The sequence below is a fragment of the Cupressus sempervirens genome, chromosome 2, assembly GCF_028749045.1.
Source record: "Cupressus sempervirens isolate cs-2001-9-10 chromosome 2, ASM2874904v1, whole genome shotgun sequence".
NCBI classification, from domain to species: domain Eukaryota; kingdom Viridiplantae; phylum Streptophyta; class Pinopsida; order Cupressales; family Cupressaceae; genus Cupressus; species Cupressus sempervirens.
The window spans coordinates 630,303,665-630,375,753 of record NC_143119.1 but is presented as its reverse complement, the minus strand read 5'-3'; the positions used below and the strand labels follow the sequence as shown (position 1 = coordinate 630,375,753).

General features: G+C 35.0%; 1 protein-coding gene across 1 annotated transcript; it reads right to left on the bottom strand.

Moving 5' to 3' along the window:
- Positions 1-52,998: 52,998 nt before the first annotated feature.
- On the bottom strand, positions 52,999-58,857 carry LOC149574946 (putative protein phosphatase 2C 15). The gene is made up of 8 exons (XM_089814791.1): positions 57,995-58,857; positions 56,729-56,900; positions 56,489-56,642; positions 56,047-56,110; positions 54,954-55,061; positions 54,720-54,845; positions 54,366-54,592; positions 52,999-53,700 (listed from the first exon to the last, which is right to left on the bottom strand). Exons 1-8 carry the CDS (start codon positions 58,208-58,210, stop codon positions 53,484-53,486), a joined length of 1,284 nt encoding a protein of 427 aa, XP_089670917.1. The 5' UTR covers positions 58,211-58,857; the 3' UTR covers positions 52,999-53,483.
- Positions 58,858-72,089: the final 13,232 nt, after the last annotated feature.

The window sequence follows — 72,089 nt, the reverse complement described above, 5'->3', positions numbered from 1 at the left end:
CCTGAATTAGGTTTAGGGTTAAGAATACATTTTATAATATGCTATTTGGAATCCACCACCAAAACAAAAGGTTCTAGAAAACACGTTAGAAGTTAGTGCAAAATTAGAAGAATGTAGAAATGGTAGTCCAACTTTTGAGAGGCATAACTTTTGATCCAGGACTTTGATTGACAAACCATTTACATTTTCAAAAAGCTCTCCAAGCACTCTATATCCCAAAGGAAGAGATTTTCTTATCCCCCATTTTTGAGGCCTGTACAAGGCCATTTAGTGCCTCAAATATGACTGTAATATTGAAAATAGGAGAAATATGAAACCCATTTAGCAACTCCACCTCATATGCATTCCCTGAATCATATTTCTTCAAAATTTTGTTGGGACCAAATTTCTTCATCTTTAGCTTGTTGTAGGTACCCACTAGAAATCATTCCTTCCTTAAGTATACCATAACCAAATCCCCAAATTGGAATTCCTTATATCTCCTCTTTTTATCTTCTCTAGCCTTATACTGTAGATTCATCTTGGCAATATGTGCATGTACCTCCCCATGTAGGTTCTTGACATGTTCAGCAAAGTCTTCTACCTTAGAACTTGTCCTCTCTCCTTGCTCCATCTTCCTTAGCTCTAGTGTAATCCTTGGACTAGTCTCATACATAATTTGAAATGGTGATATACCAATACTCCTATTCACAGAATTATTGTAAGAAAATTTTGCTTGTGGTAGAATCAAGTCCCATCCCTTGGGATTATCTCCTTCTAAGCACCTCAAAAAATTGCCTAGACTTATATTCACTACCTCTATTTGTCCATCAGCCTATGGATGATGTGTGTAGAACTAAACTTCAATTTTGTCTTCAACTTCTTCCACAATGTCCTCTAGAAATACCCAACAAATTTAGTATCTCTATCAGAAACAATACTTTTTGGGAGACCATGTAGCCTCATAGCTCTCTAAAAAACAAATCTACAATATGCACTGCATCATGAGTCTAGTGGCATGGAATGAAATGTGCCATCTTGGAGAACCTATCAACCACCATAAATATTGATTAATTACCCCTTTTGTTCTTAGCAATCCAAGAAAAAAATCCATACTTATGTCCTCCCAAGGCTTAGATGGAACAAGCAATAGTTTATAGAGTCTAGTATTTTGAATAAATCCTTTGTTTGTTTGACATACTCGACAACTCTACTCAAACTTCTTCACATCCTATGACAATTGAAGCCAAAAATAATGTTCACTAATAATGGAAATGGTCTTATCTTGACCAAAGTATCGTACCATCCCTCCACTCTATTTCTCCTTGATCAAGATCTCCCTCATGGAACTCCTTGGAATACCCAATTGACTTTGAACAACATACCATCTTGAATCATGTAATCTAGCCACTTGGTCCTGTCTAGAGTAACAAGTTCTTTGCAAGCCTTCCAAGCCTCTACAAAGTTAGGGTCCTTAGGGTAAAGATTCTTGAGTTCATCAAACCCAACCACTTTAATCTGCATTTTTCTCAGCAACAACTATCCCCTACTTAATGCATCTAAAACCCTATTAGACCTTTCGCTTCTATGTTTCAATACAAATGTATAGCTTTGCATGAACTCTACTCATTTCAAATGTCCTTGATTCAATTTACCTTGGTTATTTAGGTACTTCAATGCTTGATAATCAGTATACAAGATGAATTATTTGGGCAACAAATAATGCCTCCATTTATTTAAGGCCTGAACTATTGCATAGAACTCCTAATCCTATACAAAATACTTCTTCTTTGCATCATTCAATTTTTTACTAAAATAGGTAATAAGTTTACCTTCTTGGCTCAACATAGCACCAATAGCACTGCCACTAGCATCACAATCCACCTAGAACACTTTTTTGAAATCAGGAAGTGCCAACACAAGATACTTTGTCACTTCTTCTTCAGCAATCCAAAACTCCTTGTAGTTCCTGTAGTCCACTAGAAATCTTTTCTATCCCCCCTCATTGTTTCAGTTAGGGGTGCACATATACTACTGAAATTCCTAATGAACTTCCTATAAAAACTAGCTAGACCATAGAATGACCCCACCTCAATGGTAGACCTTGGAATAGGCCATTCCAAGATGAACTTCACCTTCTCTGGGTCCATTTTGAGACCTTCAACTGATACAACAAACCCCAAATAGACTAACTTCCTTTTGACAAAGCTACACTTCTTCAAATTAATCAACAATTTCTCTTCCCTCAACCTTTCAAGGACACTATGAATGTGCAATAAATGTTTATCCAAAGACTTACTAAAAATTAAAATATCATCTAGATAGACAATAACAAATTTTCCCAAAAATTTCTTTAATACCTCATTCATAAGTTGCATGAAGGTGCTTGGCACATTGGTTAGTCCAAAGGGTGTGACTAACCACTTATATAGACTCTCCTTGGTCCTAAATGCAATCTTTCACTCATCTCCCTCTTGTATCCATATCTGGTGATAGCCACTCTTGAAATCTATCTTTGTGAAGTACTGAGCTCCACTCAAGTAGTCCATAAGATCATCCATCCTTGGTAAAGGAAATTGATACTTTATGGTTATTTTATTTATAGCCCAAGAGTCTATACACTCCACTCTCTGTCCTTCTTTGCTAGTAGCACTGTAGGCACTACACATGGACTCAAGCTCTCTCAAATCAAACCTTTCCTCAACAACTTTTGAACTTGTCTATTTAGCTCCTTAGTCTCAGTAGGAGTCATCCTATAAGCAGCCTTGTTAGACAAACTATCTCCAGGGACTAAATTCATTTGATAGACCTCTCCATACTCACTTAATAGACCTAAAACTTCAAGTGGAACTTCACTACTACTTTCCTTATCCTTTCTAAGAATTAAAGTATAACACATATGTTGATGTTTCATGCCATCTAGAAATTATTTTTTCATAGACAAGACATACCCTAGCACTATTGCATGCCTTTTCGCCTTGCTTTATTAAGGTCTTCAATTTGTGGTTAACCTCATCCTTTGTTAGAGAGTATGCATTTGCATGAGCATCATGTATAGCATGCCTATAAAACTTCCATGGCCTTCCCAAGAATAAATGGAAGGAATCCATTAGGATGATGTCACAGAGAGCTTCATCATGGTAACTCCCAATCTTGAACTTTACCAAACATTGCTCACTAACTAGGACCTTATGATCATCTTATACCCAAGTAATCCGATAGGGATGGGGATGTTTCTCCCTCTTGAGCTTTAGCTTTGAGACCATGTCTTCTGACACCAAGTTGTCAGTACTCCCACCATCAACAATCACATCACAACATTTACCCTCACACTTGCACCTAGTATAAAACAAACTCCTCCTTTGTCTAGGTTTATTCTCACTACTTAGAAAGAACCTTTCATTAACCAAAACCTCTCCTCTTTTTGCATCCTCTAAATGCAATGATTGTGCATCATCATCTACATGAGCAACCCTTGCTTGACCATCAACTCTCCTATCTATCCTTCCTTAGCATTAAGGGCATTTATAGGCATGATGACCTTCTTCATTGCAATGAAAATAGGTACCATTGAAGCCTCCTCTTCCTGAATCTTTTCCACATCCTCCACCTCTTCCTCTCTGATCTCTAAATTTTTTAACATGGGAGTGGTTGAAACCCTCATTCCTCTAGTTCCAACTGGTACCCACATCTTCATTTTTCTTCTGGTTCTCATTTTGGCCTCCAAATGACCTACCACTACCCCTTCCTCCTTAACTACACCCTCTTTTCCTCCCATCAAACTTTTTGTTTAACTTCTCCTCAACTTCCAAGGCAAACAAGTATGCCTCTTCAATACTAGTCATTCTAACCAGACATAACTCCTCCTGAATGCTAGGTCTTAACCCATTAAGGTAATAGGAAACCTTCTCCTTGTTTTCTTTCACATGCCCCAACCTAATAAGGACTCGATAAAACTCTTCTATGTATTCTTGGACAACTTTTTCCACTTGCTTTAACCCTTACATCTTTTTGAACAAATCAAGTTTGTAATCAACAAGAATGAACTGCTTCTTTAGTTTCTCCACCATGTGATCCCATCTTATAATTTTATGCTTTCCTCTTCTATTTCTTTCCAACTAAACCTCTTGCCACCAAATTTTGGCATGGCCTTTTATTTTGGCCTTCACAAACATAACCCTATCAGGGTCCTCAATATCCTCATACTCAAAATATTCCTCTAGCTCATTGATCCTGTAGGTCAACTAATCTAGGTTTAGATTTCCTAAAAACATGTTGACGTCAATTTTAGGTCTTTTTCCCAGTTTAGCAATGGCCCTAAAAAGCTTCTCCTCCACTTGGTTTAGGACTTCTCTATCTCCTTCCCCTTCCTGCATAATATTTCTGTAATGCCCCGCCCGGAGATCCTTGGAAACAAAGATTCAAATCAAGCCAAGATATATTTTTTTTTACAAGTATGAATGCACAAGACAACATCATACAGGGATCACAAAGATCGCAACGGAAGGCTTCAACACAATCTCGGCAACCAACGAATCTTCAAACGCCACTACCCAACTGACACACCCAAACAAAAGCCAACAACCACCACAACAAGATGAGGGCACAAGAAATGACCACTCATCAACAAAACACCAAGCTGGGGTAAAATGCAGAATCCCAAAATTTGGCTAAGCCTGAAATCCTAAAAATTGGCTAAGTCTGGATTTCTGAAGCCCTAAAATTTCCTAGAATCCATAACTTATCTCTGAGAGGTCTGAAACCTATCTCAAACGATTTGTCAACTTATACTTAAACGATATATTTTAAACCCCAAAGGACTACAACAGAAACCCAAAAACTGAATTTCAAAAGAAACCTTCTGAATTCAAAAAGCAACAACATAGGGTCGAAGAACACCCAAAAAGGGTATTCAAATCAACTCTCAAAAAGATCAGAACACTACAAAAAGTTCCCACTGTTGGCACGCGCAGGTTTTAACCAAAGGGCGTGCGACACTTGTCACTAAGGGAGGGCAACACTTCTCCCTTACTACGTGCGACACTTCTCAAGAAGGCGTGCGATACTGGAAAAGTATCATGCGACATTTCTCATAAAGCCATGCGACACTCTTCCAGTGTCGTACAACACTTCTCTAGTAATGTGTGCGACACTTTATAGTATCGTACAACATTCTTTCTATGGGCGTGTGATACTTTATTAGTGTCACACAATGCTGAAAAATTGTCGCCCATAGAAAGTAAAAACACTTCCAGAACTCAAAAACGGGGAAAATTTGACAAAAGAACCTCCACATCGGGGAGTACCAGATCCATGAAGACTCGAGGAATGAACACTCGAGTGCAAGAACAACATGGAATGAAGAACATCAAACCATCTAAACTACAGCAGCATAGAACACACTAAAAATAAACATCGCAGAGAACAAAAGCAACATCGCAATGTACAGAAATACATCTCAGGAATAAAACAACCAAACTAAGTATGCGGATCCTCCCAACCATCAATAGCATCATAAGACCATCGTGGGTCCTAGCCATCCCCCGTGCGTAACATCCCAAGCCACTAACCAAATCGTCGGTACTATCGTAATAGGGACGTCACTACTAAAACATGCATAATAACAGCATAAGAAAATCTAACATGCTAGTGATAACACATAAGATAATCCTACAGTAGATAACATCAGCTATCACATGCTAAATAGCAGTAAGCAACAGATATACTACTAAATCAAATAACATCATCTAATCATATGCTAAACATCATGATAAGGGAATGCGCCAAGTAAAATAACATCATCTAAACATGATATACAAGCATCCCAATGAAAGCATAAATCACAAGAAACCATACTTTGATACCCAAAGTACCAAGTGAAGACATCTAGCAACGATCGCACTAGGACAAAAGATCGTCTCTGTACACCGATCCCTAGCAGTGGTGAAGGTAGCTACGCCTCCCAACCACGTGGCACCCATAGGTCCACACCCACCGTGCTGATGGAGATAATGATCCAACCACAAACACACAAAAATCACAACATCCATGGCTAACACTCATGCCAGACAGTATGATGGATGAACCAAGAATCTAAGACAATGCAAGGAGTACAGGTCCTGGTCAGACACTCAAAAGGCTACTAAGTAGGGGCTGACATCATGGAGATTTGCTTGGCATCGAAAAGCCCAAGCTCGGATCTATGTAGCTCAACTCCCTCAACGGAAGGCCAATACACCGTGTAGCTCAACTCCCTCAACGGAAGGCCAATACACAAAAGTACCATTTTATTATCTTAAGTTTTATTATCAATCACACATTTTATTTAATTATCACTTATACAAGCTCCTCTCAGCCATACCCATTGCGTCATGATTGTCAAGCTGCGAGATAGAAGCCCCCTCCATATGCTACCCTACCCTACCCATGCTCATCCTATGACAAGTGCCCATGGGCATGCATACTCCCATCCCAACCCCAATGATCATAACTTTCGGAAAATCCACAAAAGATCGAGCCTCGCAAGTCACCCAAAAAATGTACGCATACGTACTCATGTGTGGCGCACCACCATCACGAAGATCATAACACAAGGACAGGAATGAGAACACAATGCAAAGAAAACACCCAACTGAAAGCAACACGGGAAGGATGGATTCTACACGAATCCCAAGGCCAATAAAATCATACATCATGAAATCACTCAACCGGCCTCAATCCGAGAGTATGGATTCTACACGAATCCCAATGATGTAACAAGACCAAACATCATGAACTCACTCAATCGGCCTCAATCTGAGAGTATGGATTCTACACGAATCCCAATGATGTAACAAGACCAAACATCATAAACTCACTCAATCGACCTCAATTCGAGAGTATGGATTCTACATGAATCCCAATGTCCATGAAACAAGGCAAAGGTCCAACAAAAACCATAACAAGTGTAAAATCACTCAACTGAACACAACGTCGGGAGTACGGGTGCAACACGCATCCCAATGCAACATAAAAGTGCAAAAGTGGTCTGACTGATATCCAAACGGATCATCAAGTTCCACGACCCACATTGTGCCAAGAAAACCAGAGAAAATTGGGTGGCACGCAAAACGAGGTAAAAACTCTAAAAATTTGGAAAACTTCAAAATTAAAACCCATTTGGCCTTTGGGTTCAAAAACCCCAAAAATCCAAAAATAAATGAAATCGGACACCGTATGCAAAAACGGCCATCATAACGACGTAAAATCCCAAACCCTCATCCCAAAAAACAGGGAAATGTTCATACCCGCCCAACCGAGTAGAACTAGCATACAGAAACGGAGGGGAACACTAGTTCTCAGCCTCCAAACAAACGGCTACCAAAAACAGAAGCAAAAACGGAGCAGAAACAATAAAATGGGAAAGCCCTCCCTCACAGCCAAAAGGGCAAAATGGGAATCTGAACGATAAAATAAATATCTCGCAGAAGTAGCTGAAAATCGCAGAAATCCAAGGTTTCCCTGAGCTGGATCCAACGAGCTCAACCTCACGACGATCCCACGCCCGTAGCTCCCACAGCGAACAAAACAATAAATCCTCATGAAGAGGATTTTTGGGTTTTACTCTCCAACTTTCCAATTTGAAAGTGAGAAGTGAGGAATTAAATTCCTCTTTGGATACTTATTCACTTTTCAGATGAATAATCGATTAGGGCAAATAACCAGCCAACCTAGTTAAATCCTGAATCGACCCAAATGAAAATAGGCTATTCCTATAAATAGGAATTCATCTATGGCAAAGCTGCCAGAAATTAAAATAAAATAATTAAAAAGCCCGAAAACCCAAAAACACATAAATCTCTTAAACAACTTTCGCGACAAAGCGAAACTCTAAATGCACAGACACGCTTACTAGTCTAATCACATAATGCAAATGAGTTCGGATTTAATAATCACCGAAAGGTTTAATTTAAACATTTTAATAAAGGATACGTCGACCATACAAGGACGACATTGGTAAAATATGAAAGGTTGAATCACTAACTCCATGTGCCACTGCCAGGGATATAAATCTTGCACACTAAACAACACGATCAAGTGCAATTGCATATAATAACATAGTCGAAGCAATAAATGCATTAAATCACCTAATTTAACCATTTATTTAATTATATTAAAATAATCTATTTACATCACTCACGTTCGCATAAAGCATAACAACGCAGGAATGAAGTAAATAACCATAGCATTAAATCCATCACATAACATAATCAGAGGTATGTCCAAATACCAGATAACCAGATATCATCATAAAACACATTGTCATCTCAAAATGGCATCATCATGCAATATGATTAACTGAACAGCATAGTAGTCTAAAATCCATGATACTGGAATCAAAGAGTAAATCTGACCCTTAGGTCCTCTCAAATATAAACATAACATGAGTAACAAATATCTCTCCAATCAGAAATATAACAAGGTAAATGTCTGCAGCACATAACCAAAGAATCCAACATGAACAATCCATTTATTACTTACGCATTTAATAATGATTGATTACTCTGCATTAAAAAGGCATTTAAAACACATAAGCAACCACAGTCATAAACATGACTAACCACTGCTACAGGAACCCAGTCCAGTGTAGCATTGTAAAAGAACATAGTGCAATCTCTGCACACATCTCAAGGTAATCACGAAAAAACCTCATGATACCACATCGATTCTGGTAACCACTGGCACAAACCTCAGTGAACCAAAAATCACATCATAATCTCAAAGATCAGTCAAAAGCATAATCAAAGCAATTGATAAAAAAACATAAACCCAAACACCTCAACAGTGTAGACCACTCAAGGTCACAATCATGATCCCATCACAACAAAATATCATCAAGGTTGCATCCATCAGGGTGACTTACAAAATTCAAATGGGAGAGGCACTACAATTTCCTTCTTCTTCATTTTCCTCCTCACTTTTGTTGCCTACAACAATACTCATCCCCCTATAGATCTCCTCTTGCAATGCTTGAACTTGTCTTTGGAGGGCTCTAACCTTAGGAGGAACAACTTTGGCCCTTCCACCATGCTCCCTTCATGGAGGTATCTTCTTGCTATATCAAAACCCACAACCACATAGTCCTAGTGCAAACTACCTCACAGTCGGTGCTCTGTTTACACACTCAGGAAAACCCACTCTAATACCACTTGATGAGGGCACAACCCAAGACAAAATGAACACAATAGGAAAAGAGGAATATTATTATCAAAAGTGATATGATATTACATTTAGTAAAATGAAAATAGAGTCAACAACGTGCCCTAGGGGCTTACAATATTGTCTGATTCTAGAGAAAAATACTCCTCACAGTACCTTCTCCCAAACTCCATAGAAAAACTACACTTATAATGCAAAAAATAAGCTTAAGTTCCCTGAATTAGGTTTAGGGTTAGGAATAAATTTTAGAATATGTCATTTTCAATCAACTTCCAAAATAGAAGGTTCTAGAAAACACATCAAAATTCGGTGCAGAATTAGAAGAATCCAAAAATGGTAGTCCAACTTCTGGGAGGCAGGAGATTCTGATTGACAAACTATTTACTTTTTTGAAAAGATCTTCAAGTTCTCTATAGCATTATGGACCAAATTTGCTCATCCCCCATTTTTTGGGCTTGTACGAGGCCATGTAGTGCCTCAAATCAGGCTTTGAAGTGCTCTTAGGGGGTGTCCGGGCAACTTAAGACTGTAATAACTTTTAAATCGTAAAGCTTTTTGACCTAATTCTTTTTCTAGAGTGCTTTAAATTAAAAGTGTAATCATCCCTCCAACTTACACCCTCTAAATCATCATAATTATGGCTCAATTACAAAATAACTTATTTTCCACATTTACACATATCCCAAGGTGCTCAAAAACACTAACCCAAAAAACCAATAATGGAACTATGAAAGTTGGAAATCTCTATTTGACCCAAATGGGTATCCAAAAGTAAAACCACATTAAACATAAACTAACACTAAGAATATTTTTGGGTGATACAAGATTTCCCTTACACTACTAGATGTTCTTGCATCAAGAGGTCACAATTCTAGGAGATCCTTTGCCTTTTTCTTTTTGTAAGAGATTGGAAGGCGCCCCAAAAAAAAAAAAATCCAGTTAGTGAGTTTGCTAAGGTTATACCTAAATCTCTCACCATGATAAAAACACCTACAAAAATTCCAGAGTCATCCAATATTGATTCTAGTTCCCATAAAGGAAAAGAGAAAGTTAAAGCTATAAAGGTCAATACCGCAATGAAGAAGGCTACCTTTTCCTATCAAGGATGGGAGAGTATAAGTTTGATAATGCCTTGTGCATTGGACAACTACCACTCTCTTCCTAATCCTTCAATAAGCCTTCCCAAATACCTTCCTCTACAAATAACGATACTATGCATTTTAATAAAACAACCTTTGAACATTGGGGTTCACTTAGTGATGAGCACATGGAATCTAATATCTTAGATTGGCTATATTATGATGGAAAAGATGATCCTATGGAATTCCCTAAACATAAGTATGTCAAGGATCCTCCCAACATTGAAAACATGATATATCATGGAAGTGGCCTTGGACCTAAAGTCAATGGAACTAAACAACCCCTTAAGTCTTCTAGCTATCCTAAAGGATGAGGTTTGGTCTTCAGTAAACCCAAGTTGTCCTTGCTAACAACTATTGTACGATAGAACATGATTTTGAGATTGAAGAGGATAAATTCTTTGAAGTACCATTCCAATACATTGAGGATGACCTAGATAACTATGTCCATTTCATCACCATATTCGACCTCTCCTCAACTAACCTACCCCTCATTAACCTTGACATGATAGACTGGGACTTTCAAGACACACAACTATCTCTCGATATCTATAACTCTAATGAAGAGGTGATGGCTCCTTTTGGCCTCAAGAATCTCCAAGATTATGAGCATGAGATCCAATATAATTAGGAAGCCTACTTTGATAGCCAAGTCAAATCTCTTAGTCACAAAAGTTAAAGAAAAAAACAAAAATCCCCTAGTGAAAACTCTTTTAAAGCACACTTGGATGAAGAAAAAGATAAAATAAAGGATGCATCTTCTGGTGAAAACCTCCTAGAGGGTCTAAAAGAAGGAGAGATTGAGTTTCTATTTAGAACTCTACCACCAAAAAAGTCATCTATATTGAATGAAGACACAATTCTAGTTAACTTGGGTATATTAGATAATCCACAATCACTTACATTGTTGCTACCCTAAGTCTAGAAGAATAAGAAGTGATGACTCGATTTCTACAAAATGGTAAAATAAATTTTGCATGCACATGCAAAGACATGCCTAGTTTAGACAAAAACTTAGTTGTGCATCACCTGGCAGTGGATCCAAAGATTAAACCTATTAAGAAAAAGTTACACAAGATGCATCCTAAGGTAGTACTTTTGCTCAAAGAAGAATTTCAGAAAATGTTAGAAGAAAAGTTCATCCAACCTATTGATTATCTTGAGTGGTTTTCTAACATTGTTCCTATAGGTAAAGCTATGGGGGCATTCACATTGTTCAGATTTTTGAGATTTGAATCTTGCATGTCCTAAGGATGATTTTCCACTACCTAACATAGACATTATAGTATATTTGACTATCAGACATGAAATGTTATCTCTAATGGATTGTTTTTTTGGTTATAATTAGATCAAAATTGTAGAAGAAGACCAACACAAAATGACATTCACTACCCCATGGGGAACTTTTTGTTATCAAGTCAAGCCTTTTATCTTAAAGAATATCGGTGCCACCTATCAACATGCAATTTCCACAATCTTCCATGATCTTCTATATGTAATAATAGAAGACTATGTTGATGACATCCTAGGAAAACCTAAGACACGTGATTCCCACATTGTCATTCTTACCACCATATTTGAAAGGTTAGAGAAATAAAAAGTTCACCTTAATCCTAAGAAGTGTATTTTTGGTGTCCACTCTAGAAATTTGTTAAGTTACATTTTGTCAAGAAGAGGCATTAAGGTAGACCCTACAAAAGTAAAAGCTATCATGGAAATGCCTCCACCTACTACATTAAAAAAACTTTGTAAGTTTCAAGGGTGGTTACAGTCTATTAGATGATTTCTGTCCCAGTTAATAGATAAAGTTCATCCACTCCAACACTTGCTTCTAAAAGACACCAATTTTAAATGGGATTTCCTATGTCAGGAACTATTTGAGCAAGTTAAGGTATACCTGGCTAATCTGCAAGTACTAGTCCCTCCAATCGCAGGCCAACCATTGATTCTCTACATTTTTGCCACTTTAGTTTCCCTAGGTGCTCTTTTAGCATAGCTAGATGATAATGGTAATGAGCAAGCTATCTACTATCTCATTCAAACATTAGTTTTCTATGAGTTGAACTACACTTCTATTAAGCGAGCTTGTTTGGTTGTAGTCTTTTGCACACAGAAACTATGCCATTGCATGCCTAGTCATACTACACACCTCATTGCTAAGATAGATCCCCTCAAGTATTTTCTATCAAAATCTTCCCTCATTGGTTGTGCTATAAAATGGGTCTTGATTTTAAGTGAATTCAAAATTGTCTATAAATACCACAACATCATTAAGGGCCAAGTCATTATCGATCAACTTGCAAATTTTCTAGATGATGCAATTATGATTGCTATGCCTAGTACACAATGGAAGCTTTATTTTGATGATTCTTTCACAAAAAAAGGATCAGAGGTAGGTATTTTGTTTGTTACACCGCAAGGAGCCCTTATCCCTAAGTCTTACAAAATTACATTCCCTTGCACAAACAACATAGTTGAGTATGAAGGACTAGTAACAAGGCTACAACAATCTATCTGATGGAATATTATGAGCCTACTTGTCTTTGGAGACTCCCAATTGGTCATGTCTCCCATTGAGTAATAGGCCATGTCATGTCTATGTGCTCCCATGACCATACCATGAGTAGAGTCAACCATGGGCCTATGGTCCTCTGCATCCTATAGGTGCACATGTGTAAGTCATAGTAGAGTTGGGCCAAGATGGTGTGGCCCCAACAAAAAATTACGTCATCATCCTATAGAAATGTGTTATGTACTTGCACCCATCTAATCATAAATCCATGTCCATCATGGTCTGGTACCATCTTCCATATTAGTGAGGCCAATTAAAGAGCTAGTCATGGCAGTCTCTAGTCTAGCACCTCCCTCCATGTCAGCCATGATTGTTGAATTGGTAGTTGTGGTCTTCTTCGTAGAAAAAACTCCTATAGATATGGATCCTTCTCCCTCCAACACATACTCTAGATATCTCCCATGGATTAGAACTTGTAGTATCTACCACAACTCTAGCAAGGTCATCCTCACTTCTCTTATAGGTAGATGGAAGCTCAAAGTTGGTCTATGCCACCACTCCACCAATGCTAATAGCTACATTGAATGTACCCTTGAGTCTAGCCACTCGTGGACATGCTCAAGTCCACAAAACCATACGTGTCCCCATTCTGCCTCTATCAATCTCTCCCCTAGGACCATACTTATTAGGTAGTTCTCCCATGACTTAAATGTCACCATCGGCAATTATAGCCTGGACATGCAATAGTTAGCCTTCTTGTGTTTCTATGCTCATATTCTTTATCTAAGCATGGGGCATCTTACTCTGTCCACCCCCCGAATATCCCTGTCACTCGAATCTACTGATACATCCATATCAACAAAGATGCCAATCCATGTAGACTTAGATTAGCAGAGACTCCAATCTGGCATCTTTGGTGGCTTCACAGACACTAGTTTCCTTGCCAACAACTATGGTTTTGTCATTTACAGAGATGATGACATGAAGATCATTGTCTTCAAACCCAATCCCCACCCTATTCCTTCATCTATGCAGATGATAGGATGTACCCTATCATCTTCAAAGATGATAGAATGTATCATGTCATCTCTATAGTGAAATTTTCCCTAGTTCATCATCTATAAAGATGATGGAGTGGAGAACTCTCATCTCTTCCTTGACCCAAATTTTCCTCAGTTTCCTACCTTAGAAATGCATAATTGAAATTCAAAATCAAAAACTTGACAAGTTGGGGTAGTAGACTTACTAGTGGTCCCATGTTGGTCAGTCTCTAGTGCACCCAAACACGCTCTCCAGGTTGTAATCTCTCAATTGGATCCATCCTTCGTTATGGTTCTCTACTTTCTATGTGTGCAAATTACTCTTCCAAGAGCCCCTTGGAGGCTTATATAGGCCCTCCAAGGACCCCTTTTGAGCCCATACCCATTTCTTGGTCCTATTTACCCTTGTTTACCCCCAAATCATGCAAAATGTTCATCTATGTCTTTTCCTTTTCTTTCTTTTCTTCTTGGGTCTTTTTTTGCAAAAATTGCACAAATTTTTTTTTTTGCTCTTTTTGTGAGGGGGCATTGTCCTCCCCTGCCATCACTACAATGCAACTCCTAGGACTCCTCTCTTCTCAAGGGCAACCTATATTTTATTTTCTTTGATATAATGTTGTCTCGACATCACATCAAAGAGGGGCAAAATGTAGATGCTTAAAATCATCCCAAATGTTATATTAATTTATTAATATTTCCCTTAACATTATAATTGATTATTCATTAATTAATTATATTTTCATATTTTTCTACTTATTTAATTAAATAAGTTCACCTCCCTAAAGTATTTTAAATTAATTTAAATTCATCCCCTCTAATGTGTTAAATTTATTTAATGCATAGTGCTCCATAAATCCCATTTTCAATAAATTCCAATTTATTTAATTCCCTTTATTAAATTTTGTAATCCTATGATTAAATTTAATCCTATTTAATTTAATCCTAATCCTACCTAAAACCAAGCCTACCACCCATCATTCTCATCCTTCTAAGTCTAACCACTAGTTAATCCCACTTAATTATCCTAAATACCCTCCTAAACACCTTTTAGCTCCTAAGTAGTTGCTCACACATGTTTGAGTAACTCAAAATCCAAGAAAGCCCCCCTTTCATTAATTCCTCCAAAAAGCTTCTTACACTCGTACACACTTGTCCCCCTTTCCTTTCTCCAAGGTTACTCACACATGTGTGAGCACATCTTGAGCCATCTTAATCACAAAAAAGGCTTATGTTGACCTTTGCATGGCTTGTCAATTTAGCCCATGTGTCTCCCTTGTCGCACCTTATAGATGCCACATAGATGCCACCTCCTCAAGACCTCTCTCAAGCTTATAAATATGACGCAGGTAGGAGGGGTGAATAACTAGAGCCAAGGGCTCACCCAGCTATCCAAACCACCCAGCAAGAGTTAACACAACGGAAGCAAAAATAAATGGACAGCAACCAAAGGAGGAGAAGAGGAAAATACTTCTATTGATTCATCAAAATATTTTCATACATGCCCAACTGTGAGGCCTTATGGGTTATGGCCAATTACAATACATTCACATTCAAAGATCCAATAGCAAATTTGCACTTTCAGTTCTGCTCCCTCAAAACTTTTTTCTTCCAAAAAAATTCCTTAGCTCTAAGCCTAAACTCTCTATTTATACTTGCCAAAATGGCTTACAGAACATTCTAGAACATTACATAAAAGGAAGGCCGACCCAACAATGGTCTAGACTTATCCCAAGAAAAGATCTTAACATAAATGTCACGAATGAAAAAAATCTCACAAGTTAGCTTGCAAAATCATGTCCAAATACTAACACTCAACATATGAAGAATCACTCGGCATCCACTAGGTAACTCGGCACATGAAGAATCACTCGGCATCCACTAGGTAACTTGACACATGAAGAATCACTCAGAATCCAATGGGTAACTCAGCACATGAAGAATCACTCAGCATCCACTGGGTAACTCGGCACATGAAGGAATGCTACAGTAACTCAGCACATGAAGGAATTGCTACAGTAACTCAGCACATGAAGGAATTGCTACAGTATCTCGGCACATGAAGGAATTGCTACAGTAACTCGGCACATGAAGAACTGTTAGGTACATGAAAGGAACTACAAGATGAACAAAATGAGTAGGATAACAAGGTAACCTAGGATGCTCCTGCATAAGACAACCAGGGTTGAAAGAAATGATTCTCCTGAATCATTGAGATGTCCCAACCTAAGCTGAATCCAACTCAAATTGAGAAATCCGTGAAGCATCTTCAATAGGTCTATTCTTCCATTTCACCAAATATTCATAGTAATCTTTTCCTCTTGTATTCTTGCCAACTCTCTGATCCAATATCTGTTCAACTTCCTCACTCTATTTCTTAGGATAATCATCTGGTATAACAACTTCATCCTCTGATTCATGATACTTATACAAATCAGCAATGTTAAATAGAGGAGATATATCCATGTCATCAGGTAACTCAACTTCATAAGCATTACCACTATCAAACTTCTTTAGTATCTTACAAGGTCCAAATTTCTTCATCTTCAACTTGCTATATGTTCCAACTAGGAATCTTCCTTTCTTTAGATGAACCATCACCTCATCACCAACTTGAAAATCATGGTGTCTTCTAGACTGATCAGCATTCTCCTTATACTTCTGATTTCTTTGTTCCAACCTCAACTTCACTTCTTTATGCAAGGACTCCATAAAATCAGCAAATTCTTCTCCTGCAGTGCTTTTCTTTTCTTCACCATTAACATCTCTCAAATTTGATATACCTCTAGGATGTATTCCAGTAACAATCTCAAATAGTGTCTTCCTTGTACTCCTATTCACAGAATTGTTATATGCAAATTCAGCTTGTGCCAATACCATCTCCCAATTACTTAGTTTATTCCCAACTAAACATCCCAACAAATTACCCAGGCTTCTATTCACAACCTCTGTCTATCCATCTATTTGTGGATGGAATGTAGAACTAAACTTCAATTCAGTACCCATCGTCTTCCACAAAGTCTTCCAAAAATAACCAACAAACTTACTGTCTCTATCTGAAATAATGCTTCTTGGTAATCCATGCAATCTCACAATCTCTTTAAAGAAAAGTTTAGCAACATGCTCAGCATCTGATGTCTTCTTACATGGTATGAAATGAGTCATCTTAGAAAATCTATCCACTACAACAAATATGGAATCATACCCTTTCACTGTTTTAGGCAATCCAAGAACAAAATCCATACTGATGCCAATCCAAGGTTTCTTAAGAATAGTAATAGGTGTATACAAACCAGTATTTTGACTCACTCCCTTTGCAACTTGACACACTCCACAGCTCTTTACAAATTTTTGAACATCCTTATACATTTGTGCCCAATAATATTTCTCTTTCAGCAAACTCAATGTTTTATCAATTCCAAAATGTCTAGCTAATCCACCCCTATGCTTTTCCTTAATCAAATTCAACCTCATGGGAATTCTAGGAATACACAACTGAATACCTTTGAACAACATACCTTGTTGAATGAAATACTCATCATACTTACTTATGTGATCTATCAGATTTGGTGCTTTGCACTCTCTCCATGCCTTAGAAAAATCAGGATCAGCATCATATAACTTTTTCATCTCCTCAAAACCAAGAACTTGAACCTTCATTTCAGTCAACAAAGAATGTCTTCTACATAATGCATCAGCAACTTTGTTAGTAACTCCACTCTTATGCTTGATTACAAATGTAAAACTCTGCAAATACTCAACCCACTTCATATGTCTTTGATTCAATTTATGTTGACTTCCCAAGTATTGTAAAGCTTTATGATCAGTATACAACACAAACTCCTTAGGCATCAAATAATGTCTCCACTTCTTCAATGCTTGAACAATAGTATAAAACTCTTGATCATACACAGAATATTTTCTTTTAGCATCATTCAACTTTTCATTAAAGAAAGCAATAGGCTTACCTTCTTGACTTAATACAGCTCCTATTGCATTACCACTTGCATCACATTCAACTTGAAATACTTCGTTGAAATCAAGTAAAGCCAATACAGGTAATTCGGCAACCTTTTGTTTCAAAGTCTCAAAACTATTATCAGCTCCATGTGTCCACTTGAATTCCTTTTATCTCCCCTCATTATTTTAGTCATAGCATTACAAACAACACTGAAATTCTTTATAAACTTTCTATACAAACTAGCCAAACCATGAAATGATCTTACCTCCCTCACATTCTCAGGTGTAGGCCATTCCAAAATTGCTTTAACCTTCTTAGGATCCATGTTCAAACCATTAGCTGAAATCACAAATCCCAAATACACAATCTCTTCTTTCATTAAAGAACACTTTTTCGGATTAATCAGCAACTTTTCCTCTTTCAACCTCTGCAATACTTGCCTAATATGCTCAAGATTTTCTTCCTTAGTCTTGCTAAATATTAGAATATCATCCAAATAAACAATCACAAACTTACCCAAAAATCTTTTCAGAACTTCATTCATCAACCTCATGAAAGTACTAGGTGAATTAGTCAAACCAAAAGGCATAACCAACCATTCATACAAACCATCTTTTGTTTTGAAAGTAGTCTTCCATTCATCACCTTCTCTGATTCTAATCTGATGATATCCCTCTTCAAATCAGTCTTGGTAAAATACTTTGCTTCACTCAAACAATCCATTATGTCATCCATTCTTGGCATAGGAAACCTATATTTCACTGTTATCTTGTTAATGGCTCTAGAATTAGTACACATTCTCCATTCTCCATTCTTTTTAGGTGCTAATATAGCAGGTACAGCACATGGACTCAAGCTTTCTCTGATCAAACCTTTCTACAACAATTCATGCACTTGTCTATTAAGTTCTTCATTCTCTGCAGGTGTCAATCTATATGGTGCTTTGTTTGGAAAACTAGCTCTAGGGATTAGGTTCATACAATGACTTATACTTCTTACTGGAGGTAAACCATCAGGAATATCTTCAGCAATAATGTCATTATACTCATTAAACAACTCTGCAATTTCTTCTAGCACTTGGTCAATACTACCATCTGTCACTCGATCACCACTGACTGGGACTCGGTTAACATTGTTTTTTGGCACTTGGTCTCCATTGACAAAACTTAGTTTTCTTGGAATTATAGCAAAACAAACTGGATTCTTCTTCACTTCTTTTTCAAATTGTTTCCCATGAACCATGCAAATTTTTATAGCAGTACAATTAACCTCATTTGGAACTTCAATCAAAGGAAACAATGTTTGTTTCTTCCCATTTACCCAAAGAGTATATTGATTCAATCTTCCATCATGTACAGCATATCTATCATATTGCCAAGGTCTACCCAACAAAATATGATAACAATCCATGGGTATAATATCACACAAAACTTCATCAAAGTAATGTCCAATTTTGAACTTCACAAGTAATTTCTCACTTACCATTATCTTATGCTCATCTTTGATCCATGAAACATGATAAGTTTTGAGATGTTTCAACCTCTGCAACTGCAACTTTTTAACTAGCTCTTCTGATGCTAGATTTGTAGAACTTCCACTGTCAATGATCACTATAGTATTTTTCAGCCATCTTACATCTTGTCTTGAAAAGACTTCTCCTTAAAACAGGTTCCTCATCACTTCCCTTATTGCATAAGGTTCTTCTCACCATCAAATTTTCTCCAACCTCAGGTCCACTTGGTGAACCCTCATCATCTTCTTGAATCACAACATTTCTGTTACCTTGTCTACTTTCAGAGGATCTACATTCAAAAGATCTATGTCCCTCTTTACCACATCTAAAACAATTACCATGAAATCCACCTCTAGAATAAGAATTACCTCTTCCTCGGTAAGAATTAGTGCCTCCTCGGTAAGAGTTACCACTTTTCCATTTAGTATTTCCTTGGTCATCATTCTTCCATTCAGATTTGCCTTTATCCTGCATAGAATTGTCAGATCTGCCACTTTCTCCATAAGATCTACCTCTGCCTCTCTGGAATCTACCACCTCTACCTCTCTATCTTTGTTCATGCTTCTTTTTCAAGATCTCCTCAACCTTCAAGGCATACTGGTATGCTTCTTCTACACTTTCCAACTTCACAAAACTTATTTCAACTTGTATTCCAAATCTCAATCCATTAATGATACCAACTGACGCAAGTAGGAGGGGTGAATAACTAGGGCCAAGGGCTCACCCAACTATCCAAACCACCCTGCAAGAGTTAACACAATGGAAGCAAACACAAATGGACAGGAACCAAAGGAGGAGAAGAGGAAAATACTTCTATTGATTCATCAAATTATCTTCATACATGCCCAACTATGAGGCCTTTTGGGTTACGGCCAACTACAATACATTCACATTCAAAGATCCAACAGAAAATTTACACTTTCAGTTCTGCTCCCTCAAAACTTTTTTCTTCCAAAAAATTTCCTTAGCTCTAAGCCTAAACTCTCTATTCATACTTGCCAAAATGGTTTACACAACATTCTAAAACATTACATAAGAGGAAGGCCGACCCAACAATGGTTTGGACTCATCCCAAGAAAAGATCTTAACATAAATGTCATGAATAAAATAAATCCTGCAAGTCGGCTCTCAAAATCACATCCAAATACTGACACTTGGCATACACTGGGTAACTCAGCACATGAAGGAATGCTACAGTAACTCGACACATGAAGGAATTGCTACAGTAACTCAACACATGAAGGAATTGCTACAGTAACTCGGCACATGAAGGAATTGCTACAGTAACTCAGCACATGAAAAACTACTAGGTACATGAAAGGAACTACTAGTTGAACAAAATGAGTAGGATAACAAGGCAACCCAAGATGCTCCTACATCAAAATAGAGCCCTTGTCTCAAGAAATCTTCATCTCCTCCATATGCATTGTTATCATGCTAGTTTAAGTTTAGAGTTGTTAAATATTTGTATGCTTAGAGCTAACCTTTGGTAGTTATTTGCATTCTTTCAATTCCTAGTTTTAGCATAGTTTCATGGTAGCATAATATTGTTAGGTTTCTTTATTACATATCATTTTCACACTCACATCCTTGGAATCCTTTTTGAGGTTGGATTTCTCATAGCCATTTCTTGAGGGTATTCCACATACATTTTAGCATAGTTTCATATTTGCATTCTTGCATTCATTTGATCAGTTTGAAGGGATTCATCCATAGTTGTGTTTGAGGAGAGAACGTCCACATTCTTCATCATTAAGCACATCAGCAAGGCCTCTTGTGGGAACCCTTGTTGAGCTACTCTGGGGTTGTGTGAGGACTCTTATCTTTCAGTTGCATTAAGTTTTAAAACTCAAACAGAATTAGTTGTATTTTGATTTACATAAATCTTTGATATACATGTACAACTAATGTTTTCTTGTTTACGCATGCTCCAGATAGGTTAGGTTTTCATGTATACCTATCATATCTATACAATAACTAGTACTTCTCATTAGAGGTCAATCATCAAGTACATTATCAAAAATAATATCTTGAAACTCAGCCAATAAAGATTAAATCTTAGGTCCATGTTCAGTCAATCTTGTTTCTTAGTCTTCCTAGGAATCAAAGAAAAAAAGACATTCTGCTCATTCACATCTTTAACAAACTATTTTCCTTCCAAAAACATACTCTTATTATGGTACAATTATTCTCATCAGGTTTCTCTATCAAAGGGAATAAAACTTATTTCTTCCCATCAACCCAAATAGTATATTGATTCAATCTACCATAATGAAAAGCTAATTGTCTATCATACTGCCAAGGTCTACCCACTAGAATATGAAAATAATCCATAGGCATAATATCACACAATAATTCTCAACCTTGAATTTAACAAGGAATTTCTCACTTACTACTAACTTATGCACCTAATTGATCCAAGAAATGTGAGAAGGCTTAGGATGTCTCAACCTCTGTACCTACAACTTTTTCACCAACTCCTATGATGCCAATTTATCCAAACTTCCATTGTCAGTGATTACTTTGCAACATTTTCTTGTGATATTACACTTATCTTTGAATAAAATCCTTCTTGAAATAGGCTCTTCGTCAGTTTCCTCACTCTATAAGATTCTTCTCAATATTATATTTTCACCATGCTTAGGTTCATTAGGTGATTCAACAACTTATTCACAAGAAAATTAATTAATGCTCCTACCTCCAATATTATTACCAAAATTATTGCATTCAAAGGGTCTATTTCCTTCTTCACCACACTTAAAATAAATACCCTTAAACCAAGACCTCTCTTCTCTCTTACCACCATTGTTATTCTAGAGTAACCAATATAGCTGCCTCTAGTGTAGTTGCCTCTTTTACAAGTATGTTCTTCTTTCCATTGAGCTTTTCCTTTTTCTTGCATTGCATTATCAAATCTACTAATTTCTCTTTAGGTTCTACCTCTACTTCTTTGAAATATTCCACCTCTTTCTCTTTATCTATGGTCCTGTTTATTTGTCAATCTTTCACCATCTTTTAAGCCATAATGATATGCTTCTTCTACACTATCCATCTTAACATAGCTATTTTCATCTTGATTTGATGTCCTCGAGCCATTAAGGTATCTATCCATGTTCTCAACTTCATTGTCCACATGTCCAAATCTGATATACAATCTATAGAATTTCTTAGTGTATTCTTTCATAGTCGTGTCTTTTAGTCCCAAATTTTGCATTCTTCTCAATAGATTTACTTAGTAATCTACAACAAGGGACTTCTTCTTCATCTTGCCAATCATCTTAGCCCAAGTCTTGATCTTTACTTTTCTTCTTTTCTATCTCTCAATCTGTAAATGATCACACCAAAGTGAAGCATGACCCTTCAACTTAGTGACTAATATCCTAACCTTCTTATTATCAAGAGTGCTTTCATACTCAGAGTATTAATCCATCTCAGAGATCCAATCCAACACAACAAGTCTTCCATCATAGGAAAAAACTTGAATAGTATGTCTAGAATTTTCCCAAGATAAAACTTTTAGAAGCCTTTCCTCACCATGTTCTACCTTAGGTTCTAAATTAGGATTTGTAATGTCCCTGCTACTATAGTTGGAAAAAATTGTAAAAATTAAAGTTAGGATCTTAATAATATCAAATCTTAGTATACTTTCCTATCCTCTAGCCTAAACCCAAACCTTAAAAAATTTCTAGATCAGGTTTCCTAACCCTTAGTTATTCAACCATCTTTTCTAGAGTGCACTCCTTAAGGATCACATATGCATGTGTTGACACCATCATAATATCTTACCATTACATTTCCTCAAGCATGTTGGTTAGATGGAAATATAATTTCTTGCATACCAACATTATAGAGGTCATATCTTTTTTGGTAGTGTTTGGCCAAATGTGCATTTCACCCATCTTTGATACCAATTCTATATGTCCATCTCTATTGTGTTAGTTAAATGGGTAGTTATACCCATCTTTGATACTGACACTGAGACCTTGTGATCTACTTTATTATGTCAGCCAAATGGGAGGTTACACCCATCTCTGATACTGCCACTACATAAATTATGATCAAATCTTTTCCCTGTAAGAGATTTTATTGATCAAGTAACCTTTAATGAACATTAAGATTATTTATTAATATAAAAGGGACTATCTTGATCTTAAACCATTAAACATTAATTCATGTGTGTTATTCATTTCAAAGTCTGCCTTTACATATACATATGTGTATGTATAAATTATCCATAAGTATGATTCATTTTTATAAATAAATTCATAAACATAATTAAACAAATATAATCCACAAACATACCTTTCTTACCTTCCTCTTTTCTTGGTCCATGTGCCTACATCCTTAGTCGGCCCTTCAATGAATTATTAGTCCCAATATTTTTGAAGAGTTGCAACTATTCGTAATTATGATCCTTTCAAGGGTTCACATCCTTTCAATATCATTGACACCTTTTTAGAAAGTCACTTCCCTATTTTCTTCATATTACTTTCCTCCAATTTTTCTTTTTGAACTCCTATCTTCTCTTCTTCTTTTTCCCCCTCTCTAAAATAAACTCTCCTCCCTTTTATATATTAATTTCAAGGAGTCATGTCTATTTATTAAATATCTCTTGACTTTTCATTAGATTTAGCTAATTTTTATATTATTCTATGTTATATTACTTATTTGTGTTTATTCCTATTTATTATTAAATTCTATTTAGAAAGTTAACATACTTTCTACAATATTGTCTATTGTATTTAATTATATTTCTTTATTTATTCATTGCAATTTCATTATTTTATAATTATTTAAAATATCATACTAAATATTATTTCATTGATAATAAAGATTAAATTTAATTATTATTTCATTTTTAAATAAAATATTTTAGTATTAGTTTTAATATAACTTTATTATATTTATTTAATAACATTGTATTATCTAATTATTATTAAAACTCTATCTTAAAATGAGGATATGACAGGATTAGTTACTTCTTCTTCATCATCACTAACATCCTCAAGATGTACACCTCTTCTCTAGATTGTCTCAACAACATCAAGTCTCATTGCAATCTGCCTCGACATATCCATCATAATATTATGTGTATTTCTCCTACCTGAAACTATTTTGAAAATAGTTCCTTCAAGATTGTAACATTCTACAACTTATAGGTTACATTTGAATCTACCACCCTAAAACAAATCTAATTAAGGTTCTCCATGATCCCAAAACTAACAAGGAAAAACTTTCTCTGATACCAGCTGACACATGGCTGACAGGGAAAGGAAACCAATCAAAGATTATAAACAATCACATAACAACATTCCAAGAGTACACACAAAAGAAAAACAAAGAATAGTAGCAAATAAGAAATAGAATTCATAGATTTACTAATTTATCAGACAAACTGCATGATAAAATATATGCAACAACATCCAATATGCCAAATTGTGAGGACTTCCAAGTTGTGGCCAATACAAAGAATTACAACTATATGGATCAAATCTTGCATTCTTCTCCTTCTATCTATCTACCTACTACCTCTTCTTCTAATAAATCTAAGTCTATAAATAGCTACTGAGACCATAGGTTGGCCAATGAGATATTTAATTACAATATAGGTCCTTCCTTGGAGGAGTATAGTATAACCTAAGTAATGAACATCAATTGTTCACACACACTTAAAGGTAGTTTTGTGATTTGGATACTAATCAAACTCAGAGGTCAATTTTTCTCCACTATATTTCGCATGGGTTCCACCCAGATTTTACTATGGGGTTTGGGGGAAGCACCTCCAAGATGTGGTCAATGAGTAGCATCCCCAAAATCTCAACCAACTTTATTATTGTAAAAGACATCAACTATTATTTTTCTATTGGATGATTTATTCTAGCTCTAATTTTGTAAGTGGCAAAAAAACTTGTATAAAATGGCTTAGGGTTAGAGCTTTTAGTATGGATAATGAGATTGGAACTTCTTGTACTGGTATTGAGGTGTAAGGGATTGTGGATTACAATCACTGGATTATAATAATATTGGACTTGTTGCTAGTGGGTGTAGCCCAGGGATTGGGTGAACCACTTTAAATCTTTGTGTCTTGTGCTCTCTTATGTGCAAGTTATTATTTTATGATATTGTTTATATTTGGATGTAATTATTATTTATGTGTGTGGTTAATCCTAACAAGTGGTATCAAAGTGAAGTCATTTTTTTAGCTTTCCTCTGGAGGAAATTCTTGTAGTTGAGTGGGAGAAATGGAAATGAGGGTAAGTTGAAGGTTAAGAAGTTTAATGGGTAGAACTTTTAGTTATGGAAATGAAAATGGAGTACTATCTTTATCAGAAGGATTTATACTATCCATTGCAAGGAAAATCCAAGAAACTCACCACTATGATAGATGAAGACCAGAATATTTTGGAGTGAAAGGAATTTGGAAGTATTTGATTATACCTAGCACAATCAGTCGAATATAATGTTAGAAAAATGAAGCTGACTAAAGAGTATTCGAATTACAAGTGGGAAGAGAGTAAATTTTTAAGAGGGAGGTGAATCGGGAGTTTAAACTAAGACCCATAAAACTGTCACCATTCATTCATCAGATGCATTTAATATATTGAAATAACATGTAAAACATATGCATCTAAATCATGTAAACATGTAATCAATCACACATATAACACCAGATATGATTACCCAAAAATCCTCCAAGTGAGTAGGTAAAATTGGGGTGGAGATGACACCCACAAATCTTCACTATTGTAGCAATAAAGTGTATCCAATGAAGGTTACAATGATTTACCATGAACCATGGTCTACCCTGTGAAAGGTCTACCCTATTAAAGGCTTATAAAGACTGCTAGGTCTCACCTTGTTAGAGTATTTCAACACCCTATTAGAAGCATGCCTAGTTAGAAGAATTCAACTTACAATTAAGTAAGCACCTTGTTAAAGGATTTCATACAACCTATTAGGACTACTCTATTAAGAGATTTAACTGAAATCACCTGTTAAAATGTCTCAGCATAGATCTTGTGAATGGCACTTTCTTGCTTGATGACAGATCATCTCTACATAATATCTAACTGATCCTTCATGATCAGATGTATCAATGTTGTATCCTTCTCTCTATCCTCTATTCTTCTAACTAATTATGTAATTCACTCTTACTTTTAAGTCACCTTAAATTCTCTGCAAAGTATCTTGTTCGCTCTTCCTCCAATTTGACCATTCACCCATCCATCCATTCATAAAGAGTTCAGGGCTTCATCCTCCTTAAGAAGACTTAGGTGGCTTAGGGTTAGGTATGAATCTACAACTAAGATTCATCCATTTTGCTATTTAAACCTTCCCATTTTCTGATTGGCTGCATTTAATTTCATAGGGAATCCAAATATAGATTCATCCTTATCTCCAAAATATCATAATCTATCCTTAAGTTAGCTCAGAAATGGTTTACATAGTTGTTTGTGCCATTACAAAAAAATATGACAAAATTGTGTCACTCGAAATATGAAGTCACTAATGCTTGGCATGCACTATATTTTTGGTTCTAACTTGACACCTACATTACTTGGCATCCATTGTTTAGTAGGCTCCTAAATCACTCAGCATGGTCTATCTACTCGGCACTTGAGTGACTCAGCACTCATTGTAACTTGGCATAGTCTAATATTTACATGTTTTGCTCGGCATGTAATACTAGTTTGGCATTAATTGAGTAAATGGCTTAAGTGCATTGACACTCACTTGTCAAAACCAATTTGAGATCAACAATCTCCCCCTTTGACATGAGTGTCAAAAATACTTGAATATACATAATCAACCTTAATCTTCTCGATCATAACATATCCATGACTCGACTTATATACAAAACTTAAAAATATCAAAATTCTACAATAACCTATATACCTCAAAATTGATAACTCCCCCTAAGTTAATGTGTCTGATTTGTATCCCAAATTTGTACTCCTTTCTAACTTCAATGCACTATATCTAATACTCTTTCATCAAATATGCTATGTCATGATGTATGTCCCCATTCTTTATTCTTCCTCTGTTTCTATAACTCCCCTTGTCTTTATCCTCCCCCATTTATTATTCTATCTTACCCTTTCTTTATTCTCCCCCTTTTTGATACTTATGTCAAATGGGCTATACACTTATAATGTGTTTGTTCAAAAAAGATTTATGGAAATCCATTATGATCTTGAGAGTTGTATCCCATTTGTCACATGCAACATGCAATGACTTGATTTGGATTGCAAGCTCGGTAGCAAGGTGCACTAGGCCATCTAAAGTAGAAAGATTGGGGTCTTTCTTTAGTAGAGTCTCGACATAACCTAGTTCCTTGTGCAGTATCTCCATGTGTGGGGTAAGGGATGCATGTATACATGTTGATTTGGTTCTTATGCTAGCCTATCCTTTGTTAGTACAACTAATTGACTTTGTGTTTGAAGCAATGTTTTGAAATGCTTCTCACTTTGAGCTGGGTTCTGAGGTAGCTTAGTACCTGATATGTTGAGGTTTCTCTCTAGACTCAAAATATGACTCGTGGTCTCTTGAGTGAAGAGTGTAGGATCACATAGCTTTGTGTACAATGAGAATATATTCTCAAGTACCTTCTTCACCTCTTTAACCTTAGTTGCCAATGTAACATGAGTTAGTGCTACTTCACTAGATATTTTCTCATTCGCCAGTAAAAGAAAATTTTCTTAGACCATTCTAAAAGTTTTGTAGTAGTATCAAGGTCTTCATTACTAACCTTTTCTACTATATCTGTCAATTTTTCTATCAGTGGCTTGGTCTCTTCAGGAGTTGGTAGGTTGAATGCATCTAAAAAGATGTCCTTTATATCTTGGAGTGCTTGTTTCTACCTATGTTCTCTCCTAAGCATTTCTTGATGCTTTTCTTTTCTAAGGCCTATTGCAAAATGCCTATTTGCTCCAATTGCATGGTGTCATAGTCAATTTTTGGAATCACAATTTTTTTGTCAAGGCTTATGTCTCCATAGTGAATTACCTTATCAACCTTTAATGAACTAGGGCTTGGCACAAGATTTGTAATGGAATGGCTTCTATGCTTAGCTTCTGAAGAACCTATGTAGAAGGAGTGCCAGATACTAGTAGAGTTACCAGTGCTTGGATGGCTTCTTGTTCTTCAACTTTGGTGTTAACTCATGCTCTTTAGGTTTTCCCTAATCTATCACTATGACTTGAATAGCAGCTTGTTCTTGCACTTTAGGTATAGATCAATCTATTTGTCCTATTTTTTGTTGTCCTACAATATCTTTCTCTTCTACTGGCTTCTTCTCAATAGTATAATCTTTAACACTTGTGTCAACCTTAGTAGATTTATCTACTATTGTTTGAATTGAAGGTTGTACACTAGTAGCTAAAGGGATGGAAAAAGGTGGTTCTTATGTATTCACCATTTCCCTTGTGACCTTAGTTACTACCTTTTGCAATTCTTCTACACTGACCAAAACTAGATTTTCACAGAGTTTAGCTTGGAGTGTAGATTGGTCTAGAATCTTTTTCAAGTCTTCTATAGTAATTGGATTGATGTTCTGAGCTAAAGCATCAATAATATCTTTTACAATTATAGTTTCATTTGTTACACTTGTGTCATGAGGGGGACTGACACTCAGCATTTGTGTCTCCTGCACATTCTGTTCATCTTGTTGTTACTCAATTGTTGCCTTCTCATCATCTTTCTTATCTATTTCTCCCCAACTATATCATCTTTATTATCATCATTTCCTTTTTCATCATCATTGTTATCATCTTTATCATCATCCTTATCATCTTGTGTACTCTCAGAAGGGTCAGCTTCTCCTTGTTTCACAATGATCAACCCATACATAAGTTTCCATATTTGGGTCAATTTCTTGACCACATCTTCAATGTTATTTTGAAGAATGTTGAAGGCTCTATATTTAGGTGTAAACCTAACTACATATCTCTTGAAAGCCTTAGCAATCTATACCTTTGTTAATTCTAGCATCACTTGAGCTAATGTTGTTTCTTTGATTTCTTTTTCCAAATTTAGACAATAATGCCATTTTTCCTCAACAATATCATATAAACTTTTTAGTATTGTGTTGGAAAATTCTAGTGGAGTGTTCTTGAACTTTGACATCATTGCATATAATGCCTCTTCCACTTGATTTTTCTCTTCTTTTCCTAATTTATCAAAATCAATATGTTTCAAACCAAATAAATTTGCATTTCTTTTGATATTTTCACATAAATTTTCAAGATCACATAAAGGATTGTGACTTACCACTTTAAATTGGTTATTCTCATCTAATTTTGTCCTTTTCTTCATCAAAATCTAGCTGTGCCACATATTTTCTTCTTGGCCACCTTGCTCTATTTGCTTGATATTTTCCTTGGCCTTCTAAGTTATTGCATGTGTACTAGCTCTAGTGGTAGGAACAGTGGGCTTGGTTGGGCTAGGTTTGACAATTTCTTTTTCTTTTTCCATTGGCTATGCTTTAGCCTTCCTCTTCTTTGGCTCAACATGTTTAGGTGCTTCCTTGACTTCTTCTCCCTTGGCAACTTTAGTTTCCTCCTCTTCCTTGTCTTCTCCCATGCCTTGGGTCAATGCAATAGGTGCTTGTTCTTATGCTTGTGTTTCTTCTTCCTCTTCATCTTCTTCATCTTCTTCTTGCTCATCTACACCTTCTCCAAATTTGGCTTTTATTTTCTTCACTAACTCATCTTTCTTCTTAATGACTGATGTAGTTTTCAATTCCATGATAATATTTATTTTATCATCTCATAATTGCCAAATATCTTTTCATTTCTATCTATTTTTTTTACTAGTAGTGTTGTGATTGTTGTTGAAGCTTCATCAACATTAATTTCATACCCAAGTGGTCTTAACCATCTTACCCTTGGTGTGGCAGCTTGCACAAAAGTGTAATCAACATCAATAAGAAAACATATGTCATAATAGTGTTGTTCAACCAAAGAAACTAGTATCCTCATTCTTTCCTTCATTGATTTCTTAAAATCTTCAAAGTAACTTGTCATCAAGGTTTCAAAATTTTCTCCCATCTACTCAGTGAACTCATTGATCTGCACTGCAATTGACCTATTGGTAATCCACCCTATAGTACCAAAAGAGGGAAATGTATTCTATACATAAAAGAATATGTAAACTAGTATTGAATCAAATTTACATTATGCACTCTTGGTTTTCTTGATAGCTCCAAGATTTTCCATCAGTTGTTGTAATTGTAACTTTTCCAGATCATATGTATGATCTTTCTTTACAATCTTGTAGCTAACATCCACAACTATATAGGGTACACTATTCAAATTATTGGATTGATAGAATTTATGAGAGATTACCCTTACAAAAAAGTTCAGCAGTGGATCAATGATGGTATCTATAGTCATCCCTCTCTTATTCCATTTTGCACCAGCGTTCTTCTTAATTACTTCCTTGGAGTCACTTTTGAGTGTCTTTGGTCAGTCTAGGGTTGGGTAGCTAGTTACCTTATGAATTATTCTCTTGATGATCTTAATTGGTCCTCTCTCTAGCCATAAAGAACCATCGTGAATTTGGCTCTATACAATTCTTATCCACTTAGTTTTAAATACATTAGAAAATTCTAGGGCTCATGTTAAACCCTTCTTCTCAATGATTTTGTATTCCTCCTTCAAAACACCATTCTCACATAATCTGTTATATCTTGCACCATAATTACATTTGATGGGATCATTGATAGTGCACCAGAAGGATCTTGTTTATAGGCAATGTCAGGAATGGCTTTAAATATGAGTTGTTTAACATTGTTGCTGACAAGCTAGACATTTAAAACTTCCTTCCCTGCAACATTTTTTGAACTAGACGCCATTCTATCAAACTAGGGTTTATGCAAAAATAAACTGTGTAGCTTAGCTTATGATAAATACCTTGTGAAATCTAATGAATTGATGTGAGATCATTGCTAAATTCTATACAAATTCTTTGGACAAGTTTCCAAATTGCCTTCTGCTCTACTTTCTCTTGCTTGAATTAAAAATGATGAATAATGAGCGAAAAATCAATCATATACCCTTCGAAAACATTGCATTTAATGCTTAGTGCTTACACAATTGTAAGCTCAGCATCAACCAATTTCATAATCACTCAGAATCTATTGATATTTTCATCACTTGACAACTACTACGAGTTCGGCATCAACTAGATAGCTTGGCAACTTGGCATCAATTGGCATTCCACTCGGCACACATATGAAACATTTCATGCTCAACAACAACATGAAAAACTTAAAGTTTTAACTTGAATTTTCAACATCTTGCATCTTCATTCATGCTAATGTAGTATTTTTAGTACTGTCTCCTTTGGAACTAATGTATGATATAGCACTTGAATACTAGTCCCACATACCTCTTGATTGTCTAGTTTGATGAGTTGTGATCACCTGACCCATTGGGTGAAGTGATCCCTTCTCCATTTAATGTGTTGCAAACATCCTTCTTTTTCCATGTCTTTTTCATCTCATTTCTTATGGGTTCAACATCTGCCTTGCCTTTGCCTTTATCAAGTTCACAACTTGGTGCCTTTGACCTAGTTGGACAATGCTTACTGATGTGACTAGTCTTCAAACAACTAAAACATGTAGTTTGACTCAACCACCTTTTGTAGTTACCACTGAAGTGTGTCCTAATACAATTCTCAAGAACATGCCCATATTCTTGACAATAATGACAGCTATATCTTGTATTATAATGCCAATTACAAAAGTTTCCATTGTTTCTTACCTTTGTTGGCTTGTTTCATGACCACATGGATTTGGATCTGCATTCAAAGGCTCTATGTCCATACATCTGATAGTTGTAGCAATATCCTTCAAATATTTTTTTATGCATGGTCTTGGTTCTACATTCTTGTGTCTGATGACCTTGCTTGTTGCACTTATGACAATGAGCCATGTTCTCAGGCTTGACATTTTGATTTGTATTCTTGCTCCTACATACATTAGTAGTATGTCCTTTCTTACCACAATTATTACAAGTAGGTTTGTATTTCTTACCTTTGATGTTCCTTTCTTCAACAACTTTGGATGATTCTCCTTCTTTAGTCCTTGTGTAGCCCAATCTTGATGTATCTTTGTTTGATCTAGGGGATCTCAATAATTGTTCAAAGTATTTGATAGCTTCATTTGGCTTGTTGAGACTTTCAAAAAATTCCTTTTCTCTTTTCAAGTCATTCTACAATTGTTCATTTTGCAACTTCAATATAATTATCCCAATGTCCTTGACATTCAATTCATAGTTGGCATTCATCATTTGACATAGAGTATCCAATAGCATGTTGGAGATCTTGGTTAGCTCTGTTGACTTTTCTTCTAATTTGTTTACCAAAACTCTTTTGTCTTCTTCAATCATGGCTTTGTCTTCTATGGCTTTCTTCTTTTGTTCAATCACCTCACATAGTAGTATAGCTTGTGATTCTTGCTCTAGCTTGAGATTTTTTATTTCCTCGGCTTGGATTCTATTATTTTCCATTAGCTCTACAACTGCTACATCAAATTCATTGGAGTTACCATCTACAAATAGTTTGGTAGTGTCTATCTCTTTGTATAGTGTGGCATTCTCTACAATAGCAATCTCTTTTCTTCTCTTCAAGGATTTCTTTACTTCATCTCTTGCCTCATTTAGTTGATGTAGTATGAGATGTATTTCAATCTCCAAATTCTCAATAGTCTTTCCCATCTTGTAGACTACTATTTCAAGATCTTTCCTCAAAGTTGCAAAGCTTCTCTTTCAAAGAACAAGGTTCTGATACCAATTGTTAGAATTACAAGTGGGAAGAGAGTAAACTTCTAAGGAGGGGGTATGAATCAGGAGTTTAAACTAGGACCCATAAAAATTTCACCATTCATTCATCACATGCATTTAATATACCAAAATAACATGTAAAGCATATGCATCTAAATCATGTAAACATGTAATCAATCACACACATAAGACCAAATATGATTACCTAGAAATCCTCCAAGTGAGAAGGTAAAACTAGGGTGGGGATGGCACCTACAAATATTCACTACTATAGCAATAAAGTGTATCCAATGAAGGTTACAATAATTTGACCATGAATCATGGTCTACCCTATGAAAGGTTTGTCCTATTAAAGGCTTACAAAAATTGTTAGGTCTCACCTTTTTAGAGGATTTCAACACCCTATTGGAAGTGTACATGGTTAGAGGACTTCAACTTACAATTAAGTAAGCACCTTGTTAAAGGATTTCATATAGCCTATTAGGACTACTCTATTAAGAGATTTAACTGAAATCACATGTTAAAATGTCTCAGCATAGGTCTTGTGATTGGCACTTGCTTGCCTAATGATAGATGACCTCTACACAATGTCTAATTGATCCTTCATGATTAGATATATCAATGTTGTATCCTTCTCTCTATCATCTGTTCTTCTACCTAATTCTATAATTCACTCTTACTTCTGAGTCACCTTGAATGCTTTGCAAACTGTCTTGTTCACTCTTCCTCCAATTCGATTGTTCACCCATCCATCCATTCATAAAGAGTTTAGGGCTTTATCCTCCTTAAGTAGACTTAAGTGGCTTAGGGTTAGGTATGAATCTATGGTTGAGATTCATTTTTCCACTTAAACCTTCCCATTTTCTAATTGGCTACATGCAATTCCATAGGGAATCCAAATATAGATTCTTCCTTATCCCCAAAAGATCATAATCTATCCTTAAGTCAGCTCAAAAATAGTTTACATAGTTGTTTGTGCCATTACAAACAAATATGACAAAACTATGTCACACGACATACGAAGTCACTAATGCTTGGCATGCACTATATTTATGCTTCTGACTTGGCACCTACATTACTCAGCATCCACTATTTACTAGGCTTTTGAATCACTTGGCATGGTCTATTTTCTCAGCACTTTAGTGACTCGACACTCATTGCAACTTGACATGGTCTAATACTTTCATGTTGTGCTTGGCATGTATTACTAGTTTGGCATGAACTGAGTGAATGGCTTAAATGTGTGGACACTCACTCATCAAAACCAATCTAAGATCAACAAAGATTTGATGCAAACGCTAGTAAAGTTATAGGAAAGTTTGTCTACTTCAAACAAGGTATTTCTCATGAAGCATTTATTCAATAGAAGAAGATGGATCTATTAGTGATCATTAAATGGTTTTAATATGGTTACCAATCAATTATCTTTTATAAATGTTAATTTTGATGAAGAAATTAGGGCTCTCTTTATTTTTTGTTCTTTTCTTGAAAGTTGGAATGGCTTGGTCATGATTGAATCTTTTATGTTTCTGGATCTAATACCCTAAAACTTGATGATGTGATTGGTGAATGAGGAAATTTGTAGGAAAATCTTAGGTGAATCTACATAGGAAGTATTATGAACACACAAAGTAGAGGTAGAACAAATGAGAGAGGAAACAATTCTAAAAATCATGGGGAATCAAGAGGAAAATGAAAGAGGAAGATGTCTCAATCAAGAGGCCCAAGAGATTGATGGTACTGTGGGAAATCAAGGTACAAGAAGAAAGATTTTTCAACTTGAAATAATAATAAAGGAGATAAAAAGAATAATAAAGGAGATAAACAAGATGGAAACAAGTAGGAAAGTGTGGTAAGTAATAAATATGAAGACGATTCTTTGATTCTTTCCTTAGAAAGTGTTGATGATTCATAGATTTTAGATCTAGGGCATCATTCCATGCTACTCCTCTTAGAGGTTATTTTCTTGATTATGTCTAAGGGGATTTTGGGATGGTTTATTTGAGGGATAATGAACCCTATCATATTATTGGAAATGGTAAAATTAAGATTACATTGAAGAATAGGAATCATTGGCTACTACAAGAGGTAAGATATGTTCCAAGGTTGAGTAGGAATTTAATTTCAATAGGGCAACTGGGTGATGAGGGTTGTACAATTAATTTTAATAATAAAAAATGGAAGGTTTTAAAAGGTTCCCTTGTAGTATAAAAATGTGTGAAATTAGGCATCTCATATCTTTGTGCAGGTCATACTATTCTTTCTACATTAATTGTTTTAGAGAAAATTGAATGTTCAGAAATAATTGATGCATTTGAGTAGGAAGAACAAATATTTGTTGTAGATTCGGATACAATATTATGGCACAAAAAACTTAGGCACATGAGTGAGAAATTTATGGAATTAATAAATTCAAAGAAAGTAACGTGGGGTCTGAAATGTGTTAATATGGATTTCTATGAAAGTTGTGTGTATAGAAAACAAAAGAGAGTGAGTTTTGTGAAGAGTTAGAAGGAAACAAAAAAGAGAAATTAGAGCTTGTGCATATAGATGTATGGGGACTAGCTCAAGTATCTTCCCTTGGTGGCTCTCATTATCATGTTACATTTACTTATGATGCAACTACAAAAATTATGAGTTTATTTGTAACTTTTAAGAAATGGAAATTCCTGGTTGAAAAGGAGATTAGTAAAAGATTAAAATACCTTAGATTTGATAATGGTGATGAGCATTCTAGCAATGAATTTGAAGATTATTGTTCCACTAATGGTATTCGTAGATATAAAACTATTCCAAGGATTCCACAAGAAATTGGAGTGATTGAATGCATGAACAAGACAATAAAGGAGCATGCAAGGAGTGTGAGGTTCCACGTTGGGCTACCCTTAAACATGTGGGCATAGGTTGTCAATACTATTGTATATTTGATTAATAGATGTCCATCTACTTGTTTGGGTTGTGGTATTCTAGAGGAATCATGGACTAGTAAGAAGGTGAGCTATTCTTTTCTCAAACCTTTGGTTGTGAAGCATTTGCACATATAGATTCTGAAAATAGAACCAAGCCGGAAGCTAAATTTAACAAGTGTATTTTTTTGGATATGGAATTGTTGATTTTGGTTATAGGCTTTGGGATTTTGAAAATCTTAAAATTGTAAGAAGTGAGGATGACATATTCAATTAGAAAGTGTTGAAAAAATATTTGTTGTAGAAGCATGAGAAGAAAGAAAATGATTATGTAGTGTTGGATGATACTTAAAAGGATGATGTTCTATTAGTCCCTCATGCTTCACAACAACTATAAAAACAAATAATGCATACCCTAGTGAATGTTAGATGGTCAAAAAGGCTAAGTAGACCTCCAAAAAGATTTTCTCCCTCTTTTTATTCTATTTTGTTAACATTTATTGGTGAGCCTAAGTCTTATGATAAAGATGTGCAGGTGGATACAAAGATTCGGTGAGAGTCTATAATGATAGAAAAAATGGACTCCTTGCTGAAAAATCAAACTCGGGATTTAAGTAAGTTACTTGCAGTTAAAAGATCCTTACAAAATAAATTGGTTTATAAGTTGAAAGAATATGATGGATGTAAGAAAATATTTCAAGTCAAGTTAGTGGTAAAGGGATTCACATAGAATAAGGGCATGGATATTGATGAGATATTTTCTCCTATTATTAACATGACTTCTATTTGCACTATTTTAAGTGTTATGGTTATTGAAGATTTTCATTTGGAGTAGCTTGATTTTAAAACAACCTTTCTTCATGATGATTTGGATGAAGAGATATATATGGAACAACCAAAGGGATTTGAGGTAAAAGGTAAGGAGAACTTAGTGTGCAGATTGAAGAAAAGTTAATATGGCTTGAAGCAAGCACCTTGGCAATGGTATCTTAAATTTGATAGTTTTATGAATGAGCATGCTTATACTCAGTTTCATTCTAACTATTGCATTTATTTTAAGAGGTTAGATGATGACAGCTACATTATTTTATGTTTATATATTGATGGTATGCTTGTAATTAGGTCTAACATGGATCATATTAATGGATTACAATATTATCTCAGGTTAATTATATTGAGAAGGTGTTGTAATATTTCTCTATGGAGAATGTTAAAGTTGTCAGCACACCTTTACCTAGTCATTTAAAATTGACTAAGGAGACATGTCTAAAGACACTAGAAGAGGAGGCTAAGATGTCCAAGGTACATTATGCTTCAGTTGTAGAGAGCTTAATGTATGACATGGTTTGTACTAGGATAGATATTGCACATGTATTGGGATTTGTTAGCGGGTATATGAGTCATCCTGGAATTTATCATAGGAATATAATTAAATAGATTCTCAAATATTTAAGAGGAACATCCAGTAACTGTTTATATTTTGGGGGCTCTACTACTAATTTACATGGCTATTTTGACTTAGATTTGGCATGCTATATCAACACAAGACAAAGTACTACAAGTTATGTATTTACTATTGGTGGGACAATAGTTAGTTGGATTTCTTAGTTGCATAAGGTTAATACTTTATCTACTACAAAGACATATTATATTGCTACTACCAAGACAGCCAAGGAGATGATATGACTTCAATTCTTCATAAAAGACTTGGAACATCTAAAAATGGACAATTATTTGTTTTCACATAGCTAGATTTCCATTCATCTTGCCAATAATTTTGCTCTACATTCAAAGACAAAGAACTACAGTTGGGGTACCACTTCATTTGATCAATTTTGGATGATGGACAGTCAAAGATAGAGAAGATACATACATGTGATAATCCAATAGATATATTTATCAAGGCAGTGACAAGGGAGAATTTGAACTCCTCTTCAACTTTGTTTGGTCTTCTAGACTGAACATATAAAAGAATGACAAAGTCTAAGGTGGTTTGATATTACAATAGGAGCTATAGGTTTAATAGTGTTATGATCAGTCTCAAAGTAGGAGGTTTTTTTGTGGAGTTTGACTAGTCTCCAAGTGGGAGGTTATTTTTGTGGAGTCTCATCAGTCTCCAAGGGGGAGATTGTTGTGGTTTGGAGCCTAATAAGACTCAAAGGTTAATTTTTCCCTACAATATTCAATGTGGTTTCCCTCCAGATTTTACTATGGGGGATTTGGGGTAGCACCCCCAAGATGGGGTCAAGGGGCAACATCCCTTGCAAGGTCCTTGGACAGTGCCCTTGAAAGCTCAACTGACTTTATTATTGTAAAAGGAATTAGCTATTTTTTTCTATTAGAAGACTTATTTTAGCCCAAATTTTGTAAGTGGGAAAAAACTTGTATAAAATGACTTAGGGTTAGAGATTTCATTATGTATGATGAGATTGTAATTTTTTGTAGTATTGAATTGTAAGGGATTTCAAGTTATAATCACTTAATAATAATAATAATAATAGACTTGCTATTAGTGGATGTAGCTCATGGATTAGGTGAACCATGTTAAATCTTTATGTATTGTGATCTATTTTGTGTAACTTTTTACTTTCTAATGTTAGTTATATTTGTATGTAATTGTTATTTATTTATGTAGTTAATCCTCTAACATGTAGGTCCAAACACAATAAAGTAATCAACTTCCAACCATGCAAGATGCCATGTCATCATAGGAAACATCGTTGGATGAAAACTATAGTAAACAAAAACCAAAGAAATCAGCTCAAAATTCAAAGAAAATGACTAGTCAACTTTTGTGCTCTTAGGGTAAGGATCTAAAAGAGGTCCACAAAAATATTTTAACTATTCACAACACAAAACTTCAAACAGAAATGGCTACTTCATAAACATCAAACTGGTACAAAAAACAACAAATGTTTTTGGTTGATGCAAGATTTCTCATTGATCCAAGATGCTCTTGCATCATCTAATCTCCTTTATCACATCTTCTTTGAATTTCTCTAGACGTTGATCTCATAAATAAATTCATCTTTATATTTGAAACTTCTTGAAACCTTTTTATTTTCACCAAATATTGGCCCTAGATTAAATCTTTTTCAAACTATTTTTTCTTACTATTGGTTTGTCAATACTATAGTTCATCAACATTTACAACCTAATCAACATCAATATAAACTCTTAGCTCAAAATCACCTTCTTTCTTATACCATATTCCATAATCTTCTATTCCTTTCAAATATATGAATATCCTCTTTACTGTAGTCATATGTGTCTCCTTGGGATTGGTTGAGAATCTTGCAACCATACCAACTACATGTACAATATCAAGTCTATTGTATACTACATACTACAAAATTCCAATCATTAATCTATACTATGTCTCATTCACTTTAGCAGTTTTATCATCCTTAGATAATTTGTATCTAGTGACCATAAGGGTTCCAACTGGTCTTGACTCATCCATGCCAAATGTCTTCAATATATCCTTTATTTACTTAGACTAAGTGACATATATTCCTCCATTTGTTTGATGAACTTGTAAACCAACGAAGAACTTAATCTCACCAAACGTAGACATCTCAAATTCTTTACTCTTCTAATCATCAAATGACTTGCACAAAATATTATATCATCGTCAAATATTACTGCAATCACTATATTATCTTCAACTTCACTTTTCAAGTATTGGTTATTGTTATCACTTGTTCTAACAAATCCAATTCTGATCAAATATGAATTTAATCTTCCATACCATGCTCTTAGTACTTGCTTCAATATGTAAAGTTTAATAGATCTTTATTGGTGGATTCTAAGTGACTATAATTTTAGTTTTTATATTATTTAATTCTAGAGATCTTTGAGTTTCTTATGTGATTGCTTGACTTCTTCTTATGTGTACTTAATATATATTCAATATATTTATTGAAGTAGTATTCTGATATAATTTGAGATTGATATGCCAATGTGATTGATATGATATGTAGATAGAAAATAGAATGATTATATATATGTTGAAATATAACCATGTAGGGGCATGACCCTACGTGGTCATGCCTCAACATATATATATTTGCACATGTTCATAATTAATCATAACTCACCCGATACTAATCGATGATGATAAGACAAGTCTGATAACCAATAACCAAGCAGTGTATAAGACTTCTGATATTATCAATCGGTATGAACAAGATGACACTTGATTAACAATCAGTATGAAGCATGATGACACATCATAACAATTAGTGTGTATAATAATAACACCCAATGCTTATTGGTGGTGAAGCAAATTATCTTAGACATAATTCATATCTTTAATATGGAAGATCCATACCTTGTATCATGTGCAAGAGTGACGAATCAAGTCTCGTGAGAGACTTGATTCGTCACTCTTGCAAATGATACAAGGTATCGATCTTCCATATTCAACTACTAAGATTAAACAACATATGTTTCAATATACTAAGTGTTATCATTCTTAACACAATCCATATAGGGATTTGTTCGATTTCCATACTAGGTGCTTCTGATTTGGCTCCACAAATTCTTTAGGTTGTTCAATGTAGATCTCTTCCTCCATAATTCAATTTAGAAATGCATAATTAACATCCATTTTATAGACTTTGAACCTTTTGTAAGTTTCATATGCCAATAGTGTTCAGACTCCTTCCAATCTAGCAATAGGTGCAAAGGTCTCACCATAGTCAACTCCTTCTTCTTGTGCACAACCTTTACAAACAAGTTTGGCCTTATTCCTCACAACTTCTCATTTTTCATTCAATTTATTTTTGAATATCCATTTTGTTCCTATCACATTTTTTTATAGGTCTTGGTAAGAGTGTCCATGTATTATTCTTTTCAATCTAATTTATCTCCTCATTCGTATCATTAATCCAATCATCATCTCAAGCGCATCTCTTATATCTCTAGGCTCAAATTCAACAACCAAACATGTATTATCCTTCAATTTACTTATTTTCATGACTCCAACACTCTTGTCTCCAATGATTTTATCTTGTGAATGGTGCCTTCTCACATACTTTTCTAACTCCAAAATTATCATCACTCTATTGGGGCTCAACATTTTACTTGGGATGTTCTATATATGGCTTAAGTAACATAAGCAGTTGCTTGGTAGCATTTTGATGTTTCTCGATGTACCACTACAATTACTTAGTCAAGTGCATGGGTATAGTATCAGGTGTATCATCTTGAACGTATACAAATCTAATTTAATCTTAAGGTTCTTTCTTTCTTTTCTTATCATTCTTATCTACAAACTCATCAATTCTTAGATTTTCACTTTTAATAATTGTGTCAGTTACTTTATTCAAACATTTATATGCCTTGATGGGATGGTAATATGGAGGAAAGATGGGCTTTGCAATTTTTCGCTTGTTCAAATGATGTGAATCTTGGAGTCTATTTGGTTTATGTTTTGTGAGTCATGTTGCGTGCCCCGTGTCACTTGTACTGTTTGCTTGGTTGCAGTAAGTACTTCGTTTTCTTTTGTCCTTTATTTGGCCTGTGTTTTATTGTTTCATTATTTTGAGCCCCTGTGGTGTTGTGTGATATTTTCCCTTAGCCTGGTTTGCTCGTACCATGGGAGAGCCAAATCATGGCAGAGGAAAGGATAGCAATGTGCAGGATGACGTGGGTAGGAGCATGACTAAGAAGGGCACTAATAAATCTGCAATTGGGAATGTTGGCAATGGTGAAGGAAAGTTGTCTTGCAAAAAAGTGGTGGCTGAAAGTTCTTTGACCTTCTCAACAACTGCGATGTTCAAGCGTGTCATCCATTGAAAAAATGTGGAACCAGAGTTGCGAGGAGGAGAAGGAAGATGGGCCGCAACCAATGGAGGTGGATTCTCTGATGGAAGCAGTGTCGTGGTTGGTGGAAGCAGAGGAGAGAATGGTAAGTATCCTTCTCTCGGTCCTAAGATTCTTTCTCTTTCCCCCAACAAGGACATGGTGTTTTTTATTTTCAATGAAAGATCTAGGCTTAAAAGCATTGCTATTTTCTTTGTTTGTTTGGATAAAGAGGCTTTGCCTACTAGGAATTTTTTTGATGATTGGCTAGCAACAGTGTGGGGCAAAAAGCTTGGCATTTATGTGACATATTGTAGAATGATTCAAAAGGGTTTGTTTGTTTTTTTTTTGAAAAATCACAACATGCAAGAAAGAGTTTTGGAAAAAAGGTTCTGGAATGTTGGTAGGTCGATGTTCAGGGTCTACTCGTGGTCTCCAAAGGGTGATTTTGATAAGGTGGTTGCTAGGGCTCCACCGAATTGGGTGGAAATTAAGAACTTGAATGTGGAAGTTTGGCCATTCATTCCACAAATTCTTAAACCGCTAGGTTTTGTTTTACAAGTTGAGCAATCTAGGGTTACCTTGCCTCACCTTAATGCTAGGGTTCTTTTGGCTCTAGCTCCAGATGTGGATTTTCCTAACAGTATTTCTTTAGATTTTGAGGGAGAAAGGTTTTTTTGGGAGATTTCCCTGTTGGGGAATTTAAATGCATGTTTTCATTGCAAGCATAATGGGCATACTAAAAAGAATTTCCTGACTCTTTAGCCTTCCCATAAAGAAAATTTTAATGTGGTGAATAACAAGGAAGCCTCTGGTTTACCAATTTCTGGTAATAATACTACAAGAAAAATCCTTAATAAAGATGAGGGTTCTACTAATCATGCTAAGGAGGTAGGTAGCCTATAGACAAAAGACCCTGTTACCATTTTGAGTCTCCAACCTTATGTTGTTAATACTATTGACATTCATATGAGCAATATTTTTTGGTTGTTGGAAAACCCCCTTTTTGAAGAAGAGTTTGATGTGGTGCTGGCTAATGTTGGTGCCTCAGATATTATTCCTGCACCCGTAGCTTCCCCCCTGTCAAGAGGTCAAACTGATATCACCCAGGAAGTTATCAATGTTTGGCCAGCTCTGAATGCTCAGCAGTTAGCCCTCATATCCATTAAAGAGAGGGCAGTTAAAATTCAACAAGATAATAAGGAGGTGCTTTCTGTGCCTTCGGCTCCTACTTCCTCACCTAGATCGTTAGCCCTGGTTGTATCTACTTCGGAGGGTCAATTTACAGAGGTTGGTAAGAAGAAGAAAAAGACTAGAAAGAAGCTCTGGTCCTTTAGGGGATAGAGGAAGAAGGAATCTTCCTAATTGTTTAATAAGTTATGCAAGAGTTCCAAAACTCCCCCTAAATTATTATGATGCTGCATATCCATAGATAGAATGCTCGGGGGCTAGAAATGCCAAATAGGAAATGTCTTGTTAGAAGATGGTGCAATAAGTTGAAGGATAAGGATTTTATTTGTTTACAGGAAATTAAGGTGGTTGAACGGTTTCAAGCTTATTCTATGTTGAAGTTCCTTTCGGACAAGTCTATAGGTTTCCACTCTAATCATGATAGAGGAAAGGGTGGTGTGGCTATTCTTATTCACCCTAAATGGGAAAGCTTTATTGTAAGCCATAGGTGTTCTATGTGTCAAAGGGTAATTTGGGTTACTGTCAAGCAAGGTGAAAGTGTTTGTGGTATTTGTAATGTGTATGCTTCAAATAACTATAGAGAAAGAGCAGAGCTATGGGAGTGGTGTTGTGTGCACTTGCCAAAAATACCATGGGTAGTCGTGGGGGATTTTAACATGGTGGAGCATAGAATTGATAAAGTTGGAGGTTTGCCTCACTGTTGGAAAGGTAATGAAATGTATTTTTGGTATAAATTCAAAAGAAAATTCAACTTGGTGGATCCCATGGAAAATATGTATGGCAAGTTTCAAGACATTTGGTTCACTTGGTGCAATAATCAGACAGACAAGCAAAGGGTTTATTGTAGACTGGATAGGGTGTATGGGGATGGTTCCTCTATTTCTTTCTTGCAACAAAATAGTCATGCTTCAGTCCAAGTTGTTCCAGCTTCTCTCTCTAACCATTCACCTATCCATACTTGTTTTAGGATAGAAGCTTTTAGGAATTCTTCAGTTCCTAAGAGGACTCATAGTTCTTTCAAGCTTAATTCTTCACTCCTTGAGGATCCTGATAATGTTGAGGCCGTAGTCATGGTAACAGAGATTCTTAGAATTAGTAACCCTTTGCTTGATCCTATTGATCTTTGGAACTTGAAGGTGGAGACTTGGAAAAAAAATTCTTCAAGTAATTAGTTAGAAATTAGCCATGGACAAGAACCAAGAGGAATCCTTGTGGCAGAACAAATTGATATGGGCAGAAAAAGAATTGCAAGATATAGGGTAGAGTGAGGAACTGGAAATGCAAATGGCGAGCATTAAGCACCATTTGAGTTGCATACAGAGGTACAAGATTCAAGGGCAGAGGATTAGAGCTAGGATGAATTGGATTGATGAAGGGGATAAAGGTTCGGGGTATTTTTTTAACATTATTAAAGCTAAACACAAAAGAGAATTGATTAGTTATGATATTCTTGTAGGGGATAGAATTTCTAGTGACCCTGAAGAGATTCAGAATGCTTTTTATAGTTTTTACAGTAACTTATTCTCTTCAAAGATGACTCCAGATAGCAGAATAGTGATGGAAGATTTCTTTAAACTCATTCCTCTCAAAGTTTCTGAAGAGGAGTAGATTAATCTTAGCAAGGAGATCTCAATGGGGGAAATTGAAGCTGCTATTTATTCCTTTCCTAATGGAAAGTCTCCTGGTTTGGATGGATTTCCAACTGAGTTATATAAGAAAAATAAAATTTGGATTTGCCTTGAGCTATTGGTTGTTTATAAAGAAGCTTTTAAGAAGGGGTCATTAGGGGGCTCCATTAATAAAGGAGTTATTAAGCTTTTGCCTAAAGTGGGGGATAAGTCTCTAGTTAAGAATTGGAGACCTATAACTTTACTAAACCTTTCCTATAAAATTCTTGCTAAAGTTCTTGCTAGAAGAATTTCTTTGTTGCTAAATAAGTTTGTTTCACAAACACAAACAGGTTTTATCCAAGGGAGGTATATTCTAGAGAATCTTATCACTAGTTGGGAGGCCATGAATTGGGCTAGAAATGATGGACAAGAGGTAGCTATGATTTTGTTAGATTTTGAGAAAGCCTATGATAGGATTTAGTAGGGATTTGTTATTGGTATGCTTAAAGCATTTGGCTTTCCAGAAACTTATTGTAATTGGATAAATGTTTTATTTAAGGATGCCAGTACTTTCATTGATGTGAATGGATGCATGTCAAAACGTATTGTGCTAGAAAGGTTGATTAGGCAAGGCTGCCCAATTGCCCCTTTGTTGTTTTTCATTGCAGTGGATGCCTTGTTTTACATTCTAAGGGCAAAGGAGTTGGGTCCACCACTAAAAGGTATTTCCTTCCCTAATGGGGAGGTGTTGCTTAATGCTCAGTTTGCAGATGATACTTCTTTGTTCTTAGGGCTTTCAGAGGAGAATTTTGAGAATTCTTATAAAAGGATTAATTGCTTTTGTATGGCCTCTGGGTCTAAGATTTCACCTTCAAAGTCTAATGTGTTGGGTTGGTATGTTGATCCTCCGGATTGGCTGGTCAATAAGGGTTGGCACTGGTCTGATCCTAATCAAATTGTTAGATATTTGGGTATCCCCTTCTTAGTTGATCCAAATCTCAAGAAGATGTGGGATTGGGTCTATGAAAAAATTAATTAAAAGCACTTGAAATGGCAGACCCATTCCTTGTCTTTTGTTGGTAGATTGCAAGTTGTGCAGAAAGTTCTTTCCTCTCATCATATATTTTATGCTCCGGCCTGGATGTTTCTTGACTCTCATGTGAATATGTTAGAAAGAATACTGCTAGATTTTCTTTGGTTAGATGGAAAAGGGAGTAAGAAGAGACATTGTGTTAAGTGGGAATGGTGTTGTCAAGTAAGAAGTCAGGGAAATTTGGGGTTGAAGGATCTTAAAGCCCAAGGTATGGCTCTAGCATCCAAATGTGTGTTAAAAGCACTATGGGGAGATGAGCCATGGAAAATTCTTATTAGAAATAACCTTTTGAAATCAATCATTAGGAAAGGCAAGAATTGGAAGGATATTCCAGTGATTGATATTGTTTTAGGGGAGTTTAAGATGAGATTGTTCAAGTCAAAAAAATTCCAAACTTTTTGGAAGGCTTGGATCCAGGTGAGGAAGTTTATATAGGAAAGAGAAGCAATAGGAGGACCTCCTTATTTCCTTGTGAAAGACAAATCCATTTGGTGGGGGCTTTCATATAATAATAAAGCTTTGGCCCTTACTCAGAGCTATTCTGCCAAAGCTTGGAACTTGAAGGGGATTTCATTGATTCGGGATATCTTGATGGGTGGGAGGTTAGGGGTGTGGGAGGAGTTAAAAGGTAGATTTAATATTCCTAATTCTCAGAAAAAGACTTACACTTTGATTAAGAAAGCAATCAATTTTAATAGCACTTGTGATATTGTTGATTCAAAGGTCTTTCTTGATAAAGCTAAGTGGGTGGATGGTGTTATGTTGAAAAATACTACTACTAAAGGGTTATATCTGTGCATGAAGAATGATTCTTCTCTCATTGCTAGAGTGATCTAGTGCTGGGGGCAAATTAATCCATTCTCTGATTGGTCTTTCTTTTTTGATTTTTTTTGGAAAGGAAAAGTTGAGCCTAAAAATATTTGTTTTAAATGGTTGTTGTTAAAAAAGTTAGTCGTTGGTCAAATTCTTTCTTCTATTGGTTTATCCCCTATGTCTTGTAGTTTGTGTAATGTGACTAAATCTGTTGAACATTTATTTTTTGAGTGCATTTATGCCCGAAAGTTGTGGTCTATTTTTCTTGGTTCCTTTAATATATGGAATTGTGAAGGTAGTATCTCCTAGAGTGAAATTCTTGCTGGTTATGTAGAGAAATTTGATTCTAAACTTAACATTTTTTGGTTTGTTCTTTCTACTGAGATTTTATGGACTCTTTGGAAGGATAGGAACAAAGAAATCTTTCAGGAGGAGAGAAAGGTACTTACTGAGTTTAATTTTAAACTCACCCATTTTCACATTATGTCTCAGGTTTCTTTGGTGCTACATATCTCCAAGAGTGATTTCATGTTACTTATGTGAGAAGGCAACTTGCTGATCAATAAGGATAATGTGCATTCAGCAAATTATATTGTTGAGTATCAGAGTTTGTTAGCTCCTTCAAAGGCAGCAGATTTGAACAATGTAAGTAATGTGTTGCAAGGTTATAGTTTAGCCAGTCAGGAGGAGGTCACTGCTGATGTGATTTAGAATTTTAATGAAGTTCCAAGGGCTCAACTCAATCCTGACAGCCAGAATGATGGTTGGAGCTACCTTGTTCCTTCAGTTTGATTTTTGTTATGATAAATATATATAAAGTTGTAATCAGTGAATGTAAATGTAAAAGTTGATAGTACTCTGATCCTTTAAGTTTTGTTATCACCCCCCAAAAATTTTGTAACTGTATATGTATTTGGGGGTGTGATCTGTTGTTTTATCTCAGACTCCCGGATATACTTGTAAATGTTTAAACTATCTTAATAGAAGAAATAAAATAAAATATTTGTATGCCTTGCTCCTAGTAGAGTAGCCTAGGAATATACCTTCATCTCATTTTGAATCAAAATTTCCATTCCCTGCATCTTTATGAATATAACACTTACATCCAAAGATTTTGAAATAACTTAAATTTGGTGTATGACCATACCAAAGTTCATATGGTGTCGTGTTTGTTCTTTTTTTCAACCAAACTCAGTTAAAAGTGTAAACAATAGTTCTTATAGCTTCTCTCCAAAACATTTTTGTAACTCCTTTTTCAGTCAACAGTGTTCTAGCACAACCAATAATAGATATGTTCCTTCTCTCTACAATACCATTATGTTGCGGTGTCCTCAGCACATAAACTCGCCACCTCTATCAAATCTGAAAAATTTCAACTATTTACTCGTTTCCTTCTCAATCTAGCCTTATACCACTTGAACATTTAAAATGCATCAGATTTAACTTTTAGAAACACTATTTTCATCATCCGTGAATAATGACCAACAAATAGAATAAATTATCTACCACCATAATAGCTTTCAACTTTCATAGGACCACACAAGTCAATAGGAACCAACCCGATAATATCATTAAATGAATGTCTTTCTTGAGAAACCAGACTTAGTCATCTTACCAATTTGACATTTTTTACACATAACATTATTAGGTTTATGCAAGTTCGCTAAGACTCACTTTCGTCTTTCTACTCACTTTAATCATATTATCAAAGTTTACATGACAACGTCTCTTATGCCACAACCAAACATCTTCAACTTTATCAAATAAGCATGCAGTTACAGTAGGATATATTCCAATAAATTTTCCATCAGCATCATAAGTTCTCACCTTTCTATTTAGAAACTCCAATCAATGACCTATGTTATTCAATTATGCAACACTCAGCAAATTATATTTTAGTCTTTGAATGCAATAAGCATCATCACATCGGATCTTATCATTCAACATTAGTGATCTTCTACCTTTCACTGGACATGGAACATTATTTCCAAGCTTAACAATTCCACCATCATAGTCTTCTAATTCATCAAACTCATCAATATCACCAATCATGTGATGTGAACAACTGCTATCAATAATTCATGTATCATTTTTTATAACATGAGAAATAGGGGATTTTTCATTATCATACCTTTCCTCATTTGAATCTTCTTTTAAAACAACATATACCACTTCCTCACCTTCATTCTCATCATTTGATCTTGTTTTGGTGTGCTCTTCCCCGACAATGCAACGTGACTTATGTCTTTTGTCTTTGTAATCCTTGTTCCTTCGACATGTGTTCACCTTATTTTAATTTTTGTATTCTTGTTAGGACATCTAGCAATAATATAACAAAATTCATTACATTTGAAATATATCAAGGATAGTTTACCTTTAAATATTAATTTATCTCTCACTAGCCTTCTAGCCAGAAATGCTTCAAGCTCATCCATCTCATTATCATTTGAATCTAAATAACTATCATCTTTGCTACACTTATCTTTCTTTAAACTTCCAATAGTTAGTGATGTCTTTTAACTTTAGGTGCACTATTATCAAAGTTAACTCAAATGCAATCAATTTACCGACCAAGGCATCAAGAGTAAGAATATTGACAGGCATAGCTCTGAATTTCTAAATAGAAAATACTCTAATAGCATAAACAAGTATGGTTCTCAATAATTTACTTAAAAATTCCTCATCACTAATGACTCTGATCAATGGTAAAATGGAAGCACTTTAAATAAAATGTAGACTTCCGCTTTACAAGGTCGCTAAGCCATTCAAATATGTGTGTGAGAGAAAGGGGAGTTTCCAAGTATCAATCCACTTATGGTCCAAATTAGATTAGCTAGGACCCAAAGGAAGAAGGGACATAATGCTAAATTTGAATTATAAAGAGGAATGCAATACAAAGAAATGTACTCTCTTTGGCCCTTACTAAGATAATGTGAATGTGAAATTGAACTAATTACTTAAATAATATAAATCTAGATGTTATGTAAAGACAATCATCCCAATTAAGATGTAAATATTGGGTAAAGATATGAAAGACCCCCCTTGAAATGTGTAGAAAGGTGTGTTTTCAGTCCAAAACTCACAGATCTAAATTGTATTTAAACATCTCATCCATCTCATTATCATCTAAATCTAAATCACTATCATCTTTGCTAGAGTTATCTTTCTTTGAACTTCCAATAGTTAGTCATGTCTTTTAACTTTAGGTACACTATTATCAAAGTTAACTCAAATGCAATCAATCTATTGACCAAGGCATCAAGAGTAAGAATATTGACAACCATAGCTCTGAATTTATGAATAGAAAATAGTCTAATAGCATAAACGAGTAAGGTTCTCAATAATTTACTTAAAAATCCTAATTACTGATGACTCTGTTCAGTGGTAAAATGGAAGCACTTTAAATAATATGTAGACTTCCACTTTACAAGGTCACTAAGTCATTCAAATACGTGTGCGAAAGAAAGAGGGGAATTTCCAAGTATGAATCCACTTATGATCCAAATTAGATTAGCTAGGAAAATTCAAATTATAAAGAGGAATGTAATACAAAGAAATGTACTCTCTTTGGCCCTTAATAAGATAATGTCAATGTAAAATTGAACTAATTACTTAAATAATATAAATCTGAGTGTTATGTAAAGACAGTCATCCCAATTAAGATATAAATATAGGGTAAGATATGAAAAGAAATTAAATATGAAATACTCACCTTGAAATGTGTAGAAATATGTGTTTTTCACTCCAAAACTCACAAATCTAAATTGTATCTAAATGTCCATCTATGGATCTCAAAATAAAATGATGAAAGGAACAAGTCCCTAAAATCTCTCCAAAATTTGAGACTGAAGGACTAGGACAATTTGGGAAGACATCCTACAACCAGGTTGACATAAGACAATCTTATTAAAAATATTTAGAATAACTGGGGGGGTGAATCAGTTACTCAAAGTCCAACAATAAAACATCCACTTTTTTCTTATCCTATTGTTGCTCGATCTCTACTGTAATGATGAAATTACAGTCTTAAACATAACATGATTTGTTTAATGAAAACATCGTCAATTGTAAAAACATATAAAGCATTCACCACACATTTGACACTAGAATTTTACATGGAAACCGAATTTAGGAAAAACCACCAGCAATATGTCACCACTTTTCACTCTTTCGAAGTGAGCTATGTTAAGAGCCAACCCTATTAAAGGTTTATCATACACACTGTTAAATGTGACCTGATTAGAGGATTTAATCACCTTGTTAAGAATGGCATTTTCAAAGAACTTTAATCATTCCATTTAGAATGTCACCTTGTTAAAAGATTTACATAGACTGTTAAATCTTCCAAATGACTATTAGGTCAACCTCTGTTAAAAGGATTTCAATAGAGTGGACTCTACTTTTCAACAAACCTAACAATGCAATTTTCTTAAATTCAATTATACGATACACAATACATAAAATAACGAAAACTTATTTAATTGCATAAATTTGAATGACAAGAAAAATCCCATTCAAAAAGACAATGCAATGTCTAAATCAAAGATATGACTTTCTTATTATAAAAATAATATTAAAGACAAAGTTCAATTCAATTATAAGATACACAATACATAAAATAAGTAAAACTTATTTAATTGCATAAATTTGAATGCATGAAAAATCTCATTCAAAAAGACAATGCAATGTCTAAGTCAAGATGTGACTTTCTTATTATATAAATAATATTATTTATGTCATCCTAGTCATTAATTAAGCTGCCAAATGCTGTAAAAAAGTTCAAGCATTTGATATAAATTATATAAAAAATACAACTTGCAATAACCAAAAGAAAAATGTATTATTAATTTAAAAATATTATAAATAATAAAAGTCTTTCTTATAAAATTTAATTATATTTAATAATAAACTTATATAATTTTTTCAAAATCAAAATGTAACAAATACATTAATATTCATCCCAAACAAACTCAAAATAAAATTTGGCAATTCATCACAAATGTATTTGAACGAATGAATAACATTCCCGCCAAAGCAGCCAATGGGACCCCTAAAACATAATAAACAACCCAGTCAAATATGCAAGATTAACGCGAAGGGCAACCCTTTCTTGACGGACACGGAAGCAAATCGAGCACCCAAACGGCTAAATTGGTTCTCCTATGGTTGCGATCGATTCTTCTTCGGAAAATCTGATAAATACTACGGGGCTGTTGTAGGTTGTCATGTCATCCCGTGCTCTGAGATTTCCTTGTCTTGCTTATGATTTTTACAGTTGAAAACCCATGTAAATACCAATATCTATGCCCATAATTTGACAATGAATTTCAATCGGTGCATCTTTTCTTCCAGTTTTTTATTATAATATTTCAATTATACAAATCTTGAAGTAAGATTCTCAAAAATCTTGCATTCGATGAAATCCATAGGTCAAAACTAATTTTCCAGTGTTAACTATTGAACTGTTTCTGCTACACCTGGCCCAGATGAACCGGTTTATGTTTCATCGCATGAACCTGTTTATGTTTCTTACTTTTTTCACTGAAGATTCGGCTTGGCGATGTACGTAGGTAGTAGAAAGTAGATCGATGAAGTAAATTCGTCATCTAGTAGCAAGAGCTGCGATCTTTCATTTCAGGGCTACAAAAAGCATCCACCACTCACATGCATGATTCAAGCTCCACTTCATCTAACATCTTATATGTACCGAATTATTTGCTAAAAAGGTCTGGCGTTCCGAACTATTCCCTGAATTTTTTTTGTAAAACCCTATGGTACTTAAGGAGTCATTTTTATTAGGTTTTCCATGTTCCTTTTTGCGGCATAATACTTTGCACTATTCAGCAGAAATAATCGATTGTAAAATTCAGGGCAATTTTGCGCAAGTTGTACAATGGCAGCCATACCTACAGGCTACATTAAAAGAAAAGAAAAATAGCTTCACGTCCAAATCTCCCGGCAGCAATGTTAAACTAAAAGATTTATGGAAGATAAAATCATTGATGTGCGATTCCTTTTTTTCTATTACACTTGAAACTCCGGTCTGAACTATCGCTTTTCGAAGTATGTCCAACTGACCATATACAAAGTTACATATCATATTCTTGTAGCATATCCATAAGACAAGACCTGCAATTGTCATGTACACAAAGTTCCTCGTGGTTACAAAAAAAGATGAATTTGTTATATCCGCACAGTACATGGCAACCGAACTGATTTTCCCCCATCTGTCTTTAAGACTTATTGAGTTGCAGGCTTCAAGAATCTTTGACTCACAAAACTTAATTTTTCTACTAAAACCTTAAGTTTCGTCTGGCAGATGAATTTCAAAAACAATAGTGTTAAACAATCTAACACACCTGATTCCTACAACAAGTGACTTATGGTATTTGGGCAACAGCATATGTAGGTAAACATAAATTACTAACAGTTCCAGTAGAAATGATTACATATGTTAAAAACAATCAAAGTCAATGTCAATAAGTTAGAAATGGATGATAGAAAATAATTAAAACTAACCGATTCAAGGTTAGTAACAAGTTCAAACAATTACACATTTTGTTGCTGTACTCAAATGTTTGCATTGCAACTCTTTTTCCCATAAGGTCCTTTAACAGAACCAGGGAAGAAAAAATAAATCTGAATTTCCAGTTGTTTGAGGCGGCCACATTGACGAGGAGTGAGATGGAAGCAAATATACTACAAGAATCATCAAAAATATAATGCTTCCAATGGTGAGATCAAAATTGAGTAACTGCAATTCCACTTGACTACACATATGGATTTGGCTTGCTCCCTCTACACTCGAACCAGCAGTTCAAGATGTTTTGTGGTGACTAAACTACAGTTGGGACTGAAAATTTAATGTACACCACCAAGCTGTGATGCTGTGAATGAATTTGCCCATCAGATATGAGTTCAACCTGATCACAAAGATACCTACGTAACTAACACTCTTGATGGCCGTTTTCCCTCCATTGCATCTTTCTTCAATTTGCAGCTTGCACAAAGAAATGGGCCTTCCCAAGAGTGCATAGTTCCTGAAAAGAAGGATCCAGCATGCACAGAAATGCCCTCACTGGGTGTGATGTCAGTTTGACAAACAGCACAAGCAAACAATCCCGATACAGTCTGCACTGCATATTCTGAGCCCAACCTGCAATGCATGCATCATAAGGACAACTTACAAGTAGACACTGCATTACTGAAATAAACATTTGCAAACTTCATCACCAAATAATCACCCAAAAAACATGCAATGATAATTTGGTGTCTATTTATTCTAATTGGAATTGGACATGCACACCAGATTAAGTAGTTTGATCACAATTAATATTACATTGAAAAGCACTATGCGCAAGTTCCAAAATCATTTTCAAAACATAACAGAATGCAAACTTAAAAATCAGGAAATACACAGACGTAACATGACATCATGCTAGGTACAAACTAAACTTGCAGTACAATTTATCAAATGAAATAAAGCTTAACAAAAATTTAGTTCTAATTCAAAAAAAAAGCACAAAACAAATATTAATATCCCTTGTGCTTCATTAATTAAGAAGCTCTTAAAAGTTTGTAAAATGATGACACAACTATGATACAGCATAACCAAGCCTTGCACTGAACCCAAAAAGCAAAAATGTGACTGCAAAACTAAAATAACCAACTATTAAAAAGAAACTGAATAAAAGTTGCAAAGAGATAATGTTCTAATTCAAGGAAAAACAAACGACTAAAAGCAGAAATGGTACACACCGTGTCCAAACATAAAGTTGTGACTTAAAAATGAAATAATATAACTTGAAAACGTCAATCTACCTTTCAGCAAGCATTGCAGATCCCTCCTCAAAAATTTCTTGGACAATGTCTGTATCTTGCTGCTTTTCCACTGTCTTTGATGCCTGATTATGGGACCTCCTACGGAAAATTGACTTGAACATGCCTTGCTTTTTCACTGGAGGTGGTAATGCAGGTTTTTCAGGAGGAATCAAATCCACTACAATGCATGTAGTGTCATCTCTAAGTCCCCTTATCTTCAAAGCCTCCTACACAAAATTGAGTTAAGATGAGAATCCAGAATATTAATATTCCTCAAATATTACATCTTGGAGCACTATAATGCAATGGAACAAAATTCCATTCACTCGCTTTCCTCGTAGAAGTTATTTGCACCTTAACAATTTGTTTTGCAGCAAGTTCTGCTCTCAAGCCCCGACCACAAGTTGCTGCCTTTTCAGAACTCAATGCATCCCAAACACCATCAGTTGCAATAATAAGTCTGCCACCTGCATTTGACAACTGTTGGAAAAGGCCATCACAAGTCTAATCAAGTAGACCATAGTACTTTGTGAAGTCCTTATTGCCACTAATAAATTTGTAAACAGCAATATTCTATTGGCAACATACCTTGATTTGTTTTACATGTGGTATTGGTACAATGAATTCACCCACATCCATATCACCAATAGATCTAGATAGACAGAGACCTCCAGGCCAACATCTCAATGGCCCAATCTATAATCAGAAAGCACATATTCGCAAGTCACAAATCTAATATGCTTGTGGAAAATTTTATAATAGAATGAATCAGCATCAAATAAAAAGCCCATAAAGGTAAGTATGGTTAATAAGAACTTAAATATTACAAAGGAGATGTATCCCCTAAAGCAACAATTGATATAGAAAATTTTGGTTCATTGATCATAAAGGATGTTGGTCTCTAAACAAAGTTTTCAAGCATAAAGTGTTTCATAAAGGCTGGTAATCACTACAATATTCCATAAAGATCACATATCAAAACTCTTCATGTGTATAGTGTTGGAGAGGAATCAATAGCAAAGTTAACAAATTGCAGTCAGCAATCAACTGGCAGGGAGCTGAAGAACCAAAAAAGAAAAGAAAAAACTTTAAATCAGTGGGCATTGGAAAAAATTCGAGGTGAAAAAAATTATTTGAATCATTAATTTTTTCTGTAGTCTTTTTATTTGCCAAAGTTTCCAAACACTTTATTATTCACATTTTTCTCAAAAGATTTGTGATTCAAAATTCAAGAAAAGAAAAGAAACCTCAGACAAGAGTATGAATTTTGATGACTAATTATTGATCTTGATAACATGGGTCAAAATTGTTTTTCTGGAAATGTTTATCTCCCATAAACTTTTGGACATAGTTACATTTACATTTCAAATAATTATATTTTAAAGTCTTGTCACTCTGCCTTGCAAAATTCTACTGTAGGGGATGCCAGGATGATCAGCAAATGTCAAAGAGTTAAAGCATCAGGCAAGGTTGTCAATTATAGAATTGCTTTGCAAGACAAGATGCAAAGGAGCATTTTTGTGAATATAATTGCCTACTATACCAAGGACAGTTAGAGGCAAAAGTGAAAGTTCTACAGCAGATCCAATCACATATATGTGAGAGCACAGATATAGGGTGGCCTTAGACATCTATTTTGTTCAAAATCAACTTCCTACTAAATGTTGTAAGGAATTTTTACCTCAGCTCCACCAACAGTATTCAGTCTACCAATCTCACCACCACTAGCTGTTATGCGCTCCCTCCTACGGTCAAATGTAAATAGTTTAGTCTTTAGAAAATTGTAATTGGAAAAAAAACCTCAAGCAGTTAGATATGTCACTCATTTCTTATATTGAGTGTATTTGGACACTCATTACATCAAATGATAGAATCAGCAAGCTAGGTAGTGACCACAAGCCATAGCTCAAAACTGACAGTGACATTAGTACCGGGAGGAGGGTGCTAACCAATCAATTGAGGGACTTTTACCCAAATTCAGACTTTATACAACAGGTAAATAGCTTTGTCAAAATCAGCTGCTAAAAAGAACAACAAATATGCACAAGAAAAGATTCATTGAAATACGAATTCTCATAAGTGTGCACATTCATAACTATTCCTACATTCTGAAGAGTTCTTACTCTTCAGGATTGACCTCAAGCCTGTGATCAGCAGTCAAAAGGGAAACCAACCCTCCAGGTGATTCAAGAATGCACCGAGAATCTCCAACTGATGCAACAGTGACTGTCCAGCAATCTACTATAACAAAAGTAACTGTAGTTCCCGATGTTTGTCCTGTAAAACATTGGTTGCATATGTCATTACTAAAATTTATCCAAAAACACTTTAATCTTCGAGTCAAATTCCACAAATTTGCATACCTTTAACCTGAAATTCTTTATCTGTTTTAACAAATCCTGCAACCATAGCCCTCGGTAATGCTGACAACCAATCATCCCTACTCAAGCCTGCTGGAATGGCACTCAAAATATCCTTCAATAAATTTTCCTTCGAATATAGAGCTGCCGCAGATCCATTGTGGCCATCAAAAATCTGACACAGAAACCACCAAATTATAGCCATATTATTCTCTTCCATGATCTGTCTAAAACAAACCAAACAATTCAAATGAAAGAGGCGAAAAAGCATGTCCATAATTACTTTAGATAAATTGTAAAGAATTGTTGAAACCTAAATCCAATCTTGGCCAGCTTTAGGAATTCAACTCATTCAACCAAGATTAAATTTTGACGTCAAGGAATTATATTTTTAACTAAAATCTCCTGTGTGCAGGCTAGAAAATTATAAATGTGTGACAAAATCTGAAACATCTAGAGCTCCCTTAGATTTTCTCCTTTGTTTCATCCAATAAGGTATGAATAAAATTAAACCTAGTGAAACCCCTCTGTCGCTGAAAGAATTCTAAACTAAATTAGAAAAATGCATTTCGTACTGTTACAGAGGAAAAGAAAAAGAGCAAAAAAATGCAAGAAAAAATCAGGTAAAATGGAAAGTCTCTATTAATTCAGTCATATTGTCCCCAACGATATGCATCGTTCTAGCCCTTGTCACTTAAAGCTTTTCTCAGCCTACTGCAAACAGTCACTTTAAAAGACAGTCATGCACTTCACTGTAATTTCACTTTATCAACGTTTGAATAATATACTGACCAAATTTTAAAATAAAGACTCGTCTGCTGGAAAAAGGCCAGAAAACTAACAAGTTTTTAGTTCTATTCCCTTTTTCTCTTTAGTGCAGACACAAGACTCAATTATAGGGTAAAACCTCAAACTCGTATGTTAAATTCATATATTCCATAATGGAAGAAGTTCAAAATCGAAATTTCTACGGCCGTCCTGACAGGTAATTTCTTTTATCCACACCTTTCAACAAATTTATACCAAATCAAAACAAAAAAAGAATTTCTCAAAAACTCAAAAGAAAAAAATTTCACAGTTTCCAGGACGAAAACGAAAGCAATCGTGGGGGTAAGAAACCCTGTTGAGGAAATGCGAAAAAAACACAAACGGGAATCGAGCATGATAAAAATTGGAAATAATTGTGTGTCCAGATTTTCAATGTCCTCCGTTAATGTTGTTGCGCTTATCGACAGAACTTAAACAGGGTAGAAGCCCAGATTTACATACGGCGAAGACGGCAAAGAGAGAGGCTCCGTCGCCTGAAATTTTGTGAGAATCCAATTTGATAAGAGTAAAATCTTCCCCTTTCTTACTCTGCCCTGCCTGCCCGCACCGAATGTTGGGCCGCTCTAGCTTCTCATTCTTCACCTCGAGTCGCAGAAGCTCAGCCAACGGGACCATTTTGCCATTTACATTTCCCTTCGTCTTCTCCTGATTAATCATCTTTACCACAACACAGGCGAGCTGCTATCAAATTTCACCTGAAACGCATTTGAATCTACGCCCCCTGCACTACCCTCGCCTGGTCAAACCCTCAAATGTTTGCCCCAGTTCGAATTTAATCCTTCCCCAATCGCGTCCTCAATTCCACCGCTCACTTTCAAACGCTGCCCGATTATGACTCTTGTTTGGAAGCCTCAAATGGAAATTTGATCAGAGAATATTTCAGAATTAGTAATGTGCAGTTAACACGATCCATTTCATCGCCCATGCATCGATTTTCCCAAAGCGGTACAATCCAAAACTCGTCAAACCTCAATTAATGGCTCGTTGGAGTCCGGGTAAACTCCAACATCAGTCCATCAAATAATTTAAATCTCGTTTATTCTTCCGGCCTCGGAGAAAAAATGATTCAAACCAATAAATTTTGGTTTTTTAATGGAAGAATGGAATTCAAATTTATCGCGTGCCCCGAGCCGCTTTCTCACTTCTTCAAACCGCGTGCTTCCTTTCCTCCATTGTAGTGGTATCCACCTACACTGCTTGCTTTATTTATATATCCCGTTCCAATACAGCTGCGCGCATATAAGTCATGGACAAAGATCCAAGCATTTTGCTCGTTGACATGATACAAACAATTTTGTTTGTTTGTTCTGGGTAAGGGAGAGAGTATTCTTCTAGAGAATGTTACATGTTGCTTCCACTTTTTTCTACCAATTTTTGTTGTTGAGTACATTACTTGGTCTATAATGAAATAAGTTGTCAAATACAAATTAGTTATTGATTATTGATTATTGGCTTGATTTGTTTTGTTCTTATGTGTCATTCACTATAAAGAAAAGGAAGATTCTTTTATAAGTAGTTTATGATATGAGTTAAATGGGAATACTTAATAATTTTTGGAGGAGGCAATTAAGCTTACTAATAAGTAGGTGGGTCTATCTTACTTTTTATGTGTGAAATTTGAACTTGTGACCTCTCTTTGAAGAACACAAGTTCTCCAACAAGAATTGGAATGGACTAGAATTATAGGACTTTTAACAAATCTACGAAATCAAATATAGAAAGTTTAGTATCTATAAGGAAAAAGATAGAAAGTTTAGCATCCATAAGGGAAAAGATAGAAAGTTTAGCATCTATAAGAGAAAATGTAGTCTATAACCCCATGTCCTTATGCGGCTGCTTAAGTACAATTTGTGCTTAAATTTAAGCAGCTTGTTCCCATGCTATTTTTTAATCACAGGAAAAAGATAAATTTGGAATCTAGAAAAAGATAATTTGGAATCTATCCCTACTTTTGTGGAGCAGCCACTGCTTAACAATTAAAAATAAGCTTTGAAAAAAGGGAGGAGCTGGAATAAGCAGCCCCTGCTTATTGAGAAAAATGACATATGTCTCCACAAGATATTTTCCCTCTCTTTTATTGTCTCCTATTTTTTCTCAAAACATCTATCTACAATTTTTTATATTAAAATTTCATTTAAACATTCTATTTTAGATGTCTGCTAAGAAATAAGCAGCAAAAACAAGTAATCATAGAGCCACCAGCTCCACAAATTGCTACTAGAAATGTTGAGCAGCGATTGCTAGCCAAAATAAGCTTAGCAGCTGCATGGGAACCTGCTCCCATGCCCTAAGGGCAAGTCCCCATGCGGCTGCTAAGCTTATTTTGGCTAGCACTTGCTGCTCAACATTTCTAGCAGCAATTTGTGGAATGGGTAGCCCAATGTTTATTGATTTTTGCTTGTTTATTTTTTGACAGTCATAAATAGAATGTTTAAATAAAATTTTGATAATAAATATTGTAGAAAAATGTATTGAAAAATAATAGGAGAAATAAATGAGAGGGAAAATATTTTGTGTCAATCCATATGTCATTTTTTTGAATAAGAAGCCTTGCATAATCCAACCTCGCCTTTTTTGAATGCTTATTTTTAAATTTCAAGTTGTCGATGCTCCACAAAAGTACAGATGGATTCCAAATTATCCCTTTATCATAATTGGAAAATGGAATGAGAACACTCTGGTTGCTTAAATTTAAGCACAAAGCACACTTAAGCAGTCAAACATGAGGTAAGATTAGTGGTTAGGATTGGAAGATATTTAGATAGATATTTTAAAGGTATTGCATAGTGACTACTACGTTTTTTTTTTGTTCTATGTTAAAAAATTAATGGATTTTATAGTTGTTTAGTTTCATTTTTAGTGAAACTAGTGAGGTCTCCTAGATTATTTGGTCAGATTGTTTGTTTCACTCTTGTTTTATCTATGGAATGTGGTTGGCACATGAATAGAATAAAAGTAGAAGATTTTTAAATGTTACACATTAAAGATAGAGTGGGTGAGATTGGAATAAAATAAAATAGAATGTTGAAGTTACAAATAAAATAGAAAATATATTTTTTACCATAATAAGTCCAAAGCTAGAGAGATTGAGATTGGAATAGATATAATAGAATATTTAATTTTCATGAGGCCAAAGATAGTTTATGAGATTGGATGGTTCACCTACTCATGAATAAACTCAAAAAATGCACAGATATTCAAGAGGTATTTCATAGCATTAGTTCATATTGTTGTAATATGTTTATAAATCAATAAATGTTATTAAATTGTTTATTATATAGAATGTAATTATATCTTTTAAATGACAACTTTAAGATTAAAGTCTTTGATAGGCAAGAGCCTACAACATAATGGTAACTTGTGAGCCTCTTATGTGGGAGGTCTTAGGTTTAAATTCACTTATCACATTAAAAAATAATTAATTACAATAAATAACAATAAATAATCTAAGCTTTAGTTGTTTAAAGGGGGTGTAGTGTCTAGACAATTGTAATTTATATAGAGTTTTATTTAAGTAATTATTTTATTTTAATTTTAAATTTATTAAATATATTAAATAATTTGGAAATAAATGAGTGTCTTTTATAATTAATATATTTTTAATTTTACTCTTTTTTGTAATTTATTTATTTTATTAAATCTATCATTAATCATTTGTATCAATTTTATACATATTTAATGTTCAAGTTCAATAATTTAAAATCTGAGCATTTCTTATTAATAGATTTTAATAATTAAGTTTTGAATTTAAAATTATTTTAATTTTATAAAATATTATTATTGTTATTATATATTGATAAGCAAGAGGTTGAGCCCATATATTAAATATTTAAAAAAATTAAAAAGAGTACAACCAAACTTGTTAGACACTAATTAAAGGAAATAATTGGTGATGGTCCCTCAGTTTAGCCTAATTTTTAAAAATATATATATCCTTTATTTGACATCCAATGGTTATAATTTTCCATCTCCTCCAAAGAAATCCACTCTTGTGTCTTAAATTACCTGAAATGTCATAGAAACACTAACCAAAATAGACAACTCCATATTTCTTTGTTAAGGGTTAGAAAACCTAAATAAAGATATTATTAAAAGATTTAAAAAACAAGAAGCTACAGAAGGCCAACAACTAAAGATTGAGAAGTAGAAACCCATAAAGTCTAAAGGAGCATTTAAACAAAAAAGCAAGACGTCAAATTATATAAACATCAACACACCCAAAGTTAATTAATAACATCAAAAAATACCTTTTTAAAATGCTTCTACATACCAATCAAACTGAAAGTAGGGAGACTTCTACCAATTACTAAAAGAGAGTAATAAAAGCATGCCTTATGACCTCTGAATATTCCAACTTTGTAGAGACTTAGAGCTTGTGAATGTAATCATGATTAAGTAAGGGGAAGAATGCAAAAACTAATGATCTCTCTTTTCCTACTTAAAAGACAAATTGTACTCTTTTTTTCGAGCCTAGTAACTAAAATTTAATAAGGAAGATGAGGCAATAATTAAACATTCGATGCTAGAAAGGCATTTATCCCCATATTAGCTAACTTATCTATTGACGCAAGGAAGGGATGAAATAACTAGGGCCAAAGGCTCACCTAGCTATCGAAACCACCCTACAAGAGTTAACATAATGAAAGCAAATACAAAGAATAGCAACCAAAGGAGGAGGAAGAGTGAAATGCTTTTATTGATTCATCAAAATATCTTCATATGTGCCTAGCTGTAAGGCCTTCTGAGTTACGGCCAAATACAATTACATTCACATTCAAAGATACAACAGCAAATTCGCACTTTCCAGTTCTACTCTACAATCCTCTTCCTAAAAACTTTCCTAACTCTAAGCCAAAACACTATATATACTTTCCAAAATGGCTTACAGATCATTCTAGAACATTACATAAGAGGAAGGTCAACCCAACAACGGTCAAGACACATCCTAATAAAAAAGATCTTAACATAAATATCACGATCAAAATAAATCCCGCAAGTTGGCTAACAAAAATCATGTCCAAATGTTGACACTCAATATAAATAGGAAAACTTGGCACATGAAGGGTCACTCAACATACGTTGGGTAACTCAGCACATGAAGAGTCACTCAGCATACACTGGGTAACTTGGCACATGAAGAGTCACTCGGCATACATTGGGTAACTCGACATCCACTAAGCGCTACAGTAACTTAGCACCAATTAAGTGCTCCAGTAACTCGGCACCAACTAAGTGCTGCAGTAACTGGGCACCAACTGAGTCCTACAGTAACTCGGCACCAACTAAGTGCTACAATAACTCGGCACCAACTGAGTGCTATAGTAACTCGACACCAACTAAGTGCTACAGTAACTCAGCATCAATTGAGTGCTATAGTAACTCGGCACCAACTTGTAGAATGAACAAAAATGAGCAAGATAACAAGGCAACCTAGGATGCTCCTACATCAAACAACCAAGGTTGAAAGAAATGATTCTCCCGAATCATTGAGATGTCACAATCTGAGTTGAATCCAACTCAATTTGAGAAATCCATGAAGCATTTTCAATAGGTCTATTCTTCCACTTCACCAAATATTCATAGTAATCTTTTCCTCTTGTGCTCTTGCAAACTCTCTAATCCAATATATGTTCAACTTCTTCAATCTACTTCTTAGGATAATCTTTTGATACAACAACTTCATCATCTGACTCATGATACTTATACAAATCAACAATATTGAATATAGGAGATATATCCATGTCATCAAGTAACTCAACTTCGTAAGCATTACCACTGTCAAACTTCTCCAAGATCTTACAAGGTCCAAATTTCTTCATCTTCAGCTTATTGTATGTTCCAACAGGAAATCTTCCTTTCTTTAAATGAACCATCACCTCATCACCAACTTCAAAATCATGATGTCTTCTAGACTTATCAGCATTCTCGTTATACTTATGATTACTTTGTTCCAACCTCAACTTCACTTCCTTATGTAAAGACTCCATAAAATGAGCAAATTCTTCTCTTGCAGCGCTTCTCTTTTCTTCACCAGCAACATCTCTCAAATATGATACTCCTCTAGGCTTCATTCTAGTAACAATATCAAAAGGTGTCTTCCTTGTACTCCTATTCACAAAATTATTATATGCAAATTCAACTTGTGCCAATACCATCTCCCAATTACTTGGCTTATTCCCAACTAAACATCTCAGCAAATTACCCAAGCTTCTGTTCACAACCTCTGTCTATCCATCTATTTGTGAATGGAATGTAGAACTAAACTTCAATTCAGTGCCCATTTTCTTCTACAAAGTCTTCTAAAAATAACCAAAAAACTTAATGTCTCTATTAGAAATAATGCTTCTTGGTAATCCATGCAATCTCACAATCTCTTTAAAGAAAAGTTTAGCAACATGCTCAGCATCTGATATGTTCTTACATGGTATGAAATGAGCCATCTTAGAAAATATGTCCACTACAACAAATATGGAATCATACCCCTTCATTGTCTTAGGTAATCCAAGAACAAAATCCATACTGATGTCACTCCAAGGTTTCTCGGGAATAGTAATAGGTGTATATAAACCAGTATTTTGACTCACTCCTTTCACAATTTGATAAACTCCACAACTCTTTCCAAATTTTTGAATATCCTTATACATTTGTGGCCAATAATACTTATCTTTCAGCAAACTCCATGTCTTATCAATTCCAAAATGTCTAGCCAATCCACCACTATGCTTTTCCTTAATCAAATTCAACCTCATAGAACTTCTAGGAATACACAAGTGAATGCCTTTGAAAAAAATATCTTCTTGAATGAAATACTCATCATACTTACTTATGTGATCTGTCAAATTTGGTGCTCTGCACTCTCTCTATGCCTTAGAAAAATTAGGATCAGCATCATACAACTCTTTCATTTCATCAAATCCAAGAACTTCAACCTTCATTTCAGTCAACAAATAACGTCTTCTACTCAATGCATTAGCAACTCTATTAATGAATCTATTATCCTTAATAACAAATGTGAAACTCTGCAAGTACTCAACCCACTTCATATGTCTCTGATTCAATTTATGTTGACTTCCCAAGTATTATAAAGCTTTATGATTAGTATACAAAGCAAACTCCTTAGGAATCAAATAATGTCTCCACTTCTTCAAAGCTTGAACAATAGCATAAAATTCTTGATCATATACAGAATACTTCCTTTTGGCATCATTCAACTTTTCACTAAAGAAAGCAACAGGCTTAGTATCTTGACTTAGTACAGCTCCTATTGCATTACCACTTGCATCACATTCAACTTGGAATGCTTTGTTGAAAGCAGGCAAAGCCAATACAAGTAATTCAACAACCTTTTGTTTCAAAGTCTCAAAACTCTTATTAGCTCCATATGTCCACTTGAATGCATTTTTATCTCCCCTCATTGTTTCTGTCATAGCATTACAAACAGCACTGAAATTCTTTATAAACTTTCTGTAAAAACTAGCCAAATCATGAAATGATCTTACCTCACCCACATTTTCAGGTGTAGGCCACTCCAAAATTACTTTAACCTTCTCAGGATCCATCTTCAAACCATCAACTGAAATCACAAATCCCAAATACACAATCTCCTCTTGCATAAGAGAACACTTTTTTCAGATTAATTAGCAACTTTTCCTCTTTCAACCTATGTAATACTTGCCTAATATGCTCAAGATGTTCTTCCTTAGTCTTACTGAATAGCAAAATGTCATACAAATAAACAATCACAAACTTACCCAAGAATCTTTTCAGAACTTCATTCATCAACCTCATGAAAGTACTAGGTGCATTAGTCAAACTAAAAGGCATAACCAATCATTCATACAAACCATCTTTTTTCTTGAAAGCAATCTTCCATTCATCACCTTCCATAATTTTGACCTGGTGATAGCCACTCCTCAAATCAATCTTGGTAAAATACTTTGCTCCACTGAAACAATACATTATGTCATCCATCCTTGGCATAGGAAACCTATATTTCACTGTTATCTTGTTAATAGCTCTAGAATCAGTACACATTCTCCATTCTCCATTCTTTTAAGGTGCTAATATAGCAAGTACAACACATGGACTCAAGCTTTCTCTTATCAAACCTTTCTATAACAACTCATGCACTTGTCTATTAAGTTCTTCATTCTTTTTAAGTGTCAATCTATATGGTGCTTTGTTTGGCAAACTAGCTCCAGGAATTAGATTCATACAATGACTTATACTTCTCATTGGTGGTAAACCATCAGGAATATCCTCAACAACAATATCCTTATACTCATTCAACAATTCTATAATTTCTACTGGTACTCAGCTATCACTATCTATTGTCACTCGGTCATTACTAGCTTCTATTGCTCGATCATTACTACCAACACTCAGTCCTCTAGGAACTATGGCAAAACAGACTTGATTCTTCTTCACTTCCTTTTCAAATTGTTTCCTATTAACCATGCAAACTTTTATTGCAGTACAACTAACCTCATCTGGCCTTTCAATCAAAGGCAACAATATTTGTTTCTTCCCATTTGCCCAAAGAGTATATTGATTCAATCTTCCATTATGTACAACATATCTATCATATTGCTAAGGTCTACCCAATAAAATATGACAACAATCCATGCACATAATATCACACAAAACTTCATCAAAGTAATGTCCAATTTTGAACTTCACAAGGCATTGTTCACTTACCAATATCTTATGCTCATCTTTGATCCATGAAACATGATAGGGTTTAGGATGCTTCAGCCTCTGCAATTGCAACTTTGTAACCAGCTCTTTTGATGCCAAATTTGTAGAACTTCCACTGTCAATGATCACTTTGCAGCATTTTCTAGCCATCTTACATCTTGTCTTGAAAAGACTTCTCCTTAAAATAGGTTCCTCATCACTTCCCTTATTACATAAGGTTTTTCTCACCATCAGATTTTCTCCAACCTTAGGTCCACTTGGTGAACCCTCATCATCTCCTTGAATCATATCATTTCTGTTACCTTGCCCACTTTCAAAGGATCTACATTCAAAAGATCTATGTCCCTCTTTTTCACATCTGAAACAATTACCATGAAATCCACCTCTAGAATAAGAATTACCTCTTCGTCGGTAAGAATTAGTGCCTCCTCAGTAATAATTACCACTTTTCCATTTAGCTTTGCCTTTGTCATCATTCTTCCACTCATATTGTCCTTTATCCTACACAAAACTTTTAGATCTGCCACCTTCACCATAAGATCTATCTCTACCTCTCTGGAGTATACCACCTCTACCTTTTTGTCTTTGTTCATACTTCTTTGTCAAGATCTCCTCAGCTTTCAAGGCATATCGATATGCTTCTTCTACACTTTCAAACTTCACAGAACTTATTTCATCTTGAATTCTAGATCTCAATCCATTAATGTACTTTGCAATTTTCTCAACATCATCATCCACATGTCCAGATCTAATGTCCAATCTATAGAATTCCTTGGTATACTCTTTCATAGTCATGTCCTTTTGTTTGAAATTTTGCATCTTTCTCAACAAGCTAACTTGGTAATCAGAAGGAAGGAATTTGTTCTTTACCTTGTTCACCATCTTTGGCCAAGTTTTGATCTTCTCCTTCCTCTCCTTTGTCTATCAATTTGCAAACATTCCCACCATAGTGATGCATGACCTTTCAACCTAGTGACTACAATCTTCACCTTTCTATTATCAGGAGTGTTTTCATACACAAAGAACTTCTCCATATTTGAGATCCAATCTAACACAGCATTGGTGTCTAATTTTTCATCATAAGGAACAACTTCTACTATAGGTTTTGAATTTTCCCTAGATAACACTTGCAACTATCTTTCCTCATCTTGATCTTCTTCAAGTTCTAGATTATGGTTTGGTGTTGTTGCTTCATCATCACTTACATCATCAAGATGTGCTCCTCTCCTCTGGGTTGTCTCCACAACATCTAATCTGGTTACAATTTGTCTCAATTGATCCAATATAGCATTATTAGCATTATTTCCTCTACCACGAACCATCTTTACAAATCAAGTTCCTATAAGATCATGACCCTCTACAAGTTATAGGTCAAATCTGTAGATCTACCACCCTACAACCAAATCCAAATCAGGGTTCTACATGATCCAATCTCCACAAGGATGAACCTAAAGCTCTGATACCACCTAATGCAAGGAAGGGATGAAATAACTAGGGCCAAAGACTCACCCAACTATCTAAACCACCCTGCAAGAGTTAACATAATGGAAGCAAATACAAAGAACATCAACCAAAGGAGGAAGAAGAGTGAAATTCTTTTATTGATTCATCAAAATATCTTCATACATTCCCTGCTATAAGGCCTTCTAGGTTATGACCAAATACAATTACATTCACATTCAAAAATCCAACAACAAATTTGCACTTTCCAATTTTGTTCTTCAATCCTCTTCCCAAAAACTTTCCTAACTCTAAGCCTAAACACTCTATATATACTTGCCAAAATGACACAAATCATTCTAGAAAATTACATAAGAGGAAGGCCAACCCAAAATTAGTCAGGATACATCCCAAGAAAAAAGATCTTAACATAAATATCGCGATCAAAATAAATTCCGCAAGTTGGCTTGCAGAAATCATGTCCAAATGCTGACACTTGACATAAACAGAAAAACTCAGCACATGAAGGGTCACTCAGTATACACTACGTAACTTAGCACATGAAGAGTCACTTAGAATACACTGTGTAACTCAACACATGAAGAGTTACTCAACATACACTAGGTAACATAGCATCCACTAAGTGTTACGGTAACTCGGCACCAAGTGCAACAATAACTCAGCACCAACTAAGTGCTAGAGTAACTCAACACCAACTGAGTGCTACAGTAACTTGGCACCAACTAAGTGCTACAGTAACTGGGCACCAACTAAGTGCTACAATAACTCGACACCAACTTGTAGAATGAATGAAAATGAGCAGGATAACAAGGAAACCTAGGATGCTCCTACATCATCTACTCACTACTTACCTTCCCAGTAGATATGATTGAAAATACTTTTGTCAAAAAAATTGCAACATTCTAAAGCTATAGCTAATTTTGCATCTATTCACTAGTTAGGAAGGGAAAATTTTCTAAGGGCATTACTTATGATTGTGGAATCCCCTTCAACTTCTAAAATTTTAATATTTAATGATTTACACAATTGAAAGTCCTTTACTAAAGTAGAAATCTCTGCCCAGTTGTTAGTAGCTTCACTTATGTATTTGGATAAGTTAGCAACTTCAATTTGTTGATCATTGTGAATGCAACACCCTATACATGCTTGATGCAAATTTCCTCTAAAGGCTCCATCGAAATCAAGCTTGAACTAGCCATCTCATGAAGCCTACCAAATACATTCTAATCTCTTTAATGTACCTAGAGTCCCTTCATTACTCATAAATGGAGGAAATTTTTAACCAATCCATCTCTCTCTCATATATTCATCTCGATGAGTCATCTTCACATGTTTCAGGAGAGAATTAAGCAATTTATTGTTAGTTAATTCAATGATAAAGACTTCAATTATTTACTTTAATTGATCAACAAGCATATGTTTATCTTGGAAGATTCTACAATTCCTCTCCTTCCATAGTTCTCATAGAATTATAAAAAGAGATGCAATCCAAAGGCTATGGTATATACTATATGTTATCGGAAAAGGCCAAGAAGTTAGCATACTTTGTATTGAATTCAGAAAAGCCAACATAACTCCCAGATGCAAACATGGCGAATGCCAACATGAGATCAAGTAAGGGAAGTTAAGAAAGAGGTGATCAACAAATTCCTCATTAGATTCCCATAGTTGGCATCTTCTAGGCCCTTGAATCCCAAACTTTTAAAGCCTTTATGTTGTAAGATCCTTTTGATGAAGAATAGACCATGAGAAAAATATTACCTTGGGAAGGAAGAACTTATCCCAATACAAATGTAGAGGGAAAGGAGATGGAGAGAATCCTTGAAGAGATTCAAGATACAAATAGCCCATTTTTGAGTTGTACTCTCCATTTTTTCTCCCATCCCATATGAGTTTATCATACCCTCTCTTAAAGGAAATCACTTTGGATCTTAGAATTGACTAAAGAAGAAATTTCTCTTCTAAGGGAATGTCTTCATCATCAAGATTTATCCACTTCCAATGTAATCCATATTTTCCAAAAATCAAATAGTTCTTCGCCTTTGTTCCCCATCTCTTTACCAAATAAGATCTGGATTTCAAAAGGGAAGGACAAGGAATAAGGGGCCTATAGCCACCCCAAGAGGCTTCCCAAAACAAATCTTCCTTTCCATCCCCTAGATTCCATGAGAGCTTATTCTAGTCTAGTTGTTCTACCCATAGAATTGTAGGGGCAATTTTTTTAAATTAACCATATGACATAGCGCACAATATCCTATGACTTAGATGCTTACAACAATATCCTATGGCTTAGATGCTGATAGCAATATCCTAAAACTTAGATTTTCTTACGTTCCCTAGTAATATTTATGCATTTCAAGAGGAAATTCCAAAATCTAGAGCCTTTGGGAGGGTTGACCTCCCTAAAGCTATTGAGTGGATTAGGGGATGAAACGTATTTGTGGGAAAGAATCCTAACCCATTTAAGGTTAGGGAACCTAACAATCCTCCATAATAACCTTTCTCCTAAGGTCATTCCTTGACATCTAATATTTTTTATACTAGCTCCACCTAGACTTTTAGACCTAAATATTTGGTCCCAAGAGAGAAGGGAAAACTAATGTCAATTTGCATTACCCTGCCAGAAATTTTTTATAAGTAGACCTTCAATTTCTAACACTTTTCTATTTGGGAGATCCAAAAATGAAAGCTGGTAAATAGGTTGCACTTAAAAAACAACAAAAATCATAGTCTTCCTACCTATTAAGGAAAGCCACTTACCTTTCCATCCAGCCATTTTTACTTTTAATTGTTCTACTCAGGGATCCCATAATTTTGAAATGTTGTGACCCAAATTGAGAGGGAGACCCAAGTATCTACAAGGAAAGGTACCTTTGTTAAAGTTTAAAATGGCACAAATTTGAGCTTCCAAATGGGTGGAAGTGTTGAAGAAAAAGATCTTTGATTTATCTCTATTAATATCTTGATCTAACATCTTGGTATACTTACCCAAAATATCCTTCCAAGCATAGGCCTCTCTAGTTGATCCTCCTCCAAATAACATTGTATCATCTACAAAATGTTGATGTGTAGATAGTTCCTCCCCATTGGTTATTGAGATACCTTTGATGGCTCCTTCCATTCTTTCTTGCGAAATTGGCCCTCCTAATACATCAACCATTAGAATAAATAGAAAGGGAGAGATAGGGTCTCCCTATCTCAATCCATGAGAAATACTAAAAAGGCCTACCGGGTTTCTATTTATTAAAACATACATTTTTATAGTAAATATGCATTTAAAGATTAACTTTGTCCATTGTGTAAGGAAACCATAAGCTTCAAAACATTTGTATAGAAAGTGTCGGTCTACTTTGTCATATGCTTTCATAATATCCAATTTGATGAGCATACTAGGTAACTTATTATTATGAGCTGAATGAATAGCCTCCTAGGCTAGAATGAATTTGTCATATATCGATCTTCCTAGGACAAAACTGATTTGTTCCTCACTTATAAGACTAAACAACATCTTTTAACGTTAACTGGCCAAAATTTTAGTAAAGTGTTGTAGAGAGTATTACATAAAGCTATGGGTTTGAAGTCATTGAAAGATTCAACCTTATCCTTTTATGGAATAAGGGCTATAAAGGTATTATTGACTTCTCTAAGTAGTTTTCTCGAGTTCCTAACTCTTCCAATCCTTTCGTTACATTTTCTCCTATGAAGTCCTAACATTTTTGAAAGAAAAATGTTGGAAAACCATCAAGACCTACATAATTTTCCAGATTAATGCTTTTGAGGATTTATTCAACCTCTAGTTTGGTGATCTTCTGCAACAATATTTTGTTTTGTTCCATGGAGACTAATCTTGGGATGTTAGAGAGAAATACTCCTCTAAGCTGTCAGACTAGAATTTACACCATCATTATAAATACCTTCAAAGTAAGAAATGGCTTCTAAGTGGATATCCTTAGCTAAGTTCTTTGGATTTATATCCATTCATTTAATGGAAGTAATTCAATTTATAGCTCTTCTCTTCTTAGAGCTATTATGAAAATATTTGGCATTATTATCTCTAGCTTCTAACCATGTTTCTCTCTACTTTTGTCTCTAGAAAATTTCTTTGGCCAAAACTTTTTCATATTGTTGCATAAGCTTTCCTTCTTCAAGAAATTGAGCATATCTCATTCTATTTTCCATAACTTCCTTGTTTAATAATTATAGTTTGTCTTCTAGAGTTATCTTATCCTCAAAGATATTTCCAAAGAATTCTAAGTTCCACATTTTTAACTTGTGTTTGATTACTTTCAATTTACTAACTACCTGGAACATCTTAGATCTTTAGGCTTCCATTTCCTCCCACCACCTCCTAATAAGATTGATACAATTATCATTTTTT

What these genes read in the sequence shown, in the direction of transcription:
- LOC149574946 (XM_089814791.1), bottom strand. Translation starts at nt 58,210, where the DNA reads ATGATTAATCAGGAGAAGACGAAGGGAAATGTAAATGGCAAAATGGTC. An exon ending in CTTGAGGTCAATCCTGAAGA is followed by an intron (nt 56,111 to 56,488) that starts GTAAGAACTCTT and finishes ATTTGACCGTAG; the next exon opens with GAGGGAGCGCATAACAGCTA. An exon ending in ATACTGTTGGTGGAGCTGAG is followed by an intron (nt 55,062 to 56,046) that starts GTAAAAATTCCT and finishes TTCTGATTATAG; the next exon opens with ATTGGGCCATTGAGATGTTG.